Source organism: Columba livia, chromosome 5 (genome assembly GCF_036013475.1).
Source record: "Columba livia isolate bColLiv1 breed racing homer chromosome 5, bColLiv1.pat.W.v2, whole genome shotgun sequence".
Classification (NCBI taxonomy): domain Eukaryota; kingdom Metazoa; phylum Chordata; class Aves; order Columbiformes; family Columbidae; genus Columba; species Columba livia.
In genome coordinates this window covers 49,482,720-49,554,808 of record NC_088606.1, presented here as the reverse complement: position 1 = coordinate 49,554,808, position 72,089 = coordinate 49,482,720, and the positions used below count along the sequence as shown (strand labels likewise).

At 41.3% G+C, this 72,089-nt stretch overlaps 1 protein-coding gene and 1 long non-coding RNA gene across 7 annotated transcripts; both read right to left on the bottom strand.

Annotated features, from left to right (window-relative positions):
- Positions 1–30,277: 30,277 nt before the first annotated feature.
- Positions 30,278–70,997, bottom strand: KMT5B (lysine methyltransferase 5B). 6 transcript variants are annotated; one of them, XM_005509057.3, is made up of 11 exons: positions 69,796–70,997; positions 64,490–64,586; positions 61,292–61,537; positions 60,313–60,460; positions 47,191–47,356; positions 46,002–46,111; positions 43,885–44,051; positions 43,194–43,213; positions 42,880–43,016; positions 40,084–40,280; positions 30,278–33,059 (listed from the first exon to the last, which is right to left on the bottom strand). In XM_005509057.3, the coding sequence occupies exons 3-11, from the start codon at positions 61,449–61,451 to the stop codon at positions 31,591–31,593; spliced, it is 2,574 nt and encodes an 857-aa protein (XP_005509114.1). In that variant the 5' UTR covers positions 61,452–61,537; positions 64,490–64,586; positions 69,796–70,997; the 3' UTR covers positions 30,278–31,590. The 6 variants fall into 6 exon arrangements, with proteins under 6 accessions (XP_005509114.1, XP_064921070.1, XP_021152326.1 ...); XM_065064998.1 differs by having other exon boundaries at positions 61,292–61,534; XM_065064999.1 differs by lacking the exon at positions 30,278–33,059 and adding an exon at positions 33,751–34,792 and having other exon boundaries at positions 61,292–61,534; positions 69,796–70,996.
- Positions 49,883–54,426, bottom strand: LOC135579604 (uncharacterized). The gene is made up of 2 exons (XR_010473057.1): positions 54,373–54,426; positions 49,883–50,649 (listed from the first exon to the last, which is right to left on the bottom strand). It is a non-coding gene; the product is annotated as an uncharacterized LOC135579604 (long non-coding RNA).
- Positions 70,998–72,089: the final 1,092 nt, after the last annotated feature.

Below are 72,089 nucleotides of genomic sequence, written 5' to 3'. Positions count from 1 at the left end.
GCAATTTAAGATAAGTACATTTATATCAAAAGAGCTCAACCTTTTAAATACAGGAAGCCTGGCATACCTTTGTCTCTTAGATTAGCTCATTGCTTTTCTTTATGAAAGGCACAGAAAATATATCTATGTGTTATTTTAGCTTTCAGAGTAACACTGTTTTCTTAGTATTTGTAAGAGGAGTGGTTGGAATCAAAGCTTACAGCATAACCCATGTGAGACATGGCATAAATTATAAAAGTTTGGAAGTAAATAACCAATACCTAAGTAGTCACTGAATTCAGAGTAATTAGAATCATAGAATATCCTGAGCTGGAAGGGGCCCATGAGGATCACCAATTCTAACTTCTGACTGCACACATAGCAACCTAAAAGTTAAACCATATGTCTAAGAGCGTTGTCCAAATGCTTCTTGACTACCAAGACATTTGTTGCTGTGATCACTTCTCCAGGAAGCTTGTTCCAGTGCTTGACCACCAGTGAAGAATTTTTCATAATATCCAGTTAACCCCAAAAAATACTCTCCAAGTGACACCTTTACTGCAATATGCTTTCCACAATGCCATAGCACATGCAGAAAATCACTGTTCTTTGAACTGCTCTATGCATAGACTCTCCTTGCCATGGACACATACCATGCAACTGAATACTTTTGGCCTGCAGTATCTTCTGTGGTTGGGCCTCCCTATGCTCCATGGAATAAAGGACAGAGAAAATTCAGTTATCTATTTGTTTCTTCTAATTACCAATAGCTGTGAGACAAAAAGTATCATTCCTCATCACATTGTGCAATTTTTAAACCCTTTCCTTACATATGTAGTTAGCTAGCATATTGCTCTGAATTATGCAAGAAATTATTTTGTCCACTGGTTGGCAAACTAGTTAGTGTTAAGGACCTTTTTGTTATTGCAATCTAGCTGCTGTGGCTGAAACGAACTTCTGTTCATTCACAAGTAGTCTCTAGCCATATTTTTTTGCCCTACAGAAGCCACTTTATCTGCTCAAAATGACCCTTCTTTTTGGGACAGGGTTTTACCAGACAGAGTTCTACTTCAGCTTCTCTGCAAGCTCTGAAATTTGCCTGGCAAATCTACCCACCCTGAAAGAGCATAGGACGTCCAGCAGCATATGGGACCTCTCTGATGTGACTTCCAGTGGGAAGTCAGGGATCTCAGCTATGCACCATACCAAAGTGCAACATAGCTCACAGCCAGTCATCACATAATGCACACTGTGATTCATTGCTGCATCTGGGCAGAAGGATGCTAGTAGCCACAGTACTCCTTCCTCTGCATATTACTGTGGGATCTGCACTCAGCTTCCTAGGAAAGCTGGTGCTGCCATTTGGAGAAATGCCAGCAGCATTGAGCAGCAGGGAACATCACCTTGGGGAATGGGAGCTGTGTGGTAACCCAGCAGAACGACAGCTACATCAGGCATACACTGAATAGATTAAGTTAGGAACTAGCTTCAAAAGGTGCTGTTCTGGACCTGGTGTGCACCTTTCATGCTCAGAAAAAAAAAAAAAAATCTCAGCCACTTTGCGGTTTTCAGTGCAACACTGGAGCAGAGAAAGTATTGTAAGTAAGGTGTGGTCAGTAATAGTGTAATTCCCTTTCAGCCCTTCGCTAGTGCTGCCTTCAAGGAAAGGTGGCAATTTTGTACCAGTATTACAGCCATTACTATATTTAGAGGATTTTCTCTCAGTTTTTAAACAATAACATTTAAAAGGTAAGATGTGCTTTCTGGGCATGCTTGGAATGGAAAAGTATCAAAATATCTCTCTCAGCAAATGGGTCTGCTATGTGAAATAATTCTAGCTCATCAACTATGTAAACCAAAAGTTGTCGTGATTACAGGCCTCCACATTTACAGAAAAAAATCTAAATTTATTCTGATTCCAAGCACATTATCTTTAAGGTTACTGTCACTCTGTGGTCTTCAGGAGACTTCCTTAAAGAGCATTTAAACACAAATAAGCTCTTTCAGGCACAAGTAGTTAATTATTTTCTTACTCCTTTATTGTAGATTTTGCCAAAAATTGTTTTCCAAGGATCTTTGAAAGCAGTATTTCTGCCAAACAAGGGCAAGAAATCTCTTCCTTGGGGAATGGATGAAAAGGCCTACTTAAGACTTTGTAAGAGGTTTCCTTCTTTCACTTGTGCCTGCCAAGGCTATTGCTAAAATGGTTTTGATTCAAGAACAGATAACTTGCTTGGCACACTGACAGACAGAGTATGCAGGATCTTGGTAAGATCCTCCCCATACAGATGTTTTGAAGCATGTAGCTATCTTCTTGTCTTGTGCCTTACAATTCTACTCTTCCTGGAGGTCAAATGTTAAGGACCCAACAGACAAAAACACAGTCACATAGCATGTCAACAGAAGAACAGTCAGGTCATCTCTTCCCTGTGATTAGCCTGTTTGGCTTGGGACTTTACGTATCTGTTCTTAGAGGACATCAGTGTCCCTGTACCTGTCTGGCAGTTGGTGTTCCCTAGCACAGCCCCAGGAGTGCTGTTATCCTGAGGAACAGAATTACAGAATTAGAGAATCATTTGGGTTGGAAAAGACCTTTAAGATCATCGAGTCCAACCATAAACCTAACACTACCAAGTCAACCTCTAAACCATGTCCCTAAGAACCTTATCTATGCATCTTTTAAACACCTCCAGTGGTGGTGACTCAACGACTTCCCTGGACAGCCGTTCTAATGCCTGACAACCCTTTCCATTAAGGTGTTTTTCTTAATATCCAATCTAATCCTTCCCTGGTGCCACTTGAGGCCATTTCCTCTCATCCCATCACTTGTTACCTGGGAGAAGAGATCAACACCCTCCATGCTACAACCTCCTTTCAGGTAGCTGTAGACAGTGATAAGGTCTCCCCTCAGCCTCCTTTTCTCAAGGCTAAACAAGCCCAGTTCCCTCAACCACTCTTCATAAGACTTGTTCTCCAGACCTTTCACTAGCTTTGTTGCACTTCTCTAAACTCTCTCCAGCACTTCAATAACTTTCTTGTAATGAGGAGCCCAAAACCAAACACAGTATTTGAGGTTCAGACTCACCAGGAAGAGGTGGGAGGCAGAGGCTCAGCAGTGATGGCCCTGGCCTGGGTCAGACTGTTCTGGCCCTTGTGCATGACTGATCTGTCAGTTCAGTCTGAGGGATACTGCCAACACTGCCTCTAACTGCCCTTCAAAATCCTTCCTCATGTCTGCATGGCTAACTGCCACATTAAGACGCCGCTCAGTTAAGGTTCAAACCAAGTTTGTAGTAAAAAAAAACAGCTTCTGCTCCCTTCCAGCACGAAGTTAGAATTACTTCAAAACAAATACAGTAAACTCAAAAAAAACAAAAATAGAAGTGCTATTCAGTCATGACCTGCCTTCCTAGAAAATCCTATTCCCATCATTTGCACCTACTGGCAAGCACTATGTGGGCTTTATTTCAGTGTCCTAAGGCTACATGGTCCAGCAAGCTAGTGCTGAAATCGATGACTTACTGTCTGCAGTGTTTTGGTTCCCATATTGAAGTCTACAGAGGTCCCTATTCAAAAATCATCCATCTTCATGTAAACTTGGTAGAGTCACAACCTTAACAAGACTTTCTTGTTCTTGATAGATTGTTCATTTACAGTCTTCCTGTGCTCCACATCTTCCTTTCCTAGTGCAGAACAACTCAGATCCCAGGATCTCCTCCAAGGTTTTGTTACACCAAGTGTGGGGTTTTACCACAGACCTCTGCATCTCAGCTCAGCCCAAACTCTTGTGTATAGTCAACAGCATCAAGAGCAAGGCTCACTTACCCCTAAAAATTCTTCAAACAAGTACCAATTTCTTTCCTTTGGCTATTGAAGGAACCCAGACCCAGCAGCTCAGGTGTACACATCTAACTTGCAGATGTCTAGAATGAAGATGAACATCATCCAAAGTGACTCTGACTTCTGCCTGAACAGGATTTACCTCCTGATGGTTTTTCCACTGTTCACACAAATGAAGGGAAAGTTAAGCCATGTCCCGTTAGCATGCCAGGAGCATGCCAGGAGGACCAGACTTCTGGTTTTCAACCTTTGCAGCAGGGTCTATTTCCTTAAAAGGATGACATAAACAAATAAGATTAGATCCACCTAAATTCAGTATAGTCCTCAACACCTTGGGTGAGGTAGTCTGTATTGTTTCTGTAACGAGCTTTTGCAATCCAGAAAGATGTAAAATGCCCACACAAAAACCAGTCCATGCTTTTTCCCAGTTCTGGCCCTTACAAGGCCTCAAGGGCTTTTTGGTCAGACACACATCCTTTCTCTTCCTTGATTTCAAACTTGGGCTACTTGTTTGTAACAGGACACCCTCGAAAAAACAGAAGGCTGTCATGCACACACAGAGGAAGAAGAGGTAGCAACTGCTGAAGGCATATACAGGCAGCTGTAAAAAAACAAAAACAAACAAACAAAACACCAAAACCAAACCAAAAACAATAAAACACAACCAACCAAACAAAAAAACTATAATGTCTTAATAGCAAAAGCAAGATAGGAGAAAAGGGAGGTCTTAGCAGTGGGAGGATGGGAGAGCATCAGCCTGCTGGGAAGAGGGTAGGAGGTCTGTTCTTAGACAGTGGTAAAGCCAAGATTAGGTAAACCAGGTTGTTTGGGGTGAGATGAAGGTCTCTGTGTATCCTTGCCTCCTCAGGAAATATCTAGAGAAGTATCAGAGCATCAGCACAAAGATTCAGCACATGTGCTGCAAAGGCAGGAGGGATGATATTTTCTGGTTTAACTTAGCTGTTGCTTTTGGCCAACAATCAGTAAAAATAAAGCTTTACTGTTATTAATACCACATTTGAGAGATCTCTAAAGGACAACCCTGCCACCAGGCAGAGAGTAACACAGTGGAGAATCTAGTAGCTTCCTCCTACCCTTTTCTTTTAGACTGTGCTAAAATTATAACACTTGCCTTATCTGCAAACTAACAATAGCTCTGCAGCAACATAGGAAAGTTAAACAAGGGATGTAGATGTTACCTGTATGCACTTACAAAAAGCTATAGACCATATACTGTTCTAGGGAAAAAGCTGCAAAAGGAACAGCTTTTAAGGTATTCATGACCTAAAACTACAGTCCTGTGATCCAACATGTTCCACCTACAAACATCTCCTCCAGTCCCTGATCACAGGCTAGCAAAATCACAGATTTGGAGGTTTTTTGCCCTTGAAAGAGAATGTAGCCCACATCAATAGCAGAGAATGCTCTAACAGTGGATTTCATCCATGAGACAACTAAAATAGGAAAGAAAACCCTGACATCAAGCCAGTTATCAATAGACAGGCACCACACAGTGACGGAACTAACATGCCCCCAGGAATTATACTGCCACAGAAGGGTTTGTTGCATACAGCAGAGAAGGGAAGAAGTAAACTGGGACATTTCCGCTCTCTTCTCTATGTCCACAGTTAGACAGTTTGCAGATGACTGGTAAGTTCTCTTAAAGCACTCTTAGAGAAAAAAAAAAAAAAAAAGTAATTTGGAGCACATAATTTCTTGCTAGGGCTGCCTTAACTGTGAGTAACTCTGCTACACTGCATCACGCTAGGCAGAATAGGATCCCTACGCCTCAAGAAAGTTTTTGTGCTACGAGTTACTGAAATTCCAGACATTATACTTTGCACACAGTGCACGGTACTAGTATGATTCTCCTCCCACGGTACATCAATTTAATTAAAATATTACAGACTTCTGGGAAGGGCTTTGTTTGTTCCAAGATGTATTTTTTTAAATGTTCTTAACTTTCCTTTCAGTGAGGTGTGTTCTTCCACACCCACCCTTTGGCCTTGAGAAGGCTGGTACCTTAACACACCACTCCACACTCTGTTTGCTTTAGTAGTTCTTACCCAAGGTCTTTATCTTAGAATCCTGTTTGTGCAACTTTGGACAAGATTCAGTACTTGGTGGGGAGGGTGAGTGAGGTGGGAAGGATTTCTTAGTGCCTTTAGTATTTAATGTTATCTTACCTGTGACTATTAAGATGATTCACAATTTTGTTGACTGTGAGATGGTGTGAATCTTTACCACTTACACTATGTGTAAACACAACTTGACACAGTAGTTATGGGAGGGGTAAGGGCTGTGGAGAGCTACAGATTGTGGACCATGCACAAAACACCCAGGAAACCTTAGGAGAAAAAACTGTGGTGGATAGCTTCTGTCAGGTCTGTTCACAACAGCAACACACTAAAATCACATCCATCTGCTCTTGCAGTTGCAGCTGCAAACTCATAGCTTGCAGTGCTACTCCACATAGCAAATTTGCTAATTACAGCAGCAGATCTTAGAGTTCGTGACTGAATAAAAGCCACTTGCCAAGGCCAGGCTGCTGCAGCCTGAGTAGTATTAGCTGCTACTGCATGAGCTTAGCAGCACAGAACAGGAATGCATAGAATGTTTCAGGCAGCAGGTACGTCAGAGATCCAGCTCTAGTGAAAGAGAGAAATAAACTTAACAGCAGAGCCAATTATACTGTTAAGCAGCATTCTTTTTTTTATCAGCACTGGGGAACACTGGACTCATCCTCCACAAGTGCTCCAATGACTGGATGCTTTTGTGTTGCTTATATTCACATAATTATTATCTATGCATCACAATTTTTGAAAATTTTGACATACAATACATCTATACTAAGAAATAGTTGATGATGTTAGTTGTAATTGTTTAGTTTCTTACTTACAATACATCTATTAATTATTAGTTAAATATGAACTAAGCACTCTGCTTCTAAACAATGTATTACTTAATCTTCAGTCTCCCTCTTGTCATGCAGAAGGATCTAAAACTTGAAAAATATCCTCTCATTTTGCAGATGGTTGGAAAGCATATATCTCATGTCAATTGGTTAATGATAGGTACATCTTTTATAACTTAATCACAACATACATTAATTTAGCAGCTTCTCTTCACTGGGAAGTGTCTGCACGTCTCAAATTAATAGTCCCCCTGCCCATTGTCTCTCTGAAGTGGTAAAAGTGGCCTCCCTCTTCTCCCCCCCAAGCCCCATGTGAATCAAAACCTCTTCAGCTACAGTCTTAACTGCAGCTCCTCTTTCTGAGGCAAAATCATCACAGGAAATGGAAATTTCACAAATCAATAACATACCAATGCCTTTTGAAACATGCCGTGTGTCTGGATATGGCCTTGGAAGGCAGGCTGCTTTTAGAAGATGGTCTCCTCCACAGCAGTGAGGCCAGATGTCTGCACGCCATCAATTCAACAGCTTCCAAGAACCAGAAAAAAGAGGTTACTGATCCGTCTGTTTGAGACAGGTGGAGCTACCATAAAGATCAGCTCTGCTTTTGTAAAAATCTTGGTTAAAAAAGGTTGTCTCTACCACACTAGTCACCGGCTCTACACTCACTACGAGTACCACCAATAGCAAGGACTTGGACTCCTGTGTCTAGGCCTACTCTGGGAGAGGAAGAGATACAGTATGGAGCCCTTTTAAATATCATATCCTAAAGACATGTATTTTCCTCAGAAAACACTTCCTTACAAGATTTCTGAACTCTTCTAAGGGTGAAATACCTCTGTCTATTGGAATAATTCTTACCACTTCTGGACAGATAAAATGACTGGCAAGAAACATGTTTTACTCATTTATAATTGCTTAAGAAACATCATCTCTGGAACGGAAGATTGTAAATTACTGTAGCTGGTACTAAAATTGACATGAAGTATAGATGCATGAATTTGGGGGGAAATAAAAGCAGGGCTAGTTGCCACCTCGGCAGTGTAAACCTCTGGAAACACACCAGTCAATAACATCTCCTTTCTTGTCTCCAGGTTCACTTGTGTCACTTAAGACGATGCCACCAACCAAACCTTTGCAAGTTTGGAAAGAGTTTTTATATCCACCATCCACTCCCTTCATAAGGTTTATGTTAGGAACACTCTACCAGGGACAAATGAACTCACTATTCCAAAATACTTTATATTCACCGCAAATAGAGGTCTCCTAAGTAAGGTGTAAGTAGATATCTTGTATACAGGCAGGATAAGCAGAACTCTCTGAAAGAAGAATTAAAGCAAACCTGGATGTTTCTTGCACAGTGGCAGGCATAGCTAATTGACTTGATGAATAGAAAATATTAGTTCAACACATAAATATGAGAGGAAGGAAGAAATAAATTCATTTAAAGCAAGTCTCCTCTATGTTGGGAATCTACTGAAAGCTAGTCATCACAGTGTTCAAAGGAGAGATTCAACCCATTCATTTTCACCACCAATCTGTGGCACTGGCAGAGGGTAGCTCAGAAAGGCTGTATGGATAGGGTGCTTCCATTTCAGTATGATGAAACCCATCCTAAGACAAACTGCTACAGCTTAAGGTTCAGAAGGAAATGACAAAGTAATTGGATCAAGGACCTCTAAGACTGGCATTGTTAGTCACACAAAGCTCCAGTCCTCAGCCTAGGAGGCTGTGTACCAGAGCTGCAACCTCAACAGTGAGAGGTGGTGTGCTGCTTCCACCTGGAGCAATCTAGGACTGTAGCTTGCTGCCTTGGCTGGGTTTCTCATCTGCTGTGCACCCAGACAGAGTATACAGAGCATGCTCTGCACAGAGAAGGCTATAGTTGCGCAGTAGCTGTTCCTCTGGGACCCAATGTTACACATAAATCCTGAGCAAATGGGGAAATCCATCCGCCAAGGACACATTCGGAGAAACTTCAAACTACAGCAGCATCTTTAAATGAAAAGTATTTGCTGATGTTAAACAAATGCACAAAGCAGAGGGGAGCAGCCAGGAGAAGTGATGTGCAGCTTTAGCACTTTGAGGAAACCATCCACTTCATGACTCAAGGAGAAGAACTGGAGGAGGAGGAAATAAGTGAGTTGAAAAACAAAAGCAGGCTGAAAGGCAGATGATCTGCCTGATGAGAGCTGTTTATCTCTGATTACACACTGCTACTCTATGCCCTTTGATTCTTCTGTACTGCCATATAGTAAGTCAATTGCTTCCTTATTTTCTTCTCTCCCAGTGTCCCGTTCTTTACTCAACTCTTACTGTTTTTCTTCTATGGTGTCAGCTGACATTAGTGAGGCAACTCCCCTCACCCAAAACACACAGCTAGTTTGTTGCCAGCAGCACACACCTTAGTGCTTAGGGATCTCACTGTGTCTTAGAGCAGGTCTTCCACTTCCATACTTTGTATCCTCTTCAGAGATCATTTAACTCCAGCCTTTCCTTCTCTAACCCTCTTTCCTGTGCTATTTCTCTTCTTAACCCTGTACTAGGGAGTCAACTAAGTCTTCTGGTGCAATTTGGCATAAGAAAGGAAGAATCCTAAGCATCCTTTGCTGACTTTTATCTACACCTCAGTCATGCATTTACTACTTTACCTGCAGCCAATGCTGTGGAGTGTTAAGTGTCCTCTCAGGTCCTGATTTTCTCTATAATAGTTGAGTGAGTTTATTATTTAGCAGATAAGGCGATGTTATTCTTTCATGCTCAAAACTTGTGCAAAACCCTTGACAATTCAGAGCCAAGTTCTTTTGGAGCTCGTGGTGATCAGTAATGCCTGGGTTTCAGCTCTTCAGCCCTCTTGGACTAGGTGCTCCATCCATCAGTAGTTCTCATTTGGTAGTCTAGAGTGTAACGGGCATTGAACAGCAAAAGACCTGAGCTAGCAATCATTCAAGTTAACAGGAGTCTTCCTATTGACTTCCAAGTTCTGAAGTAGCCCCACAAAGCTCAGCAAAAAGGATATAATGAGGCATAATCCTCCATGATTTGGGGCTTTCTAATAAGGTTAAAGCAATATGCATCAAAAGCACCTTGTCTAGAGTACCAGCTTTTAGCAGCACCTTTTATGCAAAGTAAGTGAATATGAGAGCAGGAGCATCTGCCAAAGCTCTTAAGCCAGAGGGACATTCTGTTCTAAATGCCAAGAGGGCTTTACTGATATCAGTCTGGTCCAACCAAGCCTCACGATCTTGCTTTTGAGAAGTATCTGGCCAAAGGCAGCCCCAAAGTTGCAGATCTTGGATTGACCTTGTGCTAGCTGTCATACAGACCAGAGCAAGCTGAGAGCTGCTGCCATTACCCATGTGGGACACATCCTACAGGAAATCACTGTCTGTTAGTAGTGGCTAGAATGAACTCCAGCTTTCTTCTGACTGTATCAACCTACATCCAAACAAAGGCATTATACTGACATGTGTAATTAAAATCCGCACTCTGGGGAGCTGCAAAATTGACCATGCCTTCTGAAGGAGTAGCTTCTAGAAGATAACTAACATGTCTAGAGAAGGGGCAAACTTTTTCACAAAATTGAGACAGGAAACAGAAAAATCCATTACTCTTGGATTTCTGCTTCTACCACATGGTGCATTCACTGCAGGTTGCACAGCTGCCCGGAGATCTCAGTACTCTTCAGTACAGTTTAGTCTTGTTAATCTTCCCAAGGTCTGCTCTTTCCACTGCCTGTTGCACTTCTGGCTCCTGGGCCATCACTGCCAGTTATTCTCTTCTATCAAGGTCACTCTTACCTCTGTTCTGGTCCCATACTTTCTACCTCCCCAATTCTCCTGTTCCATCCTTCATGCAAGTGCGACTCAGCCTCTCTGTTGTCTCACTTGCTAACTCATTGAGTCTTGATCCATTTCCAGAGCATCTGAAAGAGAGAAAATTGGCAGAAGTTGTAGAAATCAAAGCTTTCAAACCTGGCTACAGGACAAATGTATTTGCTGTCCCTCATAAGTTGAAGTCACTAGAAAGAGACTTGTTGCCCTTCTGTTCTGGGTGAAGAGATGTTTTCACATTGCATCTCAGTTCATATCAAAATGGCACGTGCATGCTGGATATGAGGACAGATGAGAAACTGCAGAAAGGGTTGGAAGGCTGTGTTCAGCTTGAACCACAGCAAACAGTATTTCCAACAAAGAATAAGGGTAGTCCATAGTGTCAGCTGCTGTGTTTCTCTCTCTGATTAACAGGTCAAGTAATCTCTGTTTTCCACAGTTCTGCAACTAGAGTGGCAGCATGCAGTGGCAACTACCAAAACGAACAAGTGACACTCACTCACTGGCAGTGGTCTGGCTATTTATATTTCTCAATTAGATATTCAGCTTCATCCCTGCACACTAAGTTTAGCAGGTTGAAGCACTATCACCACCCTGGCTGCATAGGTTGCTCTTAGAGCATGAGTGACACAGGATATCCTCTTACTGCCCCAGACGCAGGACAATGACACAGGATTTACAGAGCCTGAGGGAATGATTTCCTAGAGCATACAATGTTGGACTAGTGCAACTACAGTGGCAGTCAGGGATGAATCTGTCATTGGCCTATGTGGCAATTGATATTATAAAAAAATGCCACCCTTGGGCTCTGTGAACTTGTACTGCTTTCTCTATCCCATGGTAGAACTGAAAACTTCTTTAATTCACAGCCCTGCAGGAGAGGAATCATAGAATCACAGAATGTTAGGGATTGGAAGAGACCTCAAAAGATCATCTAGTCTAATCCCCCTGCCAGAGCAGGAACACCCAGATGAGGTTACACAGGAAGGCATTCAGTTGGGTTTTGAATGTCTTCAGAAAAGGAAACTCCACAACACCCCTGGGCAGCCTGTTCCAGTGTTCTGTTACCCTCACTGTGAAGAAGTTTCTTCTCATATTTAAGTGGAATCTCCTGTGTTCCAGTTGGTATCCATTGCCCCTTGTCCTATCGCTGGTTGTCACTGAGAAGAGCCTGGCTCCACCCTCGTGATACTCACCCTTTACATATTTATAAACATGAATGAGGTCACCCCTCCGTCTCCTCTTCTTCAAGCTAAAAAGACCTACCTCCCTCAGCCTTTCCTCATAAGAGAGATGCTCCACTACCTTAATCAGGTTTGTGCCTCTGCATTGGACTCTCTCAAACAGTTCCTTGTCCTTCTTGAAACGAGGGACCCAGAACTGGACACAGTATTCCAGGTGTGGTCTCACCAGGGCAGAGTAGAGGGGAAGGGGAACCTCTCTCAACCTACTAACCACCCCCCTTCTAATACACCCCAGGATGCCATTGGCCTTCCTGACCACAAGGGCTCATGATTATCCTGTTGTCCACCAGGACCCCCAGGTCCCTTTTCCCTACACTTCTCTCTAATAGGTCATTCTCCAACTTATACTGGAACCTGGGGTTGTTCCTACCTAGATGCAATACTCTACACTTGCCCTTGTTATATTTCATGAAATTTCTCCCCACCCAACTCTCCAGCCTGTCCAGGTCTTGCTGGATGGCAGCACAACCTTCTGGCGTGTCAGCCACTCCTCCCAGTTTGGTGTCATCAGCAAACTTGCTGACAGTGCACTCTATTCCCTCATCCAAGTAATTGATGAATATACTGAATAGTACTGATTCCAGCACCGACTCTTGAGGGACTCCACTAGATACAGGCCTCCAAGTAGACTCTATCCCATTGACCATGACTCTCTGGCTTCTTTCCTTCAGCCAGTTCACAGTCCACCTCACTACCAGATCATCCAGTCCACACTTCCTCAATTTAGCAGCAAGGATGCCATGGGAGACTGTGTCAAATGCTTTACTGAAGTCAAGGCAGACCACATCCACTGCTTTGCCATCATCTATCCACTTCATTAGGTCTTGATAAAAGGCTATGGGTTTGATTAAGCATGACTTCCCCTTGGTGAAGCCATGTTGACTGCCCCTAATGGCCCTCTTATCCTTGATATGCCTTGAAAAGTCACCAAGGATAAGTTGTTCCATCACTTTCCCAGGAATGGAGGTGAGGCTGACTGGTCTATAGTCACCCGGGTCCTCCTTCTTGCCCTTTTTGAAGACTGGAGTGACATTTGCTTTCCTCCAGTCCTCAGGCACCTCTCTCATTTCCCGTGACTTAGTAAAAATGATGGTAATTGGCTCAGCAATAACTTCAATCAGCTCCCTCAGCACCTGCAGGTGCATCCCATCTGGACCCATGGATTTATGGATGTCCAGATTGCTTAATTGGTCCCTAACCAAGTCCTCATCAACCGAGGCAAACTCCTCCATTGTCCTGACTCCCTCTGGGGACTCAGCGGTACGGGGCTCCTCAAGACAGCCTCCTGCAGAGTAGACAGGGCACCCACCTCATTCATCAGTGGGCCTACCTTGCCTCTGGTGTTAGTTTTATCTGCCATGTATTTGAAAAAGCTCTTTCTGTTGTCCTTGACCCCTCTCACCAGGTTTAATTCTAGGGAGGCCTTAGCTTTCCTAGTTGCCTCCCTACATCCTCTGACAACAGACTTATATTCTTCCCAAGCAGCCAGCCCCTCCTTCCATGATCTATAAACTCTCCTCTTCCACTTGAGTTTGCCCAGTAGTTCCCTGTTTAACCAACCTTCCTTGACTTCCTATGTGTTGGGATGCTCTGATCTTGAGCTTGGAAGAAGCAGTCCCTGAATGCTAGCCAACTGTCTTGGGCCCCTTTACCTTCAAGCAGCCTTGCCCATGGGATTTCCGCTACCAATTGTTTGAAAAGGCCAAAGGTGGCCCTACTGAAGTCCAGGGTTGTGATTCTGTTTGGTATTCTGTTCGTGCCACATGAGATCCTGAACTCCACCATTTCATGGTCACTGCAACCAAGGCAGCCCTCAACCTTTACTGCTTCAACCACACCCTCCTTGTTAGTGAGGATGAGGTCCAGCAGTGCACCTCTCCTAGTCGGCTCATCCACCATTTGCATCAGGAAGTTATTGTCAATGCACTGGAGGAACCTCCTGGATTGTGGCTGGCTGGCTGAGTAGTCCTTCCAGCAAACATCAGGGAAGTTAAAATCCCCCATGACAACCAGGGCCTGTAATGGCAAGGCTGCTCTCAGCTGCCTGTAGAAGGCCTCATCAACTTCCTCACCCTGATCTGGTGGCCTGTAATAGACACCCACAACAGTATCACCCTTGCCAGCCTTAATTCTCATCCATAGACTCAACTCGCTCCTCATTTGTGCCTGGACAGTATGAAATAAACATTATTTGCTGTCTCACATGAAGAGCAACTCCACCACCTCACTTTGCTGTCTTTCCTGAAAAGAACATAGCCATCCATGACCACATTCCAGTCACGTGAGCTGTCCCACCATGTCTCTGTAATTGCCACCAGGTCATAATCTCCTGACCAAACACAGGTTTTCGACTCCTCCTGCTTATTCCCCATGCTATGTGCATTGGTGTACAGGCATTTCAGGGAGCAAGCTGAACACACTGATTTCACCCTATGGGTATGGGAGGCCTCCCAGTCTTCATCAATTCTAGAGTGCTGCCCCACTGGTGCAAGCCCAGCTACAGCCCCATCCCCCTTCAAATCTAGTTTAAAGCTCTGCAAATGAGCCCCACTAATTCCTGACCCAGCATCCTTTTCCCCATGTGAGATAAACCTTTCCCATGTATTACTGTCTGGACTGGTGTCTTATAAAACCAGACATTATCAAAGAATCCAAAGCCCTGCCTGTAGTGCCAGTCTTGTAGCCAATCATTTATGGACTGAATTTTTCTATTCCATCCCACATCATCACCTGAAAATGGAAGGAGGGAAGAGGAAATCGCTTGCGCCCCAGACCCTTTCACCATCCGTCCCAATGACTTAAAATCTTTCTTAATTCCCCTCAGACTACAGGATGCAGCTTCCTCCCCACCTGTCTGGCAGATCAGCAGTGGGTAGTATAGTCTGCCGGGTGCACCAGGCTGGGGAGTTCCCTGGTGATAGAGGACAGGCAGTAGAGACCAGCTTTCCAGACAAACATCCTTTTCTTCCTAACAGCACTTTGAGATCTGCCCTTTAACCAGACTGCTCCACAAAGATACAAAATCACAAGCTTTTAAATAGAAACTTTTTAACTACATAGATTTACATCAAAGTAGAAGTCAGAGAGCCCACTAGTTGTCAGAACCCCGCTAAGGTCTCGTTCAAAACTCCAGCTGAACTCAGCTTCCTGCAACATCTTATACTGAACTTTCCCAGAATGGTTCATCTGACAGTAGCATTAAAAAATCACAGCATGTGCCTTAGAGTTCTTGGTATCAAAAATTCAGAGACATGACACAGCAGAGATGCACTTGTTTAGTAGTTTTTCTCCTTGTTGAAATAGGTGCCCTGAGTCAAGCAAAAAGTGATTAAATCAAAATTTTGGGAGACCTACTATGCATGACTATCACAGTTTAAACATCATTGTTGTGCTTTCAGATGCAGTCATATCCAGGTAGTGCGGTGCCTGCAGGCAGAAAGAACATCTGAAAATAATTTTAAAACTTAAGACACACAATTGAAATAATGAAATATCCAAGCAAAGAGCTAGAAGAGACACTAAAATGAAGCCTGAAGAGCCTTGCCAATGTCAGCAGACAAAATCTGCTGCACACCCAGCCTTAACAAGAAGCAGGAATTCTTTGCCTTCTTTTTTTGTCTTCTGAACAGAAAGTCCTGGACATTATAAGCCCCATAAGAGCATTGGCCCTTGGATGGTACCAGCCAACAGGTCTGTGGTGACATGGCAAAATGGATTCCTCTGAAGTCACACGTACTGTTATCTCAGAGCACTTTACAAAGCTGAAGTGGACATGGCATTTATATCGAAGTTCAAGTCATCCTTGTTGCAATGGACATGTAAGTCTGTGGCCCTGTAGTGGTTCTTGAACTGTGGAGGTCCAGAGTTTAAGGTCAGGCCCTCATAAATGGGAATTTACTCATGCTCAGCTGACTCTGATGCTGCTCTTTGAATGGATGCTTCAGCAATATTAGTTAAACTGGTTCACCCACTTCCACTAACCCCTGCCCTTTTTGATACCATTTTGTCAATACAAACTGGGAAGAGAAATGACAACTCAGACCTGCTAGAGTGAACTTTGGCTGCAGTGTGAACTGTTTGCCCTCATCACTGGGTAGTATCACCCACCAGGCTCCAAAATCAACATGAACTACATGAGCTGATGGGCTTAGATAACATTCATTAACAGCAGACATAGCAACACTAGAGAAGTAAACTGTCATACTCAAACTATTGCCTTGTGAATTGCAGCATTGTTCAGCTGGAATATACTCCTTTACCCAAAGAAAGGACACACACAGCTTTCTAACTGAAATCCCACTTCACTTGTACATAAAAGGGGAGTTAAGCGTGGGCCTGGATACTGTTAAATTGGAGAGTTGGGAGCTGCTTGTAGCACAAGTTGTTTAAAAGCACTTGATCATGCCCGCTTGTACTAACTTAAAATAAGCTACACATTTAAAAGATCACCTGCTTTCAGCCTGTCTCTAGCACAGTAGTCTCCTAGGATGGCTGTTAGCATTGATGCTTTCCATTGTTCTCAATCTGTCCTTCTGAACTCTGCCCAGTTCTCCCTGTAAACTTTCCCAGAATGGTTCATCTGACAGTAGCATTAAAAAATCACAGCATGTGCCTTAGAGTTCTTGGTATCAAAAATTCAGAGACATGACACAGCAGAGATGCACTTGTTGCAGCTATGCTCTTTAGAGACTGCCTCTCTTTCAGGGTATGTCTTAATTAGGGATGATATTCTCCAAGCAGACAGCTGCACATCTCAACCCAGTGAACACAGTTTATTCCCCTAACAGATGTATAACTTCAAGTCTTTGTTGCAAAATCCACTACACAAGTTTTGCCCTTAATTTGAGGTACATCCACTCAGCAAAGCTCTTAAATCTTGGCTGGCACAACAGGATAAAGAGTAACGCTGTTATTAATGCCAGGCACTACTACAACAGCCTACTGGCCACACTAGTTTCCCAGGACTGCTTGCGCTGTCCTCCTCATCTTGACCTTGAGAATTCTGCCCATTATTCCTTGGAAAATTTCCCAGAGAGGGTCATTTTACAGCAGCACTAAGAATCACAGCACATGTCAGTAGCTGTTTTTGTATCAAATATACTGAGATAAAATGCAGGAGAGGCTTAATTATCGTAAGGTTAGCTCTGTTACATCCCCTCTTGGTTATTAAAAAAAAAAAAAAAAGAAAAAGAAAAAAAGAAAAAAAAGAAAGAAAAAAGAAAAAAGAGAAAAAGAAAAATGAAAGAAAAAAGAAAAAGGAAAAAAGAAAAAAGAAAAAAGAAAAAAGAAAAAAGAAAAAAGAAAAAAGAAAAAAGAAAAAAGAAAAAAGAAAAAGAGAAAAAAAGGAAAAATAAAGGAACAGCTAAAGGAAGAAGTCATCAGCAAGAAACAGCAAACCCTTCCTCGAGTGGTTACTAGGCTACCACTTTTTGGAACTTTTCCTGATATAACAAAAGACACAATGAAGACAGGAACTTTGGCAGCAGAGGTTTCAAATGCCACAACTGCTAATTTTCCTCTGGTTTTCTATGCATGTGTCACTGGAAATATAATTGACTGCTAGGGAAACAGTCAATCTCCAAATAAATATCTAAGCAGCAGCAAGCCTCTGGAAGTCACTATTGCTAGAATTGAAAGGAGATTTTTCACCAACGAAGCCCCAAATCTCTGAGTTAACTGATGTCCTGTTTTGCCTGATCACTACCACTATAGTGACTGCAGGAGATGCCGCTGACCCATCAGTCTGCAGCTCAGGTCAAAGATAACACAGTGCTTGGAAGGAAGTGACTTGAACTCAGGGATCAGTGATAGAGTTGTGGGCTGTGGGACAGGGCATTGGAAGTAGTTTTGGGGCGCACTGTGGTGGGAAAGGCATTTTAAAAAGGGAAAGAAGTGCAAGCATCTTCACTGAATATCAGCCTTGAAAGGTTAGCACAGGCAAAGGTAATGCAATATTATGAGAGGAAGCAGAAAATGTGGGAAGAGGAGTTGAAGATAAGGAGCGTGAAGAAAGTATTCACAGCAACACAGCAAATGCAGTTTAGCCAGAGCTGGAACAAGCTAATTAATTCCCCTTGACATCATTTGTGTGGACTGGTCATTCTCCTGGGGAAAACTTGCCAAAAAAAAAAAAAATTTAATCACAACCCAAACCATTTCTTCAAGTAAATAACGCACCCACAGGGCTCACAGGCAGACAGTCCCCATGCTTGCAGGTTCACATTGGAGAGGGCAGGGTGCAAAACCTCCATTCTGCCCTTCCCATTGTGTGGGTCTGTTCCTGGCTAGAGGAACCCAGGGTGGTCAAGCAAGCTGTAACCTCCAGACTGATTCAGAGCTAAGCACCAATGCAGCCTGCACAGACAACAGCAACACTGTCTTCTCCCTGCTGTGGTACTGTTGCCAAGCACCACCCTCCACTTGCAAACCAGTGGAGTGACTCAGTGGTGCAACAGGCCAGGATCCAGGAAACAGTGCTTGCAAGCACTTTTCAAAGTAAATCCTGGAGCAGAAATGCCTCTTCTCTGGGAACTGGTCAGTTCCGATCATGAGTGCTGGTAAGGAAGCCATAGAAATAGCCATAGAAATAAATTTTCTTAGCCATAGAAATAAATTTTGGAGCTTGTGAGCAAAAAGAACAAAGAACAATCTTGAAACATACTCTCATGGTGAGAAATATTCACCATCTACCTACCCTTTACTCCTTTAGGATTCCAAAGTCTAGTCAAAATCTTTGCAGTTAAGCTAGCTCAGGAAGTCTTGCAATAAGATTAGAGCCAGCTGCCGAAAAATGGCATGTTACAGCACCTAGTAAATATCAACATGAAGCAGCACTGGAGAGGTGAAAGGCTCTGTTGAATTTAACAGTTCATGAGCATATACTATACTGGCTGATACTGGTGTATGATTAATGCCCCTTTAGCCTCTTCCTTCTAAATCCTTGCCCAGTTGATGATCTCTGCTGTAGAAAAGTTATGATTTAAACACACACAATTAAAAATGAGAGAGCAATTACTTCAATTTTTGCCTGTAAGCAGGAAACAGTGGCAGGGCTGTGAAAAAAAACTAAGACTTTCCAAATCCCTGGAATCTGACTGGTGTCATCCACTATGTTTAGCTGCATGTGCTATGCCAGCTTTTGTGGCAGCTTCCATCCTGGTGATGCAAGGATGAAAAAAGCTTTGTCTTGTGAGAGTCATCATATGACAGCATATTGGGTAATCAGTCAGCAAAGGTCACAAGACATAGAGCCATTCCTCTTGGCTCTACAGCTGCTTTCCAGAGCCAAGGCTCCTCCTTCTTACATCACTTTGCAGTCAAGTGCAGCAGCACTCAGGCCTGCCAAGCACTGGAAAGCCCTACCATAACAGTCAGGCTCTGTAAGAGGCACACCGTTCTTTTGTCTACAGGCAACAAAAAGAGAACCATAATGGATTTGCAAAATCTAATTAGCCTAAATAGATTGTTTCTGACTGCATCTGCAGCTGCTTGGCAACATAAAAGGAGTGCAAGTCTCACTTTTACAGATGTTCTAGGTTTGCATGGAGTAGGGAGGAAGAGCTTTTCCAAAATACGAAAGGAATGGAGGAAAGTTACTGTTGCCCTACATATTCTACAAGCTAAAAGAGGAAAGAGATAATTATTTTACTGTTCTAGCTATGGGAATTATGGCTACCTAATTTAAGACTCATAATACATACATAAAAATTTGCATAACTAGGAAAAGTCCTTGTCCTTAGGAGCTTATGCCTTTATTAGACTTACAGGCTTTATTAGGCTTGTAGCTTTGTTAGGTGACAGGTAGTATCATCCCTGTTTTCCAGAAAGAACACAGACTGAGAGCCAGAATTGAAATGCTTCGGTGATATGTAAGGCAAGTCTAATAAGGCAAGTGTGAAGGGCATGCAGGAACAGGAGAAGTAAAAGTTCAAGACTGTAGAAAATAATATCCATTGTATCCTTCCCTGACCAAAGCAACCAAGCAGTCCGATTCCAAGGCACTCAAACAAACTGATTCTTCTCCCCAGGGACTGCAATGTCTGCTGCTGGGGCTGCAGCATGGGATGGCAGCCAGTGCCGTGGACTCCACACTGCACAGCCCTGTCACCAACCCACCACTACCAACAATCATGTATGCATATGCAAACTGGGTGGTTGGGGTGAGTTGCAGGTTTCTTTCTGTCTCTCTTGGCCTGCTAATTCTGGCAGAGGTATTTCTTTCAGTAAGCTCTGGAAAAGCTCAGCTCACAGGGCCCTTACCCACCGATAACTATGACTATTTCTTCACTTTTTAAAATAATCTACATATGCCTTAGGTTTGGCAGAGCCTCCTATCTCCTCACCTTCCTTTCTGTGGACCAGTTTGATTTTCTGGGGCACGTAGCCTAATCCAGACTTGCAGAGTAGATCAGCATTTTGGTATTGTTCTGCTCTCTTCTTCTATAGAGTAAAATTTGTATTCTGGGACCCAGTTCAAGTGCACACAAACAGCGTTTAATCACCAGCTGGGATTTCCTGCATCTCTGACCACTGTCATCCCACTGGACTAGCCAGTCAGTGTCAAGGAATGCTTAAACCTTCATAGAATGTGACGCATCAAGTCTTTTCTCTGGACTTTAAGCAGTGTTTAGGTGACCAGTGCTATTTCAGAGTTTATCACTTCTCTGCTATGTTACCTTAAGGAAGCCAGTTCATGTTTCTGTGCCCCGGTGCCTCCACCTCTCTACCACTGTAACTCTGACCTCCTTCATAGATAATTGGTAAATTATTGCTACATTATTCTCAGTAATTCTTTATCCAAAAAAGACATGGGCAAAAGTAAGAGTCCTGAGAGATAACCCCATGGTTTCTGTGAGAGCAGCAAGCTAGGGCTGCAGAACAAAGAAGGGTGACATAATCTGGACTGAAGGAAGACCATACCAGCGTTCAGCTATTTCTTTCACTATTTGTATTCCTCATAGTTTTCATTTCTGTTTCATAGGAATAAATCTGATAGGTCAGTTTAGAAAATAAATGCCTTACAGTGTGGCAGAGAATATCACATAAACCAAATATGAGTATTCCAGAAAGAGATGTTGACTGGATGGCCAGGATCTTCCTACTTCTGATAGCACATAGCATGGAGGTGCAACCCCTAAGCAAATATTGATTTAAAAGTACTGCATAGCAACAGAACAGACAGCAGCCAACTTGTTCTCACTTGATTTGGGGAGCTGTAAGATCAGCCAACAACCCCTCCCCTCCAAGAACGTGATCAGCATTCCTGAGGCAAGTGTAATGCTGGATCTTGACCAAGAAAGGATGCCTATAGACTCAGCAGACCAGAGAAGGATTACACTAATTGCCCCTTTCCACTTTTTCTCCACTAGCCCCTTCCTTCTGTACTTGTACCTCCTCTTGTCTGAGGACCTTAGACACAGCAGTGAGTGGCTGCCAGCAGGATGCAAGGTGTAGCAGCTCAGAGCCCGCCTGCCCTTGGCAGGAGTTATCCTGACTACAGGAAAAAGCAGAAACTCAAGAGACAGGCATGGAAAGTGCTGAGGAGGGAAGCTGCTCCTGATGGAATGCAAAAGGATTAAAACTAGCAAGAGTACAGCTGCATTCAGCATCAGGTTATTCCCTGACTCCCCTTGCCCAACATTGCTCTGTAACTTGGATCATTCCCTCCCTCCAGATCATTGCTGGATGGTTTTCTTCCCCCAGGTATCATTCAGATGCACTCCTGGGATATCACACATTAAAATACAATAAATGGCCAAACAGATTGTAACTAATAGTACTGGTTTCTAAAATGGAGTGGGGCTGCAGGGCTAAGAAATCTCTCTCTTGGAATGTGAGGGCCACCTTGTGCTGGGAACAGCAACAGTCAATGGATAGAAAACCAACTTGTCCAGAAAACCAAATGAGAGAAGGGGGACAAGAAGGCATTTTAGGAGCAAAGTTGCAATAGGTGTTTTGGCTTTCGGAGATCTTTCCTCCTGGTACCAACCAGCATCACTCTTAATATCCTGCTGTGGTGTAGATTCTGCTTTTGGAAGGGCCAAGTAGCTATAGTGAGCAGCTCTTTGCAGATATACTCTGGCCCCAAACAGCAGCACAAAATCTTACCCAAACAAGTCAATCCTCAGATGTAACTTTGCACAAACAGCTACATCTGGCAGGTATCAGCTCTGTCCTCAGCACGGACAAGTCCAGGGAGAAATAAGGTGTGACCTCATACAGTAAAATTTTGCTGAGTGTTACTGACATCTACACCAGAGCCTGGTTTGCAATGGATAAAGATAAGCCTATAAGTAATACAGGTGTGAAGATAACTGTTAAAATGCAACAAACATTTTACAGAGCAGTTTCCAAATGCAAAATACTGCTATCCTAAACTGATGTGCAGGTGAGAGAAGCCAGCTGGTTTGCTAGGGGAAAAGAAAAGCAAGCTTTCAATTTCTTATTGTTTCTTTAAAATACACTCTGAGGCTTTTATAATACTCTAAAGGTGGATTAAGTTTCATCTGGTCAAATTATATGAGGTGCCTCAAGTGAACTTCTGAAAACACCTGTTTCTTTACACTATTCAAAAATGGGAGGTTGTTACTGTGTGAAAATACATTTCAAAGTCAGCCTAAAAGATTTTGCACTGCTGTTCATCATCTTTTAAAAACTTGGAATATTTTTGCAAGCTGGCTATGGACTTGGAGACAGTATTGTGCTGAGTTTTATTTACTTCAGGGGTTCTTCAAAAACTTAAGAGGTGGAAAAAACAAACCAGCTTCTGGAAAATATTTCTCTAATAAGGTAGGAATTCCTTTGCAAACCTTGGAAAGGAAGAGGGTATGAGTATCCTATTCATGAAAACTATTCACAATCAGAATCCAGTAACCTGAATTTAAGTTAAGACTCGAGCTAGGTACTCTAAAGATTAAAACTCCACAAGGACAATACTGTTTTCTCTTAGAGCAAAAGTGATAAACCCAGGAAATTCAGAATTCAAGTTACATTCAAAAGAAATCTGACTGTCACGGAAATGCAATTAGAGCACATACCTCTTATCCCAAAGGATCTTAGACAAAGCGTGATTCCAAACTACACATCTAAGCAGTCCCTCTGTCTCCAGCAACACCAGAGATGCAAACAAAGGTTACCCTCTATGTACATACTCAGAAGGCTGAGTCAAACTAAGAGAGCTAGATGGCTCTTTTTTTCCCATTAGGAATTAACCACCAAAACTGCATGTGGGCAAGAATAGTACATCTCAGCTTTTTGACAGAACATAACATCACATCCTGAAGGGGAAGGAAGACCATCAACTGAAGCTTCAGATTGCTGAAGGCAGGGAGAATACCACCAGAGTCGAATTTTCTGTTGCACTTCCCTGTCCCAGACTCCAGCCTCCTTTGGCATTTGCAGCACATGAGCTCTGATGTGACAGGACAGATGAATGCCATTAGTGATGTCACCCAGTTCAGCAACTAAGATGGCAATGAGGTGCCAGTGTTGGTTCCCAGCAGCAGGGCCACTCTTGACTGCTTCGGTGCTGCCAGTATAGCCTCACCAGAGATCAGACTGCACTCCAACTGCACAGGGTCTCAGGGTCTCAGCTTGACCAAGGCAGTGGTCCTTAAGGTAATGCTTAGCACCTACTGTCCACATCAGCATAAGGACAAACATTAGCACTTTCAGGGCTCTGGCTGACTGCTAGCTCTGCAGTCCTAGACACGAGGTGTTAGGTGCTTTTTTCCATCTCCAGACACTTCTCTTCTCCCTCCATAGAGGCACCAGTTCTAGGGCAGCAGCTGCATCTTGCATGCAGATGTGCTGGCTCAGTCAAGATGGGGTTAATTTCTACAATGCCAGGACACCTGGGTATTCTATACCATATAAGGTCAACCTCAGATGTAAAGGTGAGAGAAACCTGGGGTGTGCCCTTTCTCTTGCTGGCTGGGTCCAGATCAGCTCCTTCTCAACCATGCGGTTTAGGGCTTCTGTATTTCGGGCGCGAGTGGTTTCAGCATGAGCTGCAGCAGCAGCTTGCTCACCACACTGTGCGCCCATGGCGTGTGCAGGTTCTTTCATTATTGTTGTTACTGCTTGTTTGTCCCTTGTCTGTTTGTTTGTTTTCCTTCGCTGTTTCCTTAAACTGTTCTTATCCCAACCCACCGGTTTGCCTTTTGTTTCCTGATTCTCCTCCATCCCAAAAGGGGTGGGAGAGCGAGCAGTACGTGGTTTTAGCCGTCGGCTGGGGAGCAGGGGCTAAACTATGACAGCAGGTCAGCTGCATGGGATGGAAGCAGGATACTGGAAAAGCCCTTAAAGAAAAGAGCTGATGACAGAATAAAATATTAAACTCCCAGAAAGAAGCAGTAAGCAGGGAGCAGAACTGTGTGACCCAAGTATTTCCCAGCAAGTAAGTATACCATTTAATTGGATGCTTGTTGGCTTTGATATGGTATCCATGTGCTGTGCCTGACAGCTGTGAGAAGGGGTATGTACGTATGAACTAGTTACTAATTAGCCTAATACCACTATCCGTATTTGATTACAACACTCTACTGCCCAACATAACAGAGAAATGTTACACAGAAGCAGGAAAGAGACAGCTATCAGCTCATCCCTTATCTAACCTGTGTGTTCTTGCTAGCCAACAGCAATCACTTTCTCTTCCTTCCCACCAAACACTCCTCATAGCTCTTCCCTCTTGGGGTTTCCCCCCTCTTCAAGCCTCTGAAAGTCCTGTATGTTCTGTCCACCCTGATACACCTTATAAGAGTAAAGCTGTTATAGCTCAGACCATAAAAGGTCCATCTATCCTGGCATGCAATCTCAGACAGTGACTAATGACACAAGATTGGCTAATAACACAAGATTGGTAACAGGTTCACACACTGCTTTTAAGAGTAATACTGCCACTGTCTCCCCACAACCAGCTGAAGCTCCCTCCTTAAGTACAAACTCCCTCCTTAAGTGACTACACTTAGAAATAATACCATCAGAGTTTCATAGTTATAATTACAGCTTTAGAATTCACATATTACAAACCTAGGAAATATTAATGTTTTGTGTATTTTTTTTCTACAAATAATAATTTTGTGGTAGTGGTGGGGGGGTTGTTTGTTTAATAAAAAGATGAGATGCTACATTTCAGTCTTTCTTGAAACTTTAAAAAAATGTTCAGAATACTTTTAGTATCTCAATTTTTTAATATTTCCTTAATCCTTCTGCCATTTATTACCTGCTAGTTTTCTTCTATCTTGAGTTCACACTTGCTTCTATTTGTATCTACCAAAATAACTGAAACACACCCAGGGGTAGTTTCACCAGAAATTACATTTGCCATCCTGTGCTGTAAACTATAAGTAGATCTACCAACAGCTTTGGGCTTTTTGCTAGAAGCCTAATAAGATTTTCATTTTACTACACAACATATTCCCCGAGCTAGAATCCTTCATCATCAGTCACTCCAGGCAGCTGAACCATCTCTGCTACTCATCACCGGCCCAGAATTGCCTTCTACAGAAGAGGATGTACTCTAGGCTTAAACCTTATGCAACGCAGCATGGAACAGCATGGATTTTGGCGGGGGGCAGGGGGGGAGGAGGTGAAACTATTTTTCCACTTGATTTTACAACACTCAATTTCAATACAAAAATTAATAAAGCAGCTGAGAGAGGACAGTAAAAGATTAATAACTACTCTGTCTCAAAACAAACATATCCCTTCTTTCCCCCACGCCCTGAAGAATGCAAAAATATTCTTTTCATTTCAAAATGGTTTTAAATGAAAGGCAGCATGAAGAAAATGCAAGGGACATGTATAGTTTTTTTAAAAAAAATCGGTATTTTTAAAAAATGTGTGCTATGCAGCTATCAACACATAAACAACTCTGAAAAATAAAGAAAATACATTGAATTTTAAGGAGTGATTAACGTGACCTCAGAACCTATGTTTGGTCCCATATTTAAATAGCATATAAGTAGTCTGGCTTCTGGATTTCACTGTAGAACTAAAATAGCTGGACTCTACATGACTTTTCTGTGGCATGTCAAGAAGAAAACTTTCAGAAGCATTTAAGTCATTTAAAAGCCTAAATCTGGTTCTTAAAAGTAACTGTAAATCCTGTCTCACTGTTAATACTGAAAGCATTGGCACAGTGTTTTCCTTTCTAAGAAGGTATACATTGAGGTCACACCCAAGGTTGCATCTCAAAGCTTGCTGTTACTTCTGAAGTTGTAAAGGGTTGTTTGCTGAAGCATTAGCAATTTGGCTTTATGGGAAGGGACTCCTGGGCTGCGGTCTACTGTCACTGGATGGCCTATAGCTAATCTTTGGCTCTCAAACGTTTTGGGTGGGCCTTGCATGTGAGCTACAGGAGGGGACTTAATCTCTGGATCTGGAAAGACTATCCTTCTGTCTCAGCACCCAATATTATTCAAGAGATTTTGGTAATCCTGACCATGAATTACCCATCAGTCGTAATGCTTCATATACAGGAGTTATGCCAATATCAATAAAATTGTGTTCTATCCAACACATTTCTATGATTGTTATTCTCTACCTTAAGTCTACCAGTTTAAAACCAATTCTGTTGTAAAGTGTTGCAGACAAACATATTAATTGGAGCAGAAGAGACTATAAATCTAATTAATAGAATCGACTTCTGATGCACATCATAAAGCACCAGTGGAAAAAATCTACAGTTTGTTGGACCCACAGATAGCTGCACACTTCACTGAAACTCACTCCCAAAACCATTAATCTTTTGCTTGTTAAAACAATTTCTGAAGAACACTGTTTATCTGTCCCCATACCTGTTTCAGTGCTGACATACCTATACCTACAACAAGGAGTCCTCCAACATCACCACCTAAGCTACTGTTTCTGTGGCAGGAATTGTTCTGATCCAATTTCACACAAGGATGAATCTGAGTAAATTTAAAGTTAAATCAAATGTAGCTGCCTAGGAAGAAGTCACAGTTCTTGTCAGAAGGAGCAGTAATACTGAAAAAAATTATGTATACCTTGCAATAATAAAAATATTTCATGGTATTAGTGTAAATAGGGTAGTAAGTCAGGCATCACTACCATAGAAGTTCCCTTGGTGGGCAAAAACCACCAGCTACAATAGGCAGAAAAGAACAAATACATAGCTAGTGTTGCTGCCATGCAATTATGCTGAAGACAAACAACCTACCATAATCTTGTTAATTTGTGAAATCAAGAGTTAAGGAAGGGGCAACAGAGATTATGTAAGGCCACAGGATTACTTATGATCCAGTCCAAATGAGAGAATACTCACTGGGGAAGGGGATTTAGGAAAACACATGACACTAGCAGATACAATGCAAACTTAAGCTATTTTGCTTTTAATTTCCAGTTATTCTGCACAGCTCCCAAACCTTCGCCCTCTCATTCTAAAAAGAGCAATCAACCATACAAACATGGGGAGTAAAATAATTCTGTTTCTGAGCTTATTTTAAAAAGCGTGCACTGGTAGCACTAGGCTAAATAGACAAAGAAACGAGAAAATAAAAAACAGCAAAAAGCAGACTTGAATACATACTTTGGGGAGTACCTTCAGTGTGTTTAGCACATAGTGGCTGGCAGTGTAACTGAATAAAGGCAATGCATTGTGAACAACAGAGTAACACGCTGAATGACTGTAAGCTTCACACAAGCTAATATCCAAGCATCAAAACAAACAAAAGAACACCAAACAAACAAACCACATTGGAAAAGCAAAAGAAAAAAAAGACAGTATCAGGACATTCAAGTCTTGTGGAGAATCCACAGCAATTTTATCAAACACAATGTTTTTCAAGTCCAAATGTCCCTGGCTTGCACACTATATCTGGAGTTACAGATGAGGTAGAAAAGAGCGTGCTAGATCAGCTCATGGGGGGGACTCATATCAGACAATATTACAATAACATCCAACAATCGTGCTTCTGCTGTTTGCAGAAACTGCTTCTTCTCAGCATAAGCAATTTTCCAGAAATTCCCTGGTGTCCAGGGGAATGTCCCTGTACACGTGAAGCAGGAAAGACTTGATTTTTATTTGGCTATTTCCAATTAAATCATTCCTCCTCAAATTTAAATTACCTTTCTATATCACTCCAAAGAGATATGGGGAAGGTTAAACTGCCCTGTGCAAGGCAGGCAGACACATACTAACTTTCTTCTCTGTATCTCTCGGATTGACATGAAGAGTATCTAATAGGATCAAACTGCCTGTAATGTATTTTGCAGTGATTTTACTGTATAGTAAGACTATGCAAGCCTCTACTTGAGCAGGGTGCTTAAAAGTGCTCCCTATGTTTTTTAAGCTCACAATTCTATAACAGTTTTGTGAAGAAACAGTATTTTCGTCTCACGAAGAGTCAACACCTTTGCCCCATCCCTATTAACTCACCACATCAAAGGTGCAAGTCCGCTACATCTGCTACCCAAATGTTCAAAGGCTCATGCTGAACTAGATGGCAGCCCAGTATACACTGCTTGTGCCAGGATGCTTACAAATCCACTGCCAAACTGCTGTTTTCATGGTGGTTGTAATGTTCCCTTTTTAGCCTCCCAACCTGTTACACATAACAAAGATAGCTGACAAAACCCATCTGTAATATGCTTCCTCCAACTCCTCAACCTGCTAAAGGACATACTGGGGTCATCCTAAACCTACTTATCTGTAGTATCTTTTCTTACCAGTATGCTGGGAAATTAAGAGACATAAAGGCTACAGAGGGTCCCTGACATTCAAATAATTATTAACTTCACAGTGTTTCGTGACCCAGACAGAAACATCTCCAGTTTGCCAAGTTCTCACACATGTGCAAAACATTCATATTCCCCTGACTACTAGGGATCCTACTAAGGAGAGGGAAACATCATGATCTGCCAATTCACACAGAAATTATGGAAAAATAATATTTTCTGGAGCAGAGGAAGGACACAAGAGACTGGGGTTGTACAATCCCTGCCTACCTGATCAACTTTGGGGAACACGTTTACTTATTTTTAAGGTGTTTGTAACACCAAAAATCTGTGGACATGTCTACCCTGGAAATAACTAAAAGCTTTTGCTCCAAATTCTCCAAGATAATTGTTCTGTGAACTGGAGAAATCCAGAGTTCCTGATGCCCAAAGAGCTATTTGTACATATTTCTGTATCAAAGAAATGCAGCTCCCATTAAGGGGCTGGCTGAACTATGAGTTAGTAGGAACATCTACTCCAGGAAAACATCGTTTACCTCTAAGGGCAGGATTCTCTTGTCATTACTTCATCACCTGTTTCATGATCTGCTTTCATCGCTTGACGTTGGTCTAGCAAGCCCTAAACTTACTCTTGAGCATAGTGGTCAGCAAATACCAACAACAGCTGGCAATGTTTGTGTGCTGCATCAACCCCTTTTTCTCAAATACCCAAGTGAACTACGTTTCTGCAAACCAATCACTGTCCACTAGACCCACCAAGGCTGCTGGGGGACCATACAGCATGAATCTGCAAGCAGGAGGAGCAGGGAGGCAGATGAGGTACAAGAAAAATGGTGTATGGAGCAAACTAGGGGAACTGGTAATAATCTACAAGGCAGTGAACAGAAAGCATGCAACTCTGTTCAACTCTTCACATTTTTACTGATACAGCCACATACTTGCATGGCACATCACCCAGTAAAAATGCAGGTGAATTCTTGAGGAAACAGCTGTATTTGTCATTAACTGTAGCTGAACTCAGTACTCAAAAACGTCAGCACACTTACCAAAGCTTTCATGTTCAGTCTTCCATGTACTAAAGCCCCAGGACGGACAGGAGAGGCTCTGCATTACATAAAGGCCTATCCATTTAAAAAAAATATATATACTCTCTGTACTGGAGACACAGCTGTCCTTTAACAGAGACTGGACATGGAAAAAAAAAAAAGTTACAAGTATTGTGTCTAATTCTGTATTTAATTCTCTGCTAAGAATACAGAAGGACAGATGAAGGCAGGTTCTACCATCTGATTTGCAGCCTAAAAAATACTGAAATGCTTTTGGAGATTTTTTTTTTTTATTCATTTCTGTGAGGGTCAGGGAGATGGGCCAAACCATTATGATGAGCTCACGTGCAAATTCACCCACCCATTTCCACTAATACTTTCAAACAAAACTGGGTAAATACAGTGGCCATGTAACTCAAACTCTTGTTCTTCCGGGCAGAGAGGGTTGGACCTGACATCCAAATACTATGGAGCTAAGAATGGATTCAACTAATCCAAGAGCACATTTCATTCAAGATGCTATTTCTGTTTCTACACCCTTAGGTAAAAAAAAAAAAAAAAAAAAAAAAATCTCTAAACCTTAATCCATGGTCCCATAAAAACACAAATAGCATAGACCAAAGTGCTATACACTTATATCCACTGTAACATTTTAAACCTGTTTCAAAGAAATAGCTTATAAAGGAGATTTATGCATACAAACAAGTCCATTGTGCCCAGAGGTTTCCTAACATTCTTTTATTAAAAACAAAAGAGCCAAAGATTGCCCTGATACTCTTCATTGTTATAAAGCAGACTCTGAAGTATAACGTGAACTATGTACGAGCAAAGAACTCCAGCTGATGCAGAGTTTAAAATTAGGTTTACAATTTCCTACTTTATTTGCATGGATGTATTTCTAAACTTAAAAACCCTTCTGGCAAGTTATCTCAATTTCTTATGACAAAATTTCTCACAACACACAAATATTTACAACATATACATATTTTTTCAGTCTTTTACAACTGGTTCTTAAAAGACAAACAATTTATAGGTTACCACAGAACAAAAGCTGTGACTTAGTTTTTTTTAATTTCATAAAACTATCATAAGTTAAAGTGAATAGATTTTCTTTAAATTCCTTGTAGCATTTTACAAGTGCAACAGAAAATATGAAGAACCAATTTAGGACACTGCAGTTCATTGGATAAATGTTGCCCATTGTAATCACATTATTTCACAGCAAATTCTTGAAAAAATAAGCACCAATCATTCTTGCAAAGAACAATTTTATCTAAAAGTATTGAAAAGTGTTAAATACAAGGTGTTTAATTTACATAACAAGCAATAAATACACCATTATCCAAACTTTTATTATGCATACTGCTACCCTTGTACATATAATGTACTAAAAAGTCAGCAAACTGTCAACAACTTCTCATTTTTTAAAAAAATCTTTTTTTAAAGAAATCAATTTGACTTCCAACCAACTGTTTGCTACTATAACAAAGGCGGCAAACAGTATGTCTGGGACAGCATACAGTGTTAAAATTGACAAACTCCAAGGGGGAAAAAAAACATCTAGCAAATAAACTGAAAAGCTGTAGATCATTGCTGGTGATATTAACATATACTAGAAAACCTTAATATACTGCTTCTATGATTTTTTAAATTGTTTAGTCAAATATTCTAAGAGCACACTAATGCTCTTACTAATAAAAAATAATTATGTAGCCACACTGTATTCTCATTGTCCTGCATGGAAAAATTTGATGCAATTTCATAACTTTACTTGAGCCTTTATTTTACAACAGAGCATTACCTCTATCCCAGAATTGCACATAAGGCTATTAAAAAGTACAATAAAAATCTGCACAAATCAGACTTAAGAAGAGTCAGTATGCTGTACACTTTCTACATTATCTTGATAGGTGAATAAACAATAAAGAAGTGCTGCCACTAAGTTTTCCAGAAAGTTCTTCAGTTAAAGAATAATCAAATGGATTTTCTTTTTTTTTTTTTAAATGACATCCAGGTCAGTTTAAAGATCTATAAGCTTATGCATTGAGTCTTAAAGACTGATCTTCTCTCCTCCTGGAAGAAATATCAATATCTATTGAATCCTTGCCAACAATAAGCCTTAATCTCTTTGCTGGAGGAAGAGGAATAAAGTCATCAAATTCATCATCATAGTCATCTTCCTCTTCATCATTCTCTTCTGATGAAGATTCATCTGCTGTTTCCTCTTCATAGTGACCATAATCATCTACTTCCATTCTTGACTCCAAAACAGAAAGAGTTTCACCACAACACATACCATTTTCATGAAGGTCCTCAGGGTATGTCCCTCTGTTTTCTTCCTCTCGTTTTAGCTGTATTTTTAATTTTGTTGAACTATTGCCTGATCCTGAGTTAAACCCATTATTTAGCTTTGCTACATATAAATTATTATCCTTTTCATGGTCTTTGCTTAATTTGATGCTTATTTTTGAAGAACTCATTCCATCACTTTCTTGGTCATTTGCCTTGCTACTGCTATCATGACGTCTACGAAGAGTCAGTTTAGGTATCCCAGAGCTATTTTCAAGGATAAGTTGTGCATCATATCTTGTGATTCGTCTCTTCTTCTTGCTTTTTGCAGTTCTAAAGCTATCTTTTGCTGTAAAATTGTCAGATGTTAAAACAGAGCAGCCACCAGATCCAGGGATACAGTCTTTATAGCCAACAGGTGTGTCTACCACATTATTCCTCTCTTTGAGTTCTGAATGAGAACTAATCAAAACTGGTACTCCATCTTTCACAGGTGTACTGTGTGTAGTATCAATTTCTTCTATTTTTGCAGATGGTTTCACAAGTTTTCCTTGTCGAGATTTCTTTTTTGACATGCCTGCATCATTTTTCTGGTATCTAATCTGCCCTTTATGTGATGGTCCATGAGTCACGTCATTTTCATTTTTCACATGAGACTGCTGCTCTAAAATATCCAATTGTGTTTCAGTCAAATTATTTTTATAGCTATCCAACATATTTGGTTCAAGCTTTATGTCAGAGGTCTCCTTCAAACTCATCCTTGTTCTCACTGACCTCCTTGTTACATATGTGCAGGGTGGTATATCACCATGCTCGTGAGCACCTTTCACAGAATTCAGTTTATGTTCTCTTGCTGCGTGCCTTGTTAAGCATCCACTAGAGACTGCAACTTTGACTGGTCCCTCCAATTCTTTATCCTTTTTAATGGGCAAATTTTTATACAAAACTACTTTAGGCTCTTTGAGAACTAAATTTCCCATATCGAGCTTTCTGGAAGCATTCTTTTGCTCTGGCCTTTTGCACTGATTTCTCAACTTTATCTTTGAAAGTAAAGGCTTTGCAGGCTTTTTCAGTCTCTTTGGTACCCTGGAATTATTTATATGAGTTAGTTTAGATGAGGTAGAATTTGATGATGCTGGAATTCTTGATATAGACTGTCTTGTTAATGTTCTGGTTTTGCTGTTCTTTTTTACGCCAATTGAAGATTTTCTGTTATCTGCAAAAGAAAAAGGTGGTTCTGTTATGACACTGCTTTATCCTGAGATTCCTACTCCCAATACTGCAGTTATTTATCTTAAACACTTCATCAAAATCTGTGAAACAGGCTAGAGAGTACACAGTAAAGAGGCAAGACTGCTTAACTTGCAAATCAGACATGAAAGAAATTGTCAAACAAGTCACAAGCACACCTAAATTCCAGTTACACTTCCCTTACTGCCCCAAATATACCAAATTTGGTTTTTACTGAAATAATTCTTCTCCCATTTTTTTCAAAAATCTGTCCCACATCATCCACAGATTTTACTGAGTATTATTTCAGCAAAATCTGATGATCAGCATGCTGTAGTATTAACCCCAGAATTTTCTCCTACAGGGGAAGGAAAAAAATCCCTTTACTGTAATGTTTTCCATTTCAGGTATCCAGTTTCCTATCACCTACTGTGTTAAGCAAAGAAGTTTTGCCTAGCCAAGCAAAGCTGTAATTTTAAAGCTTTTTAAATTAGAGATCATAAAAGAGTTTTGGGAAGTTGTGTGCCTTTTATGAAAACAAAAAAATAATAAAAAAAAAATCAATCATCACAGGAGCAAAGAGAAGCCAGATGGAACCATATTTTATGTGGCTCCAAACCTGTTTGCTATTAGGTTGGTGCAGAAGTAATTGCAGTTTTGGACTGTGAATTAAGTCATTATAACCAGGCTCAAACACATCTTTATTAATAAAAATAGGAACCATTACAATCAATACATTTTTGCCAATGCGAAATAAGTTCATTTATTCCTGTAGCATAAAAACCTGTGCTTCAGATTTCAATGAAGTCTTGGAAAGCATTTTCTGCATCCTTCTGGTCATGGAAGTGTTTTCCCTACAAAAAGTTGTCGGGATGCTTGAAAAACTGGTATTAGGTTGGCGAGAGGTCAGGTGAATATGGCAGATGAGGCAAAACTTTGTAGCCCAATTCATTCAACTCTGGAAATGTTGGCTGTGTGACATGCTGTCTGGCATTGTTGTGGAGAAGAACTGGGCCCTTTGTGTTGACCAACACTGGCTGCAGGTATTGCAGTTTTTTCTGCATCTCATTGATTTGCTGAACAGACTTCTCAGATGTAATGGTTTCACTGGCATTCAAAAAGCTGTAATGGATCAGACTGGTAGCAGACAACCAAAGAGTGACCATGACCTCTTTTTGGTGCAAGTTTGGCTTTGGGAAGTGCTTTGGAGGTTCTTCTCAGTCCAACCACTGGCCATTGCCAGTTGTCGTATAAAATCCACTTTTTATCTCAAGTCACAATCGGATTGAGAAATGGTTCATCGTTGTTGTGTAAAAGAACAGAGGGTGTGACATTTCAAAATGACAATTTATTTTCAGCCAGCTTGTGAGGCACTTTTTTTTTTCCCCCCAATTTGCTTCAAATGCCAAACAACTGTAGAATGGTCAACATTGAGTTCTTCGGCAACTTCTCATGTAGTTGTAAGAGGATCAGCTTCAATGATTGCTCTCAATTGGTCGCTGTGAACTTCAAATGGCTGCCACTATGCTCCTCATCTTTAAGGCTCTGGTCTCCTTTGCAAAACTTCTTGAACTACCACTGCACTGTATGTTCATCAGCAGTTCTTGGGCCAAATGCATTGCTGATGTTGTGAGTTGTCTCTGCTGTTTTACGACCAATTCTGAACTCGAATAAGAAAAATGCTCGAATTTGCTTTTTGTCTAACATCATTTCCATAGTCTAAAATAAATATAAAATAAACAGCAAGTAATAAGTCAGTAGCAAAAAAAGAAAGCAAAAAAGCGCATCAAAATGACACATAAAAAAACCACGTTTAAGAATGTATTCCAATATCAAACAGCAAATTTCAACAATGCAAAAATCCGCAATTCCTTTTGCACCAACCTAATAGTTAAGTCAAAGTTGAAGTTATTTATATTTAGCCTATACTGAAGATGGCAGAGGTGGGGAAGGGGTAAAGTAAATAAATGATACTCACTACTCCATGAAGAGAAGTCTCTCAGGAGCATCACAAACAAAAATACCTTCCAATTTCTTCAAAGATTACTAACTGTATATTTTCACTTTAAAATAGGTACCTGAACTATCAGTCATATAATCATTTCAGTTGGAAGAGACCCTCAGGATCACCGACTCAAACCATAACCTAACTCTAGAGCACTAAACCATGTCCCTAAGAACCTTGTCTAAATGCCTTTTAAACACCTCCAGGAATGGTGATTCCGCCACTTCCCTGGGCATTCTGTTCCAATGCCTGACAACCCTTTCCATGAAGAATTTTTTACTAATATCCCATCTAAACCTCCCTGGCACACCTTGAGGCCATTTCCTCTTGTCTTAACACTTGCTACTTGGGAGAAGAGACTAACACTCTCCATGCTCCTTTCACATAGTGATAAGGTCTCCTCTCACCTCCTTTTCTGCAGGCTAAACAGCCCCAGGTCCCTCAACTGCTCCTCATAAGACTTTTACTCCAGGCCCCTGAGCAGCTTCATTGCCCTTCTCTGCACTCTCTCCAGTACCTCAACGTTTTTCTTACGATGAGGGGCTCAAAACTGAATATACAGTATTCAGGGGCCTCACCAGCACTGAGTACAATGGCACAATCGTTTCTCTAGTTCTTCCAGCCACACTATTCCTGATACAACCATCCAGGATGCTGCTGGCTTTTTTGGTCACCTGGGCACACTGCTGGCTCATGTTCAGTCAGCTGTTGATCAACATCCCAAGATCTCTTCCTGCCAGTCAGCTTTCCAGCCACTCTTTCCTGAACCTGTAGCGCTGCCTGGGGTTGTTGTGACCCAAGTGTTGTGACCTGGCACTTGGCCTTGTTGAACCTCATACAATTGGCCTCAGCCCAGAAATCCAGCTGGACCAGATCCCTCTGTAGAGCCTTCCTACCCTCCAGCAGATCAACACGCCCAACCTATTTGGTGTCATTTGCAAACTTACTGAGGCTGCACTCAATCCCTTCATCCAGATCACTGATAAAGAGTTTAAACAGAACTGGCCCTGATACTGAGCCCTGGGGAACACCACTCATCAATGGCCGCCAACTGGATTTGACTCTGTTCACCACAACTCTTTTGGGCCTGGCCATCCAGCTAGTTCTTTATCCATCAAAGCGTATACCCATCCAGGCCATGAGCTGCCAGCTTTTCCAGGAGAATGCTGTGGGATACTGTGTGAAACACCTTACTGAAGTTTAAGTACACAACACCCACAGCTTTTCTCTCATCTACTAGATGGGTCACCTTGTCATAGAAGGAGATCAGGCTGGTCAAGCAGGACAAGCCTTTCATAAACCCATGCTAAGTGGGCCTGATCACACAGTTCTCTTGTATGTGTTGTGTGATGTTACTCAAGATGATCTGCTCCACGACCTTCCCTGGCACAGAGGTCAGACTGACAGGTCTGTAGTTCCCTGAATCCTTCCTCAACCCACATTGAGTGGGCCTGATCACACGCTTCTCCTGTGTGTGCTGTGTGATGTTACTCAAGAACATCTGCTCCATGACCGTCCCTGGCACAGAGGTCAGACTGACAGGTCTGTAGTTCCCTGAATCCTCCTTCTGGCCCTTCTTGCAGGTGGATGTCACATTTGCCAACTTCCAGTCAACTGGGACCTCCCCAGTTAGCCAGGATTGCTGATAGATAATGGAAAGTGGCTTAGTGAACACCTCCACCAGCTTCCTCAGCATCCTTGGGTGTACCCCATCTGGCCCCATAGACTTGTTGGTGTCCAAGAGGTGTAGCAGGTCGCTAACCATTTCCCCTTGGAATATTGGGGCTTCATTCTGCTCCCCATCCCTGTCTTCTGACTCAGGGGGCTGGGTACCTGAAGCACAGCTGTTCTGGCTATTAAAGACTGAGGTGAAGAAGGCATTTAGCACCTCAGCCTTTCCATCATCCTCTGTCACTATGTTTCCCCCAGCATCCATCAGGGGTTGGAGATTCTCCTTAGCTCTCCTTTTGTTGCTGATATATTTATAGAAGCATTTCTTGTTGCCTTTTACAGCTGTAGCCAGGCCCAGATCAAGTCGGGCTTTGGCCCTTCTAATTTTCTCCCTGCATAGCCTCACAGCATCCTTGTATTCCTCTTGAGTAGCCTGCCCCTCCTTCCAAAGTTTATAAATTCTCTTTTTATTCCTAAGTTCCAGCTGCAGCTCTCTATTCAGCCAGGCCAGCCTTCTTCCCTGCTGGCTTGCCTTTCAGCACATGGAGACAGCCTGCTCCTGTGCCTCTAAGATTACCTTCTTGAAGAGAGAGCAGCCTTCCTGGACAACTTTGTACTTCAGGTCTGCCTCACCAGCCAACCAGCCTCTTAAACAGGTCAAAGTCTGCCCTTTGGAAGTCCAAAGTAGCAGATCTGCTGACAGCCCTTCTAACTTCTCCAAGAATAGAAAACTCAATCACAGAATCATGGAATGGTTAGGGTTGGAAGGCACCTCTAGAGATCATCTAGTCCAACCCACCTGTTAAAGCAAGTACACCTAGAGTAAAATGGAAGGTGTCCAGATGGGTTTTGAATGTCTCCAGAGAAGGAGACTCCACAACCTCTCTGGGCAGCCTGTTCCAGTGATCTGTCACCCTCAAAGGAAAGAAGTTTCTCTTTATATTCAGATGGAACCTCCTATGCTTCAGTCTGCACCTGTTGCCCCTTATCCTATCACTGGGCACCCTGAAAGAAGTCTGGTCCCATCCTCTTGACATCCACCCTTGAGATATTTATAAACACTGATGAGATCCCACTCAGCCTTTTCTTCTCCAGGCTGAACAGATCCAACTCTCTCAGCCACTCTTCTTAAAAAAGGTGCTCTAGGCTGCTAATCATCTTCGCAGCCTGCCACTGGAGTCTCTCCAGTAATTCCTTATCCTTCCTAAACTGGGAAGCCCAGAACTGGACACAGTACTCCAGATGCGGTCTCACCAGGGCAGAGTAGAGGGAAGTGCAACCTGCTGGTCACACTATTCTTAATGCAGCCCAGGATACTGTTGGCCTTCTTGGCCACAATGGCACATTGTTGCCTCATGGTCAATCTGTTGTCAACCAGAACTCCCAAGTCCTTCTCTGCAATGCTGCTCTCCAGTAGGCCCACCCCCAACCTTTACTGGTGCCTGGGGTTATTCCTCCCCAGGTGCATGACCCTACACTTGCCCTTGTTGAACTTCATCAGGTTCTTCTCTGCCCAGTCCTCCAGCCTGTCTAGGTCTTGCTGAATGGCAGCACAGCCTTCTGGTGTGTCAGCCCTTCCACCCAGTTTGGTACCATCAGCAAACTTGCTGAGGGTGCACTCAGTCTCTTCATGCAGGTCATTACTGAACAGGTTCAACAGGACTGGACCTGACACTGACACCTAGGCAACCCCACTAACTACAGGCCTCCAACCAGACTTTACACTGTTGATCACAACCCTCTGATCTCTGCCATCCAGCCAGTTCATACCATCATAGAAGGCTATCAGGTTGGTGAAACATGATTTCCCTTTGGTGAACCCATGCTGACTACTCCTGTTAACCTTATTTTCTTCCACATGCTTGAAGGTGACATCCAGAATGAGCTGTTCCATCACCTTTCCAGGGATGGAGGTGAGGCTGACTGGCCTGTAACTTCCTGGGTCATTCTTCTTGCCCTTTCTGAAGACTGGAGTGACGCTGGCTTTCCTCCAGTCCTCAGGCACCTCTCCTGTTCTCCAGGACCTTTCAAAGATGATGGAAAGTGACTTTGCAATAACATCTGCCAGTCTCTCAGCACTTGTGGGCTCATCCCATCAGGGTCCATGCATCTGTGCATGTCCAGTTTGTGTAAACAATCTCTAACTTGATCTTTCTCAACTAAGGGAAACGCTTCCTTTCTCTGGACTTTCTTTCCTACCTCCAGGGTCTGGGATTCCTGAGGGCCAGTTTTCGCAGTAAAGATGGACGTGAAGAAGGCATTCAGTAAGTCTGCCTTCTCTGTATCATCTGTCACCAGAACACCCTCCTCATTCAGCAGCAGACCTACATTTTCCCAAACCATCCTTTTGCTGCTGATATACTTGAAGCAGCCCTTTTTGTTGTCTTTTCCTGGTCACTATGCCCAAGACAACCTCCAATCAACACACTGCCTACAAGTCCTTCTCTATTTACAAACAATAGTTCCAGCGGGACGCCTTCCCTGGAGGTTCACTCACCAGCTGTGTCAGGACCTTGTCTTCCATGCACTCCATGAGTCTCCTAGACAGGTTCCTCTCTGCTGTATTTCCAGCAGACATCTGGTATGTTGAAGACCCCCCACAAGCTAGTGACTGGGAGACTTCTCCCAGCTGCCTGCAAAATATTTCATCTGCCTCTTCATCCTAATAGGGTGGTCTGTAACAGACCCCCACCAGAATGTCCACCTTGTTGCCCTTCCCCTTGATTCTTACCTATAGACACCCAACCCCATCACCACCCCCATCAAGTTCCAGACAATCAAAACACTCCCTAACATACATGGCTACCCCACCTCCTCTCCTTCCTCACGTATCCCTTCTGAATATGGATGTCCTGGATGTGGAGAGTGAATAGCTGCCTAATTTAATGGGTCTCTAAAGGAAACAACTATTTGTTTAACAGTCTCTACTAACAGTGTTTATTTTAAAACTCTTTTCCTACAAAATGTAGATAACTATATATGTTTTCTTTCCTAAACCATTCTACTGCATGTGATAGTTCACCATACTTTGAAATACATACCTTAATGACAGAACTTTAACTGACATGCTTAGAAATATGACACAAACTATTTGCTTTTAATATAAATAAAAGAAAACAGAAGAGAAACATACCATGTATTGTTCTTGACATGCTTAAGGAAAACCATGAATTTGCTATTTCAATTGCCTTTAGATTCCTGAATAAATTACAGTTCTACAGACCAGTATTTGAGATGCATCTCAACACTAAGAGAAGAATTCCATCACTGTGAAAGTTTTTCATGTTTTTATGAAACCTTTAATCCTGCATTCAAAGCTCTTCCCCTTACTTACTTGCATTAGATTTTTCCTGAGTGGTATCTGCATCAGTGTTAGAGCTGACGGACTGGCTGTCTGAATTTTTGCTGCTGTCACCCAACTTTTTAAGTCTGTTCAATCGTTTATCTGTTTCTCTCAGTCCATATTTACTATTAATCACAGGAGTAGGTGCTGGCAATCCCACTCTTGATTTAAAAGCACCAGTTCCACGTCTACAAAGAAAAACAGGACATAATATAAACTTTGAACTTTGTTTAATATACACTAGTTTGAATCCCACGTATATATGGATAAAAAAAAAATACCAATAGCCACTTAATTTATTAGCATTTCATGGGCTGTTTTAATGAGATATCTATACACTTATCTCATTTTAGTAAGATGTGCAGAAAAACTTATTTATTTCTTGCAAGAAGAAAAACTGCAAAAGTAGGTTTTCCCTTGCTTTATGCCTATTGTTTCATTGTCAAATTATACAGCTGAAAATGAATTACAGTTCAAAATACTACTTATATTAGTTTAGAAAACAACGTAAATGTTTTCTAATCACATCGGGCAAGTAAAAAAATGCCAGCTTCAGTTACAATGCTTGTTACTGCATCAGCAAGGGTTGGAAAGTACAGAAAATGAAATAAAATTATCACATAGTTCTGTGTTCTTTCGTAACTGAAAGAATCCAGTATGTATTTACAAGGATCATTAAATCACTGAGCAAACTTATTACTTTAAAAGAAAAAGTTATCACAGAGAAGGATGAAGACTAAGAATTCCTGTACTTGCATTTCAACCAGTACTACTAGGATTGCTTTGATACTCTGCAGTAATCCAGCCAGTATGCTTGCACTTCACAGAATTACTGAAGACAACTTCAGTTTGGATTCCAGTGTGTTGTACTGGCAGGAAGTCTACAGAACTTGACCAAAATTGCACCAAAAAAATGAGACAGGATCTTAAGCTCCACAATGTTAATTATTATGCAGACACAATACTTGTTCTGAAGTTAACTGGTATTTGTTTGATATAGAACATTATTTCTGTATTACTTTGAATTCAGCAAATTCCAGGCAGATTAAGATACTAGACTGAATATGGCACAAGAAACAGCCACTTCAGATCAAAAAGTAATGGTTCTATGAACAACATAAGTGTCTCCTGACACGTCTCTGGTGCCCAGTTGTCTCAGCCAGTGTGAACAGCAGGCTCACCTAAAAAGACTACATGTACATATGTAAAGATACGCATCTTTTCTTGGTGATGATTTTTAGAGGCTTGGGAAAAAAAAAACAACAAACCAAAACAAACTGTAAAGTGCTAACCTTCCCACAGCTCCTAAACAGACCCCACAGATTCTTAGAAGTCTAGCATTTTAACATTAAAAATTAACACCCTTTACAGCATAGTCAGAATTGGGTCACTTCAAGATGACTTTTTTGTGGTGTACAAAGCAACAGTTGCCTTGTCAGTGTTGGTTAGGACTTATTTTTCCTTGCTCAACTCCCCTAAATCCAAATCTCTCATATTTGCTTGCTATAACATGGATTGTGACTGAAAAGCAGATTCCTGAAGTTAAAATTAGCAAAACGTTAGCTTTAAAATATAACATTTTAATGTACTTAAAATACAAAGATGACAAGTTAATGAAAATGTTTGGACACATAAAGTTCAATTGTCCTCAAAGAGAAAGTATGTCAGAATTACATTAAAATCAACAATCAAAGTAACATGAGCAAAAATAAACAAGGCAAAGTAACCAGGAAACCAACTAACAAGGAAAGAACAATCAGTGTTCACACTTATTCAGTACTACACAGCTCCCAGGACTGATGCTTGTTTTTACTAGCAGCTCTCTAGATGAAGTCTGAGACTGTACCCTTCACTTAGAATGATCTACTGACATTGTATGAGTTCGGAGTTCCACACCAGAAGGTTTTTCCTTGATTTGCAAGAATTGGTAGTGACCTAACTGGCTAGTAAAAATGAAGGTAAGCTTATTACACTATTCATATGTACGTGTACTAAGCTATTTCTCAATATTATTAATATTTTGTCCTTTATAGGCTTTTTTTTTCTCTCCACATTTAGGTCAAACGGTAACAAAACTGTTACAGGTTCTACATAGTTCCTCTTGGAATCAGGTGAGGCTCTCACAAATGATGCTGAGCTTCCATGCTCACAGTAAGCAGAAGTTTCAATATGGCAAAAACTAACTATGAACTCCTTTGAACTGATTTTGTGAAGAAACTAGGTTGGGACAGCACAGGTGAAAAATATAACAACAACTTCGCTGCTATTGTATGATGGACAGATATAGGCAAGTGCTGTACAAACCTGTAGATCTTTACGAATGCACAAACCCCCAGGTTCTAACAACACAGGGTGAAAAGTACTTTGCCCATTCCCAGCAGAAGAGAACTTCAGGTCAACATAAAGAACACTAATGAAATTTGCTTTTTCTAGTGCAAAAATAGAACAGAAGTTGGGGGTCAGTTGCTAATGGTCTCACAGAAGCTACAACTGCTTTTCCTTCCAATTCTAGTTTATTTGGTATAAATATTCTTAATAATCTACACTTGTTTTGTTATTTTCATTTTGGACTATTTCCAGAACAGAGAATCAGAAGAAAAACAGAATGCAGTTCTCAGAAAACACGGCCATTCAGTAATAACATTAACAAAAAAAAAATCACTACAACAAATACCTAGGAAGCAATTACATGTCCAAAAATCTTAGTATTCATAATTAATGACTTTCAGTTCCACAAAATTTATCATTAATATGACCGATTTGAAACTTATTTCCACTAATGCATACCTTTCACAGGTGTAACATTCGCAGTATTCATTATTTTCTCCAAAAAACCCATCTCCATAGTAACAAGAGATTTCTTCTCCAGGTTCAATATCTCTTAGAGCTTTCACACATGCTGTATCCCTGCCCGTTGATACAAACTGGGAAAGGAGATGACAGAAAGGAGGAGAAAAAAAAAAAAAAAAAATTAAGGTTGAAGAGTATCTGAATAGGGAAAAAAAAAAAAAAGTAAAACAGTTGGGGAGGAAAAGATGCAGGGACAAAAGGGGAAATAAATGCGGGGTGCTTTATTTATTTACTTTGAATTTCTTGCTTACCTTACAGTTAGGTCTGCAATCTGAAAAAGGTCCAAAAGATAAAGTCAATTAACTGTTGATAAGACCTGAAACATGAATAATTGTAGATATCTAAAGTAAGGATTCACTCTGACTTCAATAATTGTAGAATCTCAACTAAATACTGGGACTTATGTTAGTATTGCACAAAACTAGACATCGAAAGATACCTATTTTGATATAGTTTGGTTTCTGAGCTCTTCCCTAAGCTATCACAAATGTTCAGTTTCCCTCCTCTTTAAAGTAATAGGATTTGTCTTAAATCCTGCAGATTCTTTCTTCAGCATACAAACGCAACAGAATCACTTAAACTTCTGTGCGAAACATTAAAGAAGGCATAAGAAGTTCACCTAACAAATACATTACTGTTGACTAAGTTCACAACGAATTCAAGGTAACTTAAAATATGCTCCACTAATTTACCTGCCAGTTTCAAAGTATCTGTAAAGGAAGGAGACATCACTTCCTAGAGCCCTCTGAGTTTCCCAGTTCACAGCCATTCAGGTCTGGTCTGGGAAAATCCCAACAGGATTTTGTCCTACAGTGATCCAGTATGCCAGACTCAGAGATGTTTCTCTAAGGTAAGCTCCTGTATTGTTCAGCTCACATATAACAACACTTCGGAGCAGAATTGCTTATGTCCTTTAATATGCTTCCTATACTTACTACTCACCATGATTGATAAATGCAGCAGGACCAAGCCACAATTGTGCACAGTTTTTCCGTGTGGAATACATGACACTGAAGTCGTTTTCCCCATGTCTCAGCAGCATGTTTTCTTCCATTTCCGAGAGTTCAGCAATACAGCCCACAAGTAATTCTATTTTATCATTCCGTTTCCTTTAGCATAAAAAGTAGAAGAAATAAGAATACACATGCCAGAATTACAAAGTAATTTTACAAAAAGAAATGTTGTCAATAACAGGAAGTGTTTTGTATACCATTTCTCACTCAACCCCTGTAAACCTCATGTTTTATTTCACTTAGAGATAAGATATTAGGCTAAACAGACTTTTTATCAGACACGAAATAAATGGTTTTGTTACTATATAGAATCAATTACATCAATTCTGACAGACATTACCATCATTTCTACAGTTTTCTGAGACTGCAACCAAGAAATTGCAGGAGCTGATTACTTCAGCTCCTATAGTTGTTAAAACCAAAAGCAAGATTTTTTTCATCCCTATCAGCACTTCAGATATTTTGACTTCCTCCAGCTGCTCTTGTTCACATTTCCTATACTTCTTCCTTTGTCCAAGAAAACACAACATAGTGAAGATGCTTAGAACTCCATGCCTTCTTAACAAACACCCAGCATTGACTTAAAAAAAGGCCAGAATTCATGCAAGATGTCATCCTCTTTCACGAGTAGTTCTTCAGCATCAAGCTGGTCCTTGAAAGAGACCTTTGGAGAAGCAGGGAGGAACCAACAAAAACCAACAAAACCACAACGCCTTCATGTGTGGACAGCCAATCTGCCATCATAAATATAGCAGATCAGAGGCACTGAATATTCAGCCTAGGAAGAAGCACACAATTTCCATTATCTTGTAAGTGCATTGTTTTCACTGCTCGTTAGCCAGATTACTCTGATGCAGATGAATAAGGAGATTCTAAATATACATGAAGGACACAAACTAGAAGCCAAGCCTTATAAGTACAAAATCCTCTTTTTAGAGTGCTGAGAACTCTATTAGTTTTGAGTCTCAACAGTCTTCTAGATACTGGCAGAGTCAAGAAGCAACTCTCTTGCTTTGGTCTTCTCAGGTCACTCAAGATTTTGAGCATGAAAAGTTAATTCATTTTCAACAAACCTAAGTACAAAGCTTCCACCTCAAAGAATCAGCCAAGGAGAGAATTCAAACAGGAAAAAACAAACCAACCAACCAACCACCACCACAATTCAAAAAACACTGATTATACCACGACCGTGGAACTTTCAGCTACAGTCATGAAGAGCTGGAAACTGATCTCAGCCTTGTTAAAGCTTATTCTCCCACAAAATGAGGCCATCGCCCCACAGCAGCAGCATGCTTACTTGGTATGCTGTGAGCATAATGTCTAGCCACCCAATCCTAGCCCACACATAATAGCATATCATAATCTCAGATGTGCTCTAGCCACCCAATCCTAGCCCACACATAATAGCATATCATAATCTCAGATGTGCTGTTATGAGTACGCACTGCCATAAAGCAAAACAACTATAAATTAGGGTGGGGGAAGGAAGGGGAGTATTTATTTTAAAATCTGAATTAACCCACGGATCTGCCACAGACATGCTTATAATAAAACTCCTATGTGCCAAAACGAGGTGGGGAAGATACACTGGGGTTCCAACTTTCTGTTTTCCGGAAAGATTTATTTTGCACAATCAAAATACGCAAGTAACACCCCTCAGTTTCAAAAAGCTGAAAAGCGAATTTCCCCCACAATTATTTGCTGCATCACAAATTCAGTATAATGTGAGTATTGACATGGTCATGTTTCTAACAGGAGGCAAAAAACCTCATGATTAGAGGAAAATAATTATCTGACTGAAAAGAAAATAAAAACACCTTTTATACTGGCAGCTTTGTGGCTACGTCCAATGTCCTAGAGATGCACATATTGTGTGTTAAGTACTCAGCACAAACAAATAACAAAAGTAATTTATAAGTAAAAATACCAAACTTTGTATTGCAGTGGTTGCAGTTTTAATTCTCCATACTTTTAAAAATAGATTTTTTTAGAATATTTCAAAATAATTGACAGAAACAGAATGCAAGAGGAAACTGCATCTTTTACCATTCTTTCGTTGCAACGATTTTGGCTCCATTTTGCTCAGAAGAATATCGATTACAAGGCAGTATCTCAAACCCACTGTCAGTTGCAAACATTCGTAAATAAATAAATACCTGCAACAAAAGAGAACAGTACTTTTCTGTTACAAGCAAAACAAAAGCAGTGAGAAACTTTCATACAAAAATAATGAAAATCAGTGAACTGTACAAGAAACACACAAAAATGGATACTGCAATGGGATGTTTGCTGAAATGTGTTTCTGATGATAAATTTTAGCTATGTGCATGATGCTAATCTTTTTTACTCAGAGTGACTTGCAGGAATCCTCACATGGATAACATGACTATCTAAAGAGTTTAAAAAAATTAAAGATGCCTCCAATGGTACAAAACCGGCCCAGCCAATGAAAATGGATAATTTCTTCTTAAAGTCACTAAGTAGCTGCATTCAAAACTACTTCTTAGCTCTTTAAGAATCACTGAGACCTAACAGTTTACAGGATCAAATTTCATTCTTTCCAGTTCTGAAAATGATATTACTTCCATGACAAATGTAGGGATTGCTGGATCAATTCTTTTTAGTTAAAGTGCCGTTGTATTACTCAAACAACTCTCTGGAAAACCAGAATTTTTTGGCTGCTTAACAACTGATGTATTTTGAGGTAGCAACACTTCTCCCTTTTCCTTTCTTTGTCACACAATTTGATTTACAATAGCTCTAAGTAAAACACAAACAAACCCCAAACAAAAACAACAACAAAAAATTGGGAAAAAAAAACAAACAAAACCCCCAAACAAACAAAAAACCACACAACTCACAAAATAAACAAACAAAAAAGAGAGGAAAGAAACAACCCTTCCAAACAATGAAAGAAGCCCTTGAAACTCCTGTCTCCCAGAAGCAGGTCTTCTCTCTTCTGCTTATGACCTAAGCCAACAGCAAAAGAGGCAAATGCATTTTCTTTTCTACATATCTATTAAATAAAAGGCAATGGTAAGTTAACTCAAAAAAGAGGAGGGTGGGGAGCTGGCTGGGTTTTAAAAAACAAAGGAGGTTTCAGTTAAAAAGCAATCAAACAAATAACAGAGCAGTGGATTACTTTCCTTTACTATCGCTATATTCTTAAGAATTTTTTACATTTTCTTAGCCTTTCAACCATCTGAAAAAGCACATTAATTACAAATACACCTACATGTTCCTTGAACAACCTTTCCTGCATTTTGTTCTTGTTAAGAAAATAGTGCCGGGCCCAGTCACCTGACGTCAAGGACTTGAAGGCTTTTTCTAAGTGCTCATCTTTCTTAAAACGTTCAATCACCTCTTTTAGTTCTTCTTGCCTTCCTTTAATAGGTCGAAATCTGAAATAAAGAATAAAGCTATTCGAGTCCACTGTCATTCATTCTCAATTCTGTCTCACAGTTATAACACAGGTTGTTTTGCTAGCCATAAAAATATTTAACTTCTAGTATAAAGAAACTGTTATACACTCGAATCACAGGCCCTCATTTCCTGAGGTAATGGGAGAAGTAAGTAAAGCTAAGAATATTAAGAATGTTAAAACCCTCCATTGTGCTGAGAAGCACTATTTATTCATAAAACAAATCTGCTAAGTTTAACCAACACAGAAAAAGATTTCACTGTTTTCAATACCTATCATTTGAAATAAAGCAGCTAAAGAACCAGTAGAACCAGTATAATAAATGTGTCCTTACTTTCCTAACAAATCTGGTATGTGCAAAAAAAAAAAAAAATCCAGCAAATAAACTGGATGCTGTAAATTTCCTAGCCAACACTGGTATCAAGGGAATCTATGCACAATTCTGGCTTTTATAGTTGAATTGGGGTGTGTGTCTGTGTGTGTGTGTGTGTCTGTGTGTGTGTGATTTCAAATTTAAGCCCTCTACAACCTCATGCACTACGCTAAATTTGTCAAATAGGGAGCAAACAATTAAGATGGGGCAACTGAAAAGACTGAGTAAGAAACATCAGAACAGAAAAAATGCACAACTATCTTGAAGAGTGATTTCACATCAATGTTTGCCCAATCCAAAGTCTTATTATATTGACAAATCCACTATATGGGTTTACGTAGATTGCAAACTTAACGTTTGTATTCATATAAAATGTATCTCTTAATGACTACACAAGTAGTATCTGAAAAAATAGTAACATACAGCATAGATCCTACATCCCTGGAACACTGAAGTTCCACAAGTTAGTACAATCACAAGAATTTTAACCCAAGATGTTGGCTACAGGAAATAGGCAGCTGAAAATCATGCATAGATAAAATATGAAAATAAACTCCTGTACACTAGCAGAGAATTCTGCCTTCTTCACAAAGCTTAAGATTTAGGAAAAACTATCCTCCATGTCATCGACAGGAAAAAAAATAAAACGGTTACAGAAAACACCTGTATGACTGCAAGAAGCAGGAGCTCCATTTCTGAGCCCCAAACCATCAAGAGAAAGCAGACCTTACAGATTATGTTGAATGTCTATATATTGCCTTTGAGTACATACCTATGTATGCCCCGCTTTGGGTTGGAGGTGGGGTGTGCAGACTTTTAGGTGTATGGCATGTCCCATGGGGACTCTTCACAAAGATAAAAATTTTCTAGGGTCATGTAAAACAGTTGTTTGCAGCTCCTTTTGCTTACACAACATATGACAGTAGTGTTAAACAACCTAACAGCTTGTGGTTAAATCCATAAGACTAATTTCCATTACTTGTTGCTTGAAGTGTGTTACCATGCTAATTTTATTTCGTCTTACTTACCAAATGAAGTCTCTATTTCATGACAAAAGTAAACAAATTCCTGAAGTTGGTGGAAGGAACACTCATCAACTCGCTCACTGATACCCTGTTTTTTAAATTACCATACGCTTTGCTTATCCCCATCTTAGAATGCTGAATGCTGCAAGTTACTTCTTTTCAGATGCCCAAATAAGATCTGCTGCTTCTCTGCAACTTGTATGAATGAAACAAAATACCCTGAGTGTTGCACACGCCAATTTTATTTTACCTTATAAAATAATAAGGGCTTAATTAGAAATAACGAAAAATTATGAGGATTCAATTTCCTTCATTAGAAGTAAAATGTTGTATTTTTGCTCCTGATACAATAAAGACAGACCTCCTAACAGCACTATCACTTCCAGCAGCAATGCAGGTTACCAGCATCCCATGCCAATACTTTTACACATCTTCTCTGCATTCTCCATCTGAAAAATTTCCTTGTAATGTAACAACTAAGCAATCTTTCAGATCTTTTGGAATAAGGCAAAAATTAACAGCATAAACCTGTGAGCTTTCAGAAAAGAAGATATAGCAAGTAGTTCTGAGAAGATATTAGATAAGTTTTCTTCTGGCTGGGATAACATCTAACATGTAGCAAGAGTCTGTAAAGAAATAGATGTCCACAGTAGTATTTACCATGCCAAGAAGTTTCCAATCAAATTCTTTAATAAAGAATATACTTATCCCATCCCCCTAAGAAGCTAACTGCCTAACAAGCTGCTGAGACCTCATCATGGAAGAAGACTCCCTTCAGACTACAGATAACATGATTATTACTATTTTTGTTCTAGAGCACACCAAAGTCTCCCTTGATTTGCCAGTTACATACAAGAAGACTACCTCCTGGTTCTCCCCAAATCAGAAAGACTTCTCTCAAATTTCATAGTCATAACGTCTGGCAAAGCTCTGTGAGTTAAGGGAATTTAAAATGATATAGCCTGGATGGAACCTGACTAGTTTCAGAATAGGACTTGGCCTCATTTTCAGTTTCAACCAGAAACAGTTTTCCCAACAAGGCCCCAACTGTACTTACATAATGAGAAGTACAAAGCACAACAATATGCATAGACATGACAGGTCAACATTTTGTTTACACATTTATTTGCAAACATTACAGGAGGAAAAGCCACATGATTATGGTCTTCAGCTATGTCTATTCTTGCTGAGCTGAATTAATGATTGCCCTCTCCCTTACATTTTGTTATATGCCAAAATGCACCATTTTTTTTAGCCAAGTGACCTGCAGGAGCAAAGGTAGGTGGAAAAAACATCACATTCTAAATTAAATTAGCACCTAAGACAGACAATGTATGTGCAGGCAGACACAATCATAATTGTTTATCATCAAGAATGATCTTGGTCTAGGCTAAAGGCAGCAGTATCCCAACTCAACTACCCATGGAAAAAAACAACAGAAACAACCCTCCCCTCAACAAAACAAACTCACAAACAACACACCACCAAAAAAAACACCAACCAGAGCAGATGCTAAGCTTAAACAGTGCCTCTCAAGATGTAAGGAAAAAGAATCAATACCCTATATTTTCTAGCAATTAGAAGCACATCTTATAGCCCCAAATTGATGTTCATATTTCAGGTCTTTCACAACATACCAGTCTCAGAGGCTGACCAGATGTCTGCTTGACTACCTACCTTAGGTAGCTCAGAATCTGGCCCCAAGCCTTTAAAAGTAACCTGCATACCTCCATAGATCACATTCAGCAGGTTCTTGTTGCAGGCATTCCACACTGCTGGCAGAATTCCTTTAAATGTCTAGCAGAAACTTATGTAACATCATTCCTGAGAAGCAGAATAGTGTATACCCAAGTCTTGAAAAGGCCAAAAAGAAGGCTGGAAACAGGAAGAGTGCAAAGAGATTGTAAAAAACCCAAAACATCAGAAGGTCAGATGAGTGTTACACTGTACACCACGCATTTGAAACTTGAAACAGGAACTGAGTTTTTCAAAGAACACAACTCTTGCCACCCAGCGGTTCAAAAATTATTACCAGAGACTTCCTTTATCGAAGTATTGAACTGATATTTTTTTTTTTTCACATGGTGAAAAGACAGAGATAATGAGAAAAGATAAACAGGAATCCAAAAAAGCAAGAAGCGTCCACAAGTGCATACAAAAATTCTGGAAACCAACATCATGGTGTATAGCATTTCACTCAAGCCAACCATGGCATCAGATACAAAGGAACCCCTACCCCCTCACCACCAGGCTGAAACAGGAGACCCAGTGGATGGGGGAGGATTGAAATGGGTTACTGCTGGGGCTGCAGGCAAAACACCCTCAGCCTGCCCCACTTTTGCAGGTGCCTGTATACCACAGGTATGAGGCCCTGGAATTGGATGGGCAAGCAGCTGATGCCGCTGCTGAAGACCCTTCTGGAAAGGAGGGGCTGTCTAGGCAACCAACACTCTACGTAACACCCAGCAAACCCATTAAAACCTCACCTGTAAAGAGAAAAACAAACAAACAAACAAACAAACAAAAAACCCCAGGTAATTGTCATAGGTGACTCCCTTCTGAAGGGAACAGGCCCAATATCAGGGCTGACCTGACTCAACCCACACGGAAGTCTGCTGCCTCCCTGGGGCCAGGGTAAGAGATGTGGCTCAACAACTCCCCAGGCTGGTATGGTCCTCTAACTGTTACCTGCTATTGCTTTATAATGTTGGCAGGGTACAGGAAAAAGTAGTATTAAGCAAAACGAAAGGGATTTTAGAGATTTGGGGTGGTTGATCACTGGCTCAGGTGGTTTTCTCCTCCATCCTTTCAGCAGCAGGCAGGAACGCAAAACAGAATAGGCAGGCCCTATCAACACAGGGCCACGTGACTGGTGTCATCGATAGCTTTTCAACCATGGGATGGTCAGTCTTTCGCCAGGTCTTCTGACTCCCAATGGAATGCATCTCCCATAGAAGGGTAAAAGAGTGCTTGCTCAGGGGTTTGCAAGGTTCATTAATAGGGCTTTAAACTAGATTGGAAGGGGGAAGGGGGCAGTACTATGCCAGTCAGTGATGAGCAGCTGGAAGGCACACCAAAACGTGAGGAGATGCTCGGCAGTGAGATTCCTCAGATTGTAACACGAGGCGAAGGACACAATCAACCATACTTGAAGTGCTTCTAACACTAATGTGTGCAGCATGAGGAAAAAGCAAGATGAACTAGAAGCCTTCACCCAGTCCCAGGGATCTGATATAATTGACATTAGTGAAATGTGGTGGGATGAATCCTGTGACTGGTGTGCCATGATGAATGGCTATGTGCTATTCAGAAGGGCTAGGCAGGGAAGGAGACACTGTACATAGTGGAGGGGCTGGATTGCATGGAGCTGGCAGCTGGCAATGGCAAAGCTGGGAGCCTCTGAATAAGGATTAAGGATCAGATGAATAAAGCCAATGTTGTCGTGTGTGTCTACTGTAAGCCACCCAGTCAGGATAATGACACTGCTGAGTTATTCTTCAAGGATCTAAGCAAAGCCTCCAAGTCATCTGCCCTTGCCCTTATGGCAGACTTCAACTTGTCAGATGTCAACTGGGAATATCACACAGCTGGCACCAACAGGTCCAGAAGATTCCTAAAGCATCTGGATGATATCTTCTTGGTGCAGGTACTAAGGGAACCAACCAGGAAAGGTGCCCTCCCAGATGTGATTCTCACTAACAGAGAGGGTCTTGTGGGAAAACTTACATGTGGTTTGCTACTCCAGCTATATCCCTTCAAATCAATGGGGCCTGGTGGGATTCATCCAAGGGTGCTTAAAGAGCTGGCTGATGTCATAGCAAAACCTCTCTCCATGATTTTCCAATGCTCTTGGGAACCTAGAGAGGTCACGATGACTGAAAGCTGGCAAATGTTCTCCCAATCTACAAGAAGGGCAATGGGGATGACCCTGGCAACTACAGGCCTGTCAGCCTCACTTCTGTTCCTGGCAAAATAATGGAGAAGATTGTTCTGGGAGTTATGGAAAAACATCTGAACTACAATGCAGTCATCAGTCTCAGCCAGCACAGGTTTACGAGGCAAAAGTGTTGCCTAACAAGATCAATTCAGTTCTACGACAAGGTTACCCACCCAGTTGACCAAGGGAAGTCTCTCAATTTTATCTTTTTGGATTTCAGTAAAGTCTTTGATAGGGTCTCTCACAGTATTCTTCTGGACAAGATGGCCAGCACACAGTTGGATAAACACACAATACAGTTGACGGCTGCCAGCATAAACTGACCCTTACTTAGATGGAATACTTAGTAACTTTGCCAATGACACAAAATGACTGAGCGACACCAGAGAAGAGTGGCCCTCAGAGACGACAAATTGGGAGACTGCAGCACACCTCCAGAGAGAGAAGCCACAAGACACCAGGATCTGCACCTTGGGACAAGGCAACCCCTGAACCTCACAAAGGGAAGCACCAGATCAGCACCTGGACAAGGCAACCCTGGGAACTGGTGACACAACAGCAAGGAACTGGGGAAAGAAGAAAGAGCCCAACAGAGTGTGCCCTGGCAGCTAAGCGGGCCAACTGTGTCCCTGGGTGCATCAAGCACAGCATTGCCTGCCAGCTGGGTGAAGGAGGTAATTGTCTCGCCTTCTCTACACTGGTTTGAACTCATCTGGAGCACTGCATGCAGTTCTGGGCACCACACTATAAAAAAATATATTAAGGTACTGGAGAGTGTCCAGAAGAGGGCTAAGAAGTTGGTGAAGGGTTTAGAGGGGAAACCATATGAGGAGTGGCTGAAGTAACTTGGTTTGTTCAGCCTGGAGGATACTGCAACCCAGATTCCTCATGAAAGCTTCAGTACTTTTACAGGTGTATCTCCATATATACTTCAAAAGATACCTTCTGATGTGAGACACTGAAGAAGTCAATATGCCAAGAAAGCCTAGAGTCAAGTGTTCCTGAGAATCTGAGGGTATGCTGATTCATAGCTAAATGTACATATATAAAACGAGCCAAAGAAACAGGCTTCTAAGTGATAGTAAAACAGGAGACTAGTTCAAATAAGATAGACAGAAAGAACACAAGAAAACCAACAAAACAAACCAGCCAACCCAACCTCTAAACAAAAAGTCCACTAAAATCAGAATGGTTTATCCAGAGTTCTTGTTTGGTCCTATGAACAGTACCTTTATTAGATTCCATCATGGAAACTGAACAAGACACTTGGGTGCTCGAATCTGCTCACAGGCACAGACTCCTTGATCTACCCTACGAACAGCTTCAGGGGTCACATCTCACAGAACATGGAACTTGCCACAAAACAGTCCATTGTTAAAAGTAATCTAGGAATTAAAAACTCTTATCACAGTATCTTTAAAGAAATAGTACCAAGCCTTCTTCCTGACAAGCTGCAGAATAGAAAGTTTTCACACTTCCCTATGAAGTTTTTATTCTTCCCTAGTCAACAAGATCCAGATAAGCTGTGGCTATTGAAATTTCAAAATCAACTAGATGATGATCTTATCCCAGTTAAGGGCAAACTGAGGTGGTCTCAACAAAGAAGATGTAGGAGAATGGCTTGGAGAAGCAAAACTCTTTCTCTCTCAAGTTTCGCTTACCTTGGGAATACTTAAAGAATCTTGACATTCCAAGATATAAAGCCAAAGGTCAGTGAGATGCTTGCCTATAAAGGAAGTTAAAGGAGAGTTTCTGGTAAGTTCAGAAGCATAGTACCTTTCTTGGTCTCAGTCACTGAGAGCAGTGAGTTTGAACAACAGGGATAAATTGATCCTGCCAGACATCCAGTATGGAATTCCACGTTGTGTACCAGAGCATGATAAAGAGTTATACTTCTAAACCTATTTCTTAACTTCTGACTAGAAAACATCAAGAAGAGTGAATTTATCAAAACACAGCAACCCATTAGCCTCTTAACAACAGGCACTTTGTCCGGATGGTATTTTTACTTAAGTGGCTATGAAAAGATAGCAAGTTATTGTTCATCTGAGAGATTCACTGCAAGGCTGTTAAACATTCAAGACAGCACCACAAGAGTGGAAAATAATCTACTTATTACAAATGGCAACTATTTATTTAGTTAACACACATTTTCGCTTCAGCCCTGTCTAACCTATAGTATGAGTATCTTAACTAAAAGTTAGTTATATAAAAATCAACTCATTCTATGTTTAATCTCCAGTGTTATTACCTGGGGAGGAGAAAAAAAAAACAAAACAAAAAAAACACCACAAACCAACAATACTCTTAAAAGGCCAAAAATTTAAAAAGGCACTTTTAATGAAGAATGTAATCCACATCACTTAGATTTCTTGAACTGAAACTATACATGCACCAGTGTGGTCAAAATTCCAACACAGCCTAGAATAGAAGTAAATAAAATTCAAATAGCCACATAATTTCATTCTCCTTAATACTGCTAGCAAATGAATGCTTTTTAAAAATAAATATGTGGGACACAAAAAAAACCCAACACTTTCCTTCATTCTTATTATGACACTATATGGTAAATTTTATTTAGCAGTTACTGTGACTACTGGATGCAAGCCACTCCATCTTTTGGAGATACAACGTTTTTTGTTGAAGTTAAGGGTGCAACTAGGAAATCTATGTAAGAGTAAGGTGGTGGGTGTTGGTTTGGATGATGGGTGGTTTGGTTGTTTGGTGGGGCTTTTGGTTGTGATTTTTTTCTAAATCAAAAACATTAATCATCAGCAATAGACTTAGTTCCAATGTAATTGCTGTGTCTGATTACACACAGTGAAGGAAGACAATTAGAAGCAAGCTAAAGGACTTTACTGAATTAACTTATTGGAAAAGAACAACCAAAGAAATAAACAAAGCCCCCAAAAACCCAAACCAACAAAACACAACACACCATACAGAGAAAGCAGATTTTACACAAAAGTCAAACAAAACAGTTTTGGTAAGTATGAAGAGACACTGAGGACTGAAGAATGTAAGAGCTTCATTTTGAAAAGGTGTCACTACATAAGAGCTATGTATTTCTGATCCAGCATCACAACACTGAAGCTGAACTATGTGGCCACAGAACCTTGTTTAACTACATGACTTGTTTTACCTCCAAACCCTGTTCAAGAGGTAACCCTTCAATACTGGGCCCTCTAATTATTATTATATTGAAATAAACTAAGGAGTGCAGAAGAGATTCAGCACAGACTCATGAACACAAGTAATATGAAACTGCTTTGCCTTTTTTATCTTTACTGCTCAATAGTGACTGACAAAGAATGACCTACTCTGTCAAGTTTAAGCCAGCAGTTGCTCTTGGTGCACTGTTGAGAGAAAACAACTTTCTGTACATAATCCCCAAACACTTCACGTTTGCTACAGAAAACATGGAAATTTAAGAAGCTTGGTGCTTTAGTCTCACGTTACCAGATAAAACCACCTGCACCACACACCAGTTTGTAACATCACTGAAAGCAGCAATATGGAGTGACGAAACACCTCTGTATAACCTCTTAAAACAGACTACAATGCATTTGACTTCCTAAACCACTTGCAAGCTTAGAAAGACATTGGAACTGCTCTGAGTATTCCCTGGCACAATGCTGGTGCTTTAGGGAACCAGGAAACAACAGTGCCTGGTAACAGCAGCAGCATGATCGGGAGTCTGGCTTAAGACTTAAATACTAACACATTTGTATGCAAGATAGTAAAGAGTGGATTAAACACTAAAGCATGCAACTTCAAGATTTAGCACTCAAACTAGGAAAAAACACCTAAGAGACGGTAAGATAAGCAAGAATTCACTTGCTTATTTACAAGTATCGGTTTTCACAGAATCACAGAATGTAAGGGATTCGAAGGGACCTCAAAAGATTATCTAGTCCAATCACCCTGCCGGCGCAGGAACACCTAGATGAGGTTACACAGGAATGCGTCCAGGTGGGTTTTGAATGTCTCCAGAGTAGGAGACTCCACAACCTCCCTGGGCAGCCTGTTCCAGGATTCTGTTATCCTCACTGAGAAAAAGTTTCTTCTCAAATTTAAACAGAACCTCTTGTGTTCCAGTTTAAACCCATTACCCTTGTCTTACCAAGAAGAGCCTGGCTCCATCCTCATGACACTCACTCTTTATATATTTATAAACATTAATGAGGTTGCCCCTCAGTCTCTTCCAAGCTAAAGAGACCCAGCTCCCTCAGCCTCTCCTCATAAGGGAGATGCTCCACTCTCTTAAGCATCTCTGTTGCACTCTCCAGCAGTTCCCTGTCCTTGAACTGAGGGGCCTAGAACTGGACACAATATTCCAGATGCAGTCTTGCAGGTCAGAGTAGAGGGGAAGGAGAACCTCTCTCGACCTACTAACCACCCCCCTTCTAATACACCCCAGGATGCCATTGGCCTTCTTGGCCACAAGGGCACAGTGCTGACTCATGGTCATTCTGCTGTCCACCAGGACCCCCAGGTCCCTTTCCTTTACACTGCTCTCCAACTGGTCATTCCCCAACTTATACTGGAACCTGGAGTTGTTCCTACCCAAGAGTTTTAATCTCTAGTGTTAAACAGCCCTCAACTCAGGAAGTAACAGCTTGCAAAATCAGCTTTTAAAAAAAGGACAGGCATGCAAGACTAAGTAAACCAAACAGCCAGGATAGCCTTTGTCACAAAACGTTCTGTCACAACAGGATTTGTACAAGACTTCCTAACACATGGCAGGGTTTTTTTATTAACTGCTAACCTGACATTTTTTCAAGATAAGAGCTATCAATTTGATGAAAAAAATGACCAGAGGGCCCATAAAGATGGCCAGAATCTCTGAAAACAACCTGCTTTCTCTTGGAAATCCAAGGGAATGAAAAAAGTTACTTTTGGGTAAAGCCACTAAAGACATTTCCAGAGCTACACTTTACGCTGTCCATCAAATCCCCAATGACAAGAAGATATTTCAAAGGAACACTAGACAAGCTGACTGGGGGGGATCCAACTGTAATCTTTTGAGGACTAGTCTTCAGCTCTTTCAGACATTACTGACTTGACAGTTTACAGAACTAATAGCCCAATTCTCAAGATGAAGGACATTCACGAATTACAGGACTTTTAAAATGGATTAATTTCAGTCCCCAGTTTCTGTACTTTTATGCCCCCCAGAACACACACACAAATAATCAATCACGTTTTTGTCACTACTCCACCGTAAGATCACTAACTCAGTATAAAGAAGATAGAAAACAAACATATCCCAACAATAATCTAGGTATTTTACTAGAATATTATGAGGGTTTTTTCCCTCTAATCAGTATACTCTGGGCAAAACAAGAGGTCTTCTACAAACTCTTCAGCTATGGGAATGAATGAAGCACTGCAAGTGCTTATATAGAAGACATTTATATATACAAAATATACAGACGTGGCTTCCAGAGGTAAGGTAAAGTACAACTTCAGAAAGCGGTCATTAACTTACACTGGGCCACTAGTTGTAAAAAATACAAAACTCTTACGTGTTTCTAACAGCAAAGCAGAATGCTGGCACAGTGACCTCCACAGTACATCTTCAAACAGAACAAGTGAATAGGAAATATTTTCTTGCCATCATAAACAGCTGTTTCAAGCGCATCTCAATACACAAACTATGTAACCAATATGACTTTATCACACTGAAGCAAAAGATGCCCAAACATAAGCTGTAAATCTTAACTTCTACTACAACCATGCATTTGGATACTTGCATCTGCTGCTATTTTGAAAACAGTCTGGTCTTCTGACATTTGCTTTCCCACCTCCTTCCCTCAAAGCCATTCAATAACAGTAAGACTCAGGAGCTCTAGACATACTGCAGTTTACTAGATGGAAGGAAGATTATCTAAGTGTTACAGCTACAATAACAAGCAGATATCATCACTGTACCACAAAGATAAACAAGAACTATGCTGATGCCTTTATTTAAATTCATCTCAACAACAGAAACTCACTAAATAGGACATTATGAAAGAGTCAAGATGATGTGTTTCTGGCAGAAATTGTAAGCCTCACCTAAGTCTTTTCCACAGTGCTTCAAGATTATTAACTATTGTCCTTGAAGACTGCCTATAACTGTTCTCCAAGACTGAGAAAGGAAGAAATACATGACGATAGCTTTTGTGTAGTCTTTTCATCCAAATTAGTAATTTAAAAAGTATTTTAGGTGTTGAAAACATATCAGCAGAAGACAGCAAAAAAGTAGCTGCTCGAACTATTAAACAATTAAAATAATTTCCTTAGCAAAAAGCATAAGAACTACCTACCTATTCATAACCTGTAGAATACCATTCACGCAACAAAACAAGTTGTTTGAGCATATAAATTTAGCTCAACTAACTGTTGGAAATACAAAGACACTGTGAATGGAACTGTAAGAGTATCTACCTACACACTGTTCTGGGCACACGCTACTGTAACGAATAGTATGGAGAAACTGGAAGAACTCAAGCATTCCTCTTAAAGATGGATGTTGCATTCTCCAGCAAAAAAAAAAAAAAATCTCTTTGGAGTAAGTCTTTACAGTTATTAGGACCACACTGCAGCAATTTCACATGCAACTCATGCTGTCAGGTTATACCAGCAACCATTTATGTTATATGACACCACCAGTCATTTTTGAAGCAATCAGCCTACTTAACTGATATTCTCTTTATTTGACCGTGCTGCATAGGTAAACTGTTCTTTAAAAACAGCCACAGCAACAGTTTGAAGTGTTAAGCAGCCTGCCTCCCTTGATGTGCTGTCTGGAAACCCCAACTCTTACTATTGTACAATAAGCACACTATTACTATTTCTGTCCTTAGAAACTTATCATTTATGTATAGCTTCTCCATTAAGGTAGCAATGCAGATTTTTTATGCAAATGAAAGCTTAAGAGAGATCTATACAATATACTTATTATCAGTGGTACCTCTGTAAAACAGGAAGAAGCACTAAACAACTAAACCCTAAGACCACACTGAATTTAGAATACAAATATTCAGACACGTGTATAACAGTGCAAAAGTATATGCAATTCTGGTAATCAAATTCCCAGTGTGCACATGACTTTATCTTATACACACACTCACATCTAAGTAGCAGCATTCCTTCAGTATGGGTCTGCAAGAACTTTAAATCAAATGGCACCAACACTCAAGTGCTGAGGAACTATCTTTCTTGTAACATTTTAAGAATAAGGGGGGAGGAAGCAGCACCCAGGCACACAAAGACAAAAGTTCCCAAACACTAACATCTGTCTTTGAAGTATTTCAAAAGACGGATGGCTTAAAACTTATGATTAGTTACCTGTTTAAAGCAGGAAACAGTGTTTATTGACAACCTGTTCTACAGCATAAGCACACAAGGGCTAACAGAAAAGACCTACAATAGCGCAGGCTGCTACAGATGTCCGAGTTCCATTCTCACAAGCAACACAATTTTAAAGGCAGAAACTACTCACAAATTGCCATTTTTTTCAGACTTTCATAAACATGCATGAAATTCCACAGTTTTATCCTGATTATATCAACTAAGAAGATAAATTCTTTTCTAGAAAAATGAAGACAAGTTACCTAGTATTCATTTTGTGTGTCTGAAAACCTAAATAAGGATCAAGAACCAAACTAGTTGCTAGGTCATCGTTTTCACACAGTTCCTTGGCAGACATTCCAGAGGAAGGCACATAACGACTTTGACCCTCGAATCCTGAAGAACCACTACCTGCAAATAAGACAGTATAAATTAGATATTATTTAAGGAATGTTATAAAGACCAGCTATGCTTGGGGACAAATAGCTACAGGTCAGAGAAAAAAATATATAACAATTAAGGAAGATGATAAAGTATCTGAAGAAGTAGGAGCACAGTCAATATTTCACTCTTGGTTTTGTTCATTTACATAGCATCCAATAGAGAAAGCATTTTAGAACATGTCTTTATGGGTGTCTGATTAACTTCCATTTTTCTGTCTTTTCCCCTACCCAATCTTTCACACTACTCATTTTAGTCATGCCTGCCTCTAAAATTTCTGACCTATAAATGTGATGAAGCTATGAAAATTTCAAGCCTGATTTTCCCAAAATCTGGAAAAAGGACTTATTCTGAATTTGTATTTAGTCCTTCATCTCAGACCAATAACTACAGTAAAGCCACGGTCCTTAAAACAGTTTCATAAAAAGTACTGATACATGTGACTTCATTCAAAATGGGTGTTACTTCTACACATGCATTCACTAAAAACTGGGCCAGTAATTCAAATTATGTTATCCATTTCCAAACACATTAGTTCTCACTTAATGCCAATCATATATTTTAAACTTATAGCAGTTCAAAATGTATTTACAGCCTTTATTTTTAAACTGATCTGAAGAGATCTATATTCCTGAAGTTAACACATTGAACAAATACAAATATAATTAATACTTCTGATATTTCATAATTAATGCTGCTTCATGCCGAATGCAGACCTCCTTCATGAATTAAGATAAGACAGAAGCCTGACTTGCAAACTGATACATGAATCACATACAGCACTAAGCCACATAAACATACATCTGCTTGATCTTCTCTCAGCTCCATTTTTGCTTGTCTTTGGATTCTCCTTCCCTGCATGCTGCAATTTGGTTTGATTCTGCACATGGTCATTAGACGACTTGCTTCCACTTCTCCTGCCATTCACCACCATGTTCTTGGATTCTCCCAGCCACTTCATTCCCACAGATAATCTGACTCAGTTGCATTTAGTCACTTTTCAAAAGGCTTGGAGAAGTGGGTGAGTGACTTCAGTTCTGATTCCTACTGGAAGCAAAACACAAACATGATTAGAACTTACTTAGAAACTGTTTCCAAGGCACAAATTTTAACAAAAAGAAGGAAAAAAAAAAAAAAGGAGGGGATGGTGGGATGGAGGAAAGATGGTGGTCTGCATTTGCATTAGGAAGAAAATCAGTTTGTCAGCACTAGTACAGGGAACTGTTGCAAATAGATACCCACATCTACAACTTACAACCACATCTGCAAGCAAAAATTAAATTCTAAAGCTGATAAATTGTGAAGAACAAATCACTTTTAAGAGCTGAACTATACATACATATATGTATGTATTTATATAATTACATATGCACATGGATAAATACACACACAACTACGTGACTCCAAAAATGGAGTATTTTCAAATACACGCCCCACTTCAGCAGGTGGGTTGGACTAGATGATCTCCAGAGGTTCCTTTCAATCCCAATAATTCTATGATTCACATAAAAAGTGTCTCTTTTGGCAGAAATTCTGTTTTCCATCACTTAAGAGTAGCAAAATACTGGATTTCTGTTAGACAGCTATGTGATCCAGCTACTTAAAACTACAGAAACATTTATGGCCAGATGACTAGCAATTAAGTTACTTACAAAGATTCAGAAGATTGAGGTAGTACAGGAAGACAGTAGAGACTACTCAACAGACATATTGGCTCAACCACCTTAGTGGAACCATCATTGTGAAAACTACAGATTTTGAAACCTTTTTACAAATTGTCACGGAGAGTAGGATTACTGACAAAGTGTAACAGAATCATACTGAGAAAAAGCTGGCTGAACTCCTGCCTCAATATAAATAAAAATAATTTAGATAATTTCAGTGGACAAGGAATTTCACTTGCTGCCAACGACAGAAGTGATTGCCTTTCACCTCAAGATTTTAAAAAAAAGTTTAAATGCCTATTTTACTGGACCAACAAGCCTTAACATAGATCTCTAACAGAGCTAGAACCGAACGGTTTGACTACCACAATGCAAAAGTCACTCTGCATACTAACAAATTCTTCAGGAAGGTGCCAGATACAGCCTTCAAAAAACAAACGAGCGACTCAGAATTTGCTAGGGAAAACCCCTATTCATTGCACTTAGCTATACATGGAACGAGACATTTTTACACAGTACCTCCAAAAAAACCCTCAGAAATCTTGCAGCTAAACCTGTAGTAGACAACACTAAGCTTTTTTTTTTTCTTCACAGAGCTTGCATGATAACATACATCAAAAAACAAACAAACAAAAAAACCCCACAACCATCAACACCTACACAAAAAGGTTACTTGTTAAGCATCCTGCGTGAACTTCTTTCAGAAGTCAGCTATCCCCTGAAGATCTGCACTGACTATCATGTAAACACTTAATGAGGAACTCACTCTTACAACTTTCCTCCTTCTGCTTCTGAGTCAATTTATTTTACAGCTCTACATACATACTCTAATCAAACGCAGTTTCCCATTTTTATAGCAGTGGTAATAAAGAGCATTAAAACAGAAACCACACCAAAGACTTCCACTAAATTCAGTCTTGATTTCTCTGTAAACCAGGACAGAACTACACTCTGGTGTGCTGCAGTTCAGGAGCAGTATAAGTAAACAAAGTCCAGTTGTAGATTAACACTAGTATGCAGCAATCTGGAGGAAAAATATTCCATACGGTAGTGTTCCTGACAACTAACAGGTACAGTAGCTACACCTGCACAAAGAAAGGAAACTGATCTTTCATATGCCCAGTTTGGGGAAGTGGCTACTATCTGTGCTGCGACACTACTATCTAACTGCCGCAGATGCACTTGACCGCCCCTGCAAACCAACAGCAGTTTGCCTCAGGCTCCAGACGATGTAAAGGCCTGAGCCATAACCAGGCTGAGAGCTCCTTTTAGGAAACCCACAAGGAAGCAGAACAGCACACTGAGCACCAATACGATGTGGGCACAGGGAGTCTCATGCATACTTCTTCTACTGAATGCAATTTACTAAAAGTTAACCACTTCATTCTACAAATATGACAGTCTAGGTGAGCCTACTTTGAGCTCCCTCTGCCAAATAAGCTGGCTATATGGCAATGGTTTTATTATTCACAGGTCAGTGGATGAGCCCAATTTGAGTTTCATGTCAATTATTTAGCTTAAGTAAATGCACACTAAATATAATGAATTATTTAGAGATATAAGGTTGTATGATTTTTAATATACTCTTGGCTTCATGTTACTTTGTAAGCTGGATCTGCTGAAATTTTAAGCTGTAAAGTTCTGCTCATATTTACCAAAAGCAACTACAAACTACACTTAAACACTAGCAAGATAAGGCCTAGTTTGCACTTCGCTGGGAAAAATGGAACTGACTGGGAAAAATAACAATCCAAGGCTAACATAGAGACATTACAGACATCTGCAAAACAAGGCCTATTTTGCCGTTTGCTGAGAAGAAAGTATTTATTTAGACAAAACAGTACCTGCACAGCTATGGACAATAAACAAAGTCCACAGCTGAACAAAACAAAGAAAAAGATCCAATGAGAAGCAAGAAGACCCCAAAGTGAAATATTGCTATTGGAGTGAATCATGGTATAAATGCTTTGTAAAGATATAAAAGTCTATAGTTTCCTATGCTTGGGTGGACCTTTGCACAGGTACCCAGCCTGAGCCAGCGTTCCTGCTATTCTACTCCATTAAATTTTTTTTTCTTGAGAATTTTGTCTCCTGAAAGTCTGCTCTGCATAAGCTATTCAGGCCTCACCTGAAAGTTTGCCTCTGGAGTTCTAAAACATAGACTCCAGAGCAAATGGTTATCAGGGAGGGAATGCCTGAAAGTTTGCTTTTGCGAACGGGTACAGGCCTCCCCTGAGAGTTTGTCTTCGGAGCTCTAAATACCGACTCCAGAGTGAACAGTTATCAGGGAGAGAAGAATCCCGACAGTTTGCACTGCAACAGATACAGGCCTCACCTGAAAGTTTGCCTTGAGAGCTCCACGACACAGACTCCAGAAGTGAATGGTTATCAGGGAGGGAAGGCGCCTGAAAGTCTGCTTCGCGAACAGGCATCTGGAGAGAAGGTAAGCAGCATTTGGCTTGGCATATTTCCCCCATGTAGTAAATAATAGAATGAACCTGCCACCAAACTCTTAAGTCACACTTAAGTCACTCTTAAGTCACACACTCTTTAAGAAAACTAAACATTGTTATGCAGCAAGCAGAACACTAAGTTACTACACTAACAAATACAGTAATGACAAACAAAGTACAATGGCAAACAGTAAGAAGGAATGTGGTCACAGAAGAATACTCAAACCATACTAAGCTTCAAGAAAAATTCTTGCTTTTGCTGCAAAATGTATTGATATAGATGACAACAGAAGTCCTCCACAAGTAAAATCAAAAGTCATTTAGTGAAGCCTAGCAAATATTCTTGTGAAAAATGATTATTTATTTGAGCTTAGCTGCCTAATGAGCAAGAAAACCTGTCTCCATCTACTGCCTTCTATGTTCTAGTATCAGCCAAAATGCAAGTGTGCTGCTTCAGCCTCTATTCCTTTTCCCAATACACAAACACTGCTTTTAAGAGATGGTATCAAAAGCCAGAACCAACAGAGAGCACTCCTTTCCCAGTGAATATCAAAGCTCCTAATGCCAACAGATAACCTAAAACAGAGCAACAGATGCCTCACTTACCACCATCACGTGATCTTTAATACACCTTCAGATACAATTTGCTCTCAGTACTTCCTACATCAAACTCATTCTGACAAGTCCTTCAGGAACAGAGGCAGAAAAGGAAGAGGTGAACACCACCTTCATATCAAAGAAAGAACTGGAATATATTTACACCTCCACATATTTCAAAATTCCTGCTAAAGGGCTCTGCCACCAAATAATATAACACCATGCATGGATCACTTATGATTTTGGGTTTATCTATACTGTTAAGTTTACCAACAGCTTCCAAGGGACCTTTTTTATTTCAATGTGAATGTCCACGTTGTTGTTTTCACCATTTATTAATTATATCACTCCTCTTTATAATTACACTACCTTTTATAATTCTATTATGGTACTTTACAGGCACATTTCCTCAAATGTCAAAATATAGCTCAATCGCATTCAGCACGTCTCATAGGGCATTTAGCATTTCCTTGCAACAGTACTTTCAGAAAGTTTCATTTACCTGGTTCTAAATTTATTAAACCTATTAACAAACTTTGTGAGTATTATTTGCATTTCAGTAACATTCAGAAGCACCAATCAACAACTGAGGCACAAACACAATTAATGCTTACAAAGCCAGATTTATCTCTAAGTGTTAACCAGACTGATTAAACAGTACCATTCAGATTTATATCACATATGAAAGGAATCAGTCCTTTTATACTACAAAAATCTAGTAAATCCCTGTGAATTTCAGTAAAGAAATTCTATGGCTGATAAAATGGATCTCAGAAGCTGTCTGAGTCTCACAAGTTTTGGGTCTTCATCTGTGAAATCCATCAATTCAGAAAAGTTGGGGGAGAGGGGAGAAAGCTGCACAAAACCAAATCAATAAAACCCTAAACCACCCAAACACATACATTAGTAATCATAAGAAATTCAAATATCATTTCTTTTAGTCTTCTGTAAGACAGTTTTTTGCATATAAATATTTATTACTTAAAGGACAAGGACAGCTTCTAAACAGAGGCAGTACATTTTGTTCACCACTCTCCAGGGCACAGGCAAAGACACAAGAACAGGAGGTTTCCTAGCAGGCAGGATCATCCTCCCCTTTCCCATGGTCTACTGGTACACAGGTCAAACTACCTCCTTCTAAAATACCATTCTTGATTATTTATTTTTACAAAGAACTCAAACATGTAACCAGTTCGGGGGGGGGGGGGGATTGTGTTTGTTTTTGTTGCTGTTGTTTGTTTGGTTCTTTTTTAATTATCTATAACTGCAAAAAGCCATCCTCAACAAGACAGTGGACTAAAGCAAATACAGGACACAAAAACAAAACACAAGACCCAATGACCACAGCTTCAGCTTTTCTAGACAAGCCAATGGCATCAAGAGACAAGTTATATGTTCCATTACTGATAGCTCCAAAAAATAACAAAAAAAGGCAACAGACCACAGACCTTTGGGATGCAGAGCAAAACTATCCAAGCAGTTTTTCTATAGCATTACCAGGCTGTAGAGGATTTCACTTACAGTCACCCACCATCCTGCTAACAAAAACCCCTACCCAATCCTAAAAAGTGTTCAAGTTTCTAAAAATACAAAAGACTGAGCAAAATCAAAACTGAATAAAAACTTGCACAGTTTAAGGAGTTATTCAAAACAGCCTCAAATCTAATTCTGGTTACTATTTTGACAGTTCAGACAAGTACCATTAAGCCAGAGAGGAAAGGGGGGCAATGAATACTTCTGGCTCACAAAGGGTGTGCAACCAAAGCAATGTCACTTTAAATAGGAATCTAATGTTATAAGCTACACTACAAATCATTACTGATTATAGCAAAACATAGCAAAACCAGGCATGGAACAGAGGTCTTTGCAACCACAGAAGGTGACCAAAAAAAGAAAAAAAAAAAAAAAAGAAAAGAAATCTGAGAGTTTATTTTCCCATAATTTCTGTAGTCAATGTTGTATCTTAAAGGAAGGTCAGGTGGTCCCACTGCACTTCAAAGATTATGGAGTTGAGGCTGCAATTCCTCAACAGGATAAAAGCTACCTAGGAAGGGCTACTTCAGTCCCCCCCTGTAGATGCCAATTTTAGCCACCTAATTTCACATCTACTTTGGACTTTCTTTGCCCATGGGATGAACTGGTTCAGTAAATTAAACCACCAGGAAAAAAAAAAAGTTTGTTGAGTGTTTCTTTTCAGCTAGTTAGTTCTCAGAATAAGGTCAGTACAGAGTGGTACGTGGGAGGCTGTAAGACTCTGTCAAACTGACTCAGGTCAGTTCAAACTGTTGCAGAACCGTAGCCCCACGATGCACACTGGTGAGAGCACACATAGATCCAAAACTGATCCAAACCCAGGCTTCAATTCCCCACCAATAACTCAGTGTATACAGTCCCAGTTTCTCTTGTGCCAGTTCTTTCACAGTCACGTTTTTTGTGCCTCAATTTGGATACTAATCCAAGTACAGTGCTGGCACAGGAGCAATAGTTTACCAGTAAAAATGAGCAGCAGAGAGGGAATGTGCATACAAAAGGAAGCTCCTGCTCCTTCGCCATTTCTCCTTCAGTTCCTCTACTAGGTGCCCTCTCAGGATGAAGCCAAGTAACTGGCTGAGCAAACCACCCTAAAGGCTGCATGATCCTCTCAATTCACTGCAGCAACTCCAGTGTTCAGCAAATTCTGACAGGGCAATTCAAAAGCTCACTGCTTCCAGAGAGGGAGAACCTCCTTCCACCCCCCTTGCCAATTCACAGAAACATTTCCCCAATTCCAGAGGCCCAGTGGACCTCTCCATAACTCAATTTAACCTCATTAACCCAAAGGGGAAGAGCAGGTAATTTTCTGTTGATTTTATGTGCTAAGCAGGTTTAGCAAAGGATCCAGTGGGCATCAGAGCAAGAGAGGATGCGGTACTGGAGTCACAAAAGCAGGACCACTGAAAGGAGAAGGAAAAGTATCAGGTGCTGCAACAGTTTAGCTATGTGACTTACACAGGTTAGCTGGACGTAGCAGTTCAAGACCCCTGTTCAGTCCTGTTACTGAGTATACAGGGTTACATCATCCCACTTATTCACTGAATATGTACTAAGTAATTACTTCCAATAAGTCTTCTTTTCCGCTATACAAATTCAAATGCATATAGAGCAGATATGTTTGTATGTGTTCATCTGGCTCAAATAACAAAACAAAACAAACAATAATGAAACAAAATTAACAAACCAACAAAAAATTTCTCATTTTCCCGTCAAGTAATTCTTAATTTCCTCACACAGCATTACTTGCAAGGAGGAAGGCTTAAAGAATTCTAGACAAAAGTCCATTTTTAAAGAAAACAGAAGAGGAGGCATCCATAGCTATAGTGCCCAGATGACAGAAACAGGACACGACTCTGTGTGAACTTATTCTATAACACATTTTAATCTGACTAAAACCTAAACCTACATATTTAAACTATTAAATAAATATTAATTTTAAATTTAAATTAACATTAATTTTTAAAATATGTTGAATAGTTACACTATTAAACACTCTAATCAAACTGTCATCTTATATGTGTCACCCTGCACTGACTTCAACCCACCAGAAAACTACACAAACTTACACACTTAAGATTCTCATACTGCCTGTGACACAACTCATCAAAACACCACATGCTCTCTCAGCCCTCATCTTTACTTTTTTTGGTAGAATAATATGTTAAAGATAAATCGACTTTAAAGTTTCAGATAGACAAAAATGTACGTCACTTCTTCCTTAAAAACATTCATTCCCCAATGAAAAATCACAAAAAATCCCAGGATATCAGGCGTTTCGATCCAATTGCAGAAAGCTCTGAGTCGGTAATAATCACTCAAAACAGACCTTAAAAAATACCAAACAGCGCAAACACCGGTTAAAACTCCTCTCACGGCTCACACAGAGGAAAGCCACGCCGTCGGAACCACTAACTATTCAACACCAGAAGTGCCACGAAGTGCCGAGTAACTAACAGCTTCGTCCCCAAGTTCCCTACAAGCCTTCCTAGGCTGAAACTACTCGCACAAAACCCAGCGACGAGCCAAGTGTAAGAGGACGGCCGAACGGGAGCGGGCCCGGCCAGCGGCCCCGCCCCCCGCGCCGTGCTGCCCCCTAGAGCTCGCCTCCCGCCGGCGCGGCCACCAAGCGCCGGCCCCGCCACGGCACCCACCTGCCCAGGCCCCAGGTGCGGCGGGGAGGCAGCGCTGCCCGCACATGACTCTCTCCGAGCGGCCGCGGGTCGCCCCTTCAGCGGCCGCGCAGCCCATCTATCAGCGCCGCCGAAAGCCGCCCTCGCCCTGCCCGAGGCGGCGGGGGACGCCGGCGACCCCACACACTTCCTCCTCGACCGGCCAGCTGCAAGAACATCCCCCGGGCCGCGGAGCAAGACACCGGGCACGGTTCCTCACGCCCGCTTCCACCCCACCAGCTGATGGACACAGCCTTCTCACAGCCCCGGGCGCCTCAGCCTCACCACCCGCTGACAGGCTGCCCATGGCACCTCCCACGCGCGGGGACAACGCGCTCAAAGGGCCCACGAGAGTTGCGACCCCCTCACAAAGGAACACACACGCTCACCTCCCGGCTGCTCTCCGCGCTGGGTCCCTCGCCGGCGTTGCCTCAGCCACCACTGGAGGAAAATGAATCATCAAATGGAACGGAGCGAGGGGAAAAAAGAGGAGGAAGGGGCGCGGGGGAGGGGAGCGACGACTGACCGAGGGAGAAGTGGAGGAAAACTAGGGGGGGGGAGGGGGGAAAGGCAGGCAGCGGTAGTGACAAAAAATAATTCCCAGTGGGGGGAGGAAAAAAATGGCGGATTAAAATCCAAGATGGCGGCACCAAGCGACGAGCGGTGCAGTGTAAACGGGACGAAAAAGCCTCCTGGAGATCCTTCCGCCGAGCCCCGCGAGAAAGAGTCCCGCGGGCTTCCTCGCAGAGACCCCGCGGGACGGCGGCGAGGATCGGCCGCCGTCGCTGCTGCTGCTGCGGGCTGCTCTTCCTTTTCTTTCTTTCCTGCTGGTAGCCCTCTTTTCGCCGACCTGCCGAGCAAGGCGGGCCGCTGCTCCAGCCACCGCGCTCCGAAGTTTCTTCTTTCTCCAGGCGATGCCCGCGACCTCCTACGCCCTGTCCGGGCAGACGCTGCCTGCCCCTGCGCTCCCGGCGGCGGAGGGACACCGTGGTGGGAAGACGCTTTCTTACGCCCGCTGTCGCGGAAGGATACACCACTCGAAAGAAAACACAGTCTAGCCACCCGTCAACCTGCTCCGCTCCCTGTCTCCTCCCCTCACTGCCCCTTCACACCGCGCGGCACAGAGGCAGGCCGCTAGCCCCCGAGCCACCGCGCCTCACCCGCGGAGGAGGAGCAGCGCTGTCCACAGCTGCCATACCTACTCAGCTCGGCGCTGTGCCGCTGCGGAAGGATTTCACTGAAAGAAAATAAGGTCCGGGCCACCCCGCGGCCAGGACGCCCGGGCGTGTGTACCTGGAATAAGTCCGACCAACTCACGCGGTGGAGGAATCCCTCCGCTCGAAGCTGCCCTTTAAATACGAGGGACTACCCACCCTGGGGCTATGAGGCGTCTGGGTGCGTTTAGGGGTGAGGTTGGTTGGTGGACGTTTTAGGTTCCATTTCTACTCTGGTTCTGGGGCCTGTGGGCAGTTTGCCCTACTCTGCCTGAAGGCTCTGATATTCCCCCGTCGCTGTCTGACAGAGGCATTTAAAAATGGCCCCTGCGGCCTGGAGGGGCTGGGACGGCACCTACTTTCCCGGGCCACCAGGCAGTCCCCGACGAAGTAGTGGGGCTGAGCCGCTCGCCCGGCTATTCTCCGCCGCCCCTCCTCCCTTCCCCGCCATGCGCCGCCACGTTCCCCCCACGCCTGTTGGTGACCGGGCGTGGGTGCGAGCGCCCCCCTAGAGGAGGGTGCTGTTAAGGCAGCAGCTCCGTGGACTGCCCGCTTCGATAGAGGCCCCTTGAAACAAAAGGTGGCTTCGCTGCTGTCAGACCTGGTACAGACTGCGAGATGGGAAGTGGCGATTCTGATACAGAAACAGGCTGCATTAAATGCATTTGTGGGAAAAAAAAGAATCTAATACAATAGCTGCTGAATATCTAAAGTACTGGAGAGAGTGCAGAGGAGGGGAATGAAGCTGGGGAGGGGCCTGGAGCACGAATCTGATGAGGAGCAGCTGAGGGAACTGGAGCTGTTCAGCCTGGAGAAAAGGAGGCTGAGGGGAGACCTTATGGCTGTCTACAACTACCTGAAAGGAGGTTGTAGCATGGAGGGTGTTGGTCTCTTCTCTCAAGCAGCAAGAGACAGGATGAGAGGAAATGGCCTCAAGCTGTGCCGGGGAGGTTTAGGTTGGGTATCAGTAAAAAATTCTTCATGGACAGGGTTGTCAGGCATTGGAACAGGCTGCCCAGGGAAGTGGTGGAGTCACCGTCCCTGGAAGTGTTTAAAAGGCGTTTAGACAAGGTTCTTAGGGACATGGTTTAGTGCCAGAATTAGGTTATGGTTGGACTTGATGATCCTGGCGGTCTCTTCCAACTGGAATGATTCTATGATTTCTACATTTGCAGGAGCTGGAAAACTTGAAGGCAAACTTTTTTCTGCTCAAAGTTCAGAAGTTTTATTATGTACTTAATATTTCATGTTCCTTGTCATATGGTGATTGGGGACTGTTCTCAAGTAAAAGTTTTATTTTTATAAGTTTACTAGAAACTTTTAGGTTATTTGCATTCATTTTAAGGTAACAATAAATGTTTGTGGAAGAGAAAAGATTTGTTGTGATTTGCCACATCTTTCCTTTCAACAGCTACTCACCAGGAATACCAAATCCTCAGCTTTATTTATAGTAGCGTGCTAAAGTTTTT

What these genes read in the sequence shown, in the direction of transcription:
- KMT5B (XM_005509057.3), bottom strand. Translation starts at nt 61,451, where the DNA reads ATGAAGTGGCTGGGAGAATCCAAGAACATGGTGGTGAATGGCAGGAGA. An exon ending in TGCTGCATTTATCAATCATG is followed by an intron (nt 43,214 to 43,884) that starts GTGAGTAGTAAG and finishes GACCTTTTTCAG; the next exon opens with ATTGCAGACCTAACTGTAAG. An exon ending in TCAGGAAAAATCTAATGCAA is followed by an intron (nt 33,060 to 40,083) that starts GTAAGTAAGGGG and finishes TTTCTTTTGCAG; the next exon opens with ATAACAGAAAATCTTCAATT.